This window comes from Eleginops maclovinus, chromosome 4 (genome assembly GCF_036324505.1).
Source record: "Eleginops maclovinus isolate JMC-PN-2008 ecotype Puerto Natales chromosome 4, JC_Emac_rtc_rv5, whole genome shotgun sequence".
Lineage (NCBI taxonomy): Eukaryota > Metazoa > Chordata > Actinopteri > Perciformes > Eleginopidae > Eleginops > Eleginops maclovinus.
Window position 1 is genome coordinate 407,952 of NC_086352.1, and position 61,240 is coordinate 469,191.

General features: G+C 47.4%; 4 protein-coding genes and 1 long non-coding RNA gene across 13 annotated transcripts in view; 2 read left to right on the plus strand and 3 right to left on the minus strand.

Moving 5' to 3' along the window:
- abcd1 (ATP-binding cassette, sub-family D (ALD), member 1) overlaps positions 1 to 12,173 on the minus strand; it is an 18,941-nt gene extending 6,768 nt beyond the window's left edge. Inside the window, 9 exon segments of the mRNA XM_063881858.1 lie at positions 3,215 to 3,541; positions 6,540 to 6,682; positions 7,134 to 7,314; positions 8,697 to 8,887; positions 9,814 to 9,988; positions 10,121 to 10,308; positions 11,390 to 11,547; positions 11,692 to 11,777; positions 11,870 to 12,173. Of these exon segments, the coding sequence (XP_063737928.1) occupies positions 3,215 to 3,541; positions 6,540 to 6,682; positions 7,134 to 7,314; positions 8,697 to 8,887; positions 9,814 to 9,988; positions 10,121 to 10,308; positions 11,390 to 11,547; positions 11,692 to 11,777; positions 11,870 to 11,992 (1,572 nt within the window). The 5' untranslated portion in view covers positions 11,993 to 12,173.
- A 10,085-nt stretch (positions 12,174 to 22,258) lies between these two features.
- ccdc120a (coiled-coil domain containing 120a) lies at positions 22,259 to 46,227 on the minus strand. Of its 9 annotated transcripts, none has more exons than XR_010165717.1 (12): positions 45,889 to 46,220; positions 35,245 to 35,370; positions 35,068 to 35,168; positions 34,423 to 34,550; positions 34,228 to 34,341; positions 33,874 to 33,994; positions 33,667 to 33,723; positions 33,499 to 33,580; positions 32,135 to 32,685; positions 23,991 to 24,177; positions 23,671 to 23,918; positions 22,259 to 22,575 (listed from the first exon to the last, which is right to left on the minus strand). XR_010165717.1 is itself a non-coding variant. In XM_063882451.1 (11 exons), exons 3-11 carry the CDS (start codon positions 35,108 to 35,110, stop codon positions 22,515 to 22,517), a joined length of 1,344 nt encoding a protein of 447 aa, XP_063738521.1. In that variant the 5' UTR covers positions 35,111 to 35,168; positions 35,245 to 35,370; positions 45,889 to 46,227; the 3' UTR covers positions 22,259 to 22,514. The 9 variants fall into 9 exon arrangements, 7 of the variants coding, with proteins under 7 accessions (XP_063738521.1, XP_063738517.1, XP_063738516.1 ...); XR_010165716.1 differs by having other exon boundaries at positions 22,259 to 23,287; XM_063882451.1 differs by lacking the exon at positions 23,671 to 23,918 and having other exon boundaries at positions 45,889 to 46,227.
- On the plus strand, positions 32,687 to 36,980 carry LOC134863770 (uncharacterized). Its single transcript, XR_010165718.1, has 3 exons — positions 32,687 to 34,009; positions 34,200 to 34,540; positions 35,211 to 36,980. It is a non-coding gene; the product is annotated as an uncharacterized LOC134863770 (long non-coding RNA).
- A 4,138-nt stretch (positions 46,228 to 50,365) lies between the features above and the next one.
- Positions 50,366 to 60,188, minus strand: irak1 (interleukin-1 receptor-associated kinase 1). The gene is given in 11 exon segments (XM_063881680.1): positions 50,366 to 50,720; positions 54,255 to 54,714; positions 54,881 to 54,975; positions 55,057 to 55,144; positions 55,235 to 55,303; positions 55,571 to 55,775; positions 56,941 to 57,059; positions 57,290 to 57,401; positions 57,482 to 57,546; positions 59,464 to 59,532; positions 59,534 to 60,188. Coding segments are annotated over 11 exon segments (1,425 nt in total). The 5' UTR covers positions 59,603 to 60,188; the 3' UTR covers positions 50,366 to 50,646.
- Positions 51,190 to 54,081, plus strand: LOC134863265 (protein FAM200A-like). Its single transcript, XM_063881681.1, has 2 exons — positions 51,190 to 53,511; positions 53,650 to 54,081. Exon 1 carries the CDS (start codon positions 52,477 to 52,479, stop codon positions 53,506 to 53,508), a length of 1,032 nt encoding a protein of 343 aa, XP_063737751.1. The 5' UTR covers positions 51,190 to 52,476; the 3' UTR covers positions 53,509 to 53,511; positions 53,650 to 54,081.
- Positions 60,189 to 61,240: the final 1,052 nt, after the last annotated feature.

The window sequence follows — 61,240 nt, forward strand, 5'->3', positions numbered from 1 at the left end:
GACATGACAATAAAAGCCGGGAGTCAGTCAGTCAGAGTGAGTCTGACAGAGAGAACAGAACAAAACATTCATAATATTCATCCAGTCAAGCACAACAACAGAACACCAGAAACCAAGCAGGTTTTATCTTAGCCTCCTTGCACAAACCCAATAATCATATTACACTCCGAGCTGAAGAAGAGCCCGGGTATAACGTACTACTACTAGTATTAGGAGCGGTGGAAACTGGAGAAAGCTCCTACCTATCCGAAGACTCTACTCTACTGTACTCACTCTTACTAGGTTTTACTAACTCTTAATGCAACTTAGACTTACCTCAGCTGAGTGGAAGACAGTGGTACGGTCCTGAGAAGGTCCTTGCTGTGCTTCTTCCACCAGTGGATCAAGATCTGATCCTTCTTCGGTCGCCATGTTGATTGTCTTCTTCGAGAAATGTGATTACCCATAATTCTAAGAATTCCGAGAAGTTACGAAAACTTCACGAACATTCCAAATTAAGTCTGTTAATTTGGCAACAAGACCGCAGCAAGGAAGAGCACCACCACTACCCAGAAAATGTCAGCAGGCGAAGCAGAAAGTTGCGTCCATCTCAACCGAATATTCAAGCCAGCTGTATGTGCCAGACCAGCAGCATTGAAAGATCTCTGCTGGTTACCTGTTGACCTTGAGGGGAACATTCCTGAAGGCGTGCCGTGGTCCATGCCCGGGTCGTTGGCTAATGTCAGTGGTAGCATTAGCATCATGGCCAGAGTCCGTGCCCGCAGTGGTTGGCTGTGCTCCATCCCCTGCTCCATCTCCTCTTCTTTTTACTCATCTTCGTCCGGCCGAGCCTGGCACATGGAAGACGCGGGACCGGAGTGGTCGTCTTCCCCTGCAGGTGTCAAAGGTGTGTCCTTTTCCAACACGCCCGCCACCGCCATCTGTTGTTCTGTCCGACGACGTTTAAAAACAAATGTATCCGTGATGAAGTTTGACCTGAGCTCTATAGGCTACGAGCACAATCCGTGTGTTGAGTGTACGCTCGACTACTTCCGGTAGGTTGTGTCGTTGTGGAGATTGGAGACGCTAGTTTAGAGTGGCTGCTAATAATCTGGTTGACAAAGTTTAAATATGAGTGGATTTCGGGTGAAAGAGAGGCGGTTGGCGTATCAACGCGTGTAAAGACCGCGCTCCACTGCTGTGTACCACTTAGTAATAATTGGTGGAGGTACAACAGCACTATAAGCTTCCAGAGCTTTGGATGTCGGAGAGAGCCGAATGGATGGTAAGAGTACGGGGGACGACTTCACCCCAAGGGAGACGAGTCGTGTTCGCAGCAGACAAACATCTACTGACTTATATTTCAATTAATAAATGATTTATTTGAAATCTATTTCAACTTGGTCTCCCTTCCTGTTGTTTAATTTCCCTCAAGTGGGCCTGACTCTGAATATTAGTTGGTTTTATGGTAGGGCTAACACAATTGTTGGTTGGGCTATAGCCCCACCCTGGCGCCGCCTATGAGTGTGGATAATGCACCCGGTGACGTTCAGATGGAACTCATTGACCTGCAGTCTGACACACTTCTGGCAGAGCACTCTAAGTCAGTCTCACTGCTGGATTTTGACTCTTCTCTCAAAGAGGAGAACTTTCCACACCTGAGGAGGCGTGCTCAGAAGATTCTAGTCCTCTTTGGGTCTACCTACACATGTGAACAGACACTCAGTGATGAAGTTCAACAGATCCAGATCCTCTATCACTGATGATCACCTCTCAGCTGTCCTTCGCATAACCACCTCAGACATTCAGCCAGATTTCAATGCACTTGTTCAAGCCCAATCCAGACTGGATTTCTCCCACTGAACACTACAATCAACTGAAAGAAATTAAAGCATGTATTGCTTTTTGTATAGTTGTTCAATTGCATATCTTTAACATACTGCAAAACACCTTTTCAGGGTTTGTGAAGATTAGTTAAAAATGAAATGAAACACTGATGTAAGGATTCTCTCTGTGACTGTTGATTACTTCGAGGAGTGTTTTCCTATTTGACCTACACCACAATTCCATATATGTATATAAATATCCTTTTCTTCTGATAACCAGTAGCAGCTAATCAGAATATATAATTTACTGCTTTTCACAACGGGAGAAAGTGAATATTGAGCAGAATGAAGTTCAAGTTATCATTGGTTCGGCCCTCCAACACAGTTCAGGTTTCTCATGTGGCCCCTTGAGAAATTATTGCCCACCCCTGCTCTAAAGACATTGGGGACATAACATTGTGTTTCTTTTTTAAATACAAACATTTTAATTTCCCTTTAACACTGACAACACAAGAACATATATTCCAGGCGTATAATTATTACGTTTGTTAAAAAGAATCACCAGTGTGCTGTTATTAAATCTGAGCCCCTCCCCCTCTAACACCCTGAAATAAGCTGTGTGTTCATCAGGAGGTTGAGCACCGGCAGTCTTCGGACTCCCTGTACTCACGAACACTGCGATAGTATAACAAATTGAGGCCATTGCGTGTCAGACATTTGGCATCGAATTATTACCAAAGTAGAGTTTCTTGTGAATTTAAGAGGTACGACCTTAGCATAGCTTAGCATAACTCGGAAAAATCTGAACTGGTAGCAGTGGTTCTGGTTCCTCTGGAGAAAGCAGATGGAGTAAACATCTTCCCTGAAACTCTTAAATGTTCCTCGCTGCTGGGAACCGACCAATCAGAGTGCGGCGCTGGGAGCAGAGGTCAGAGGTCAGAAACAGACAGGAAGTTCTGTTTCCATCAATGTTCTTCTTCTTCTGCTGTTTCTGAGGCGCACCGCAAAAATGTCCTGTTATAAGCCCTCTATTGTCTCACACGCACACACACACACAGCCTCTCTCAGTAAATGCTAATGAGCCGCTGTGACCTCTGACCTCTGACCTCAGACAGACTACGCTCAGTAGCTCGATGACATCATCAGCAGATTCACTGTAAACATCGGTTTGTAGTTTTCAACAATTTCCTGTCTCAGCAGCGTGTGTGTGTGTCTGAGAGTGCGTGAATGAGTGCATACGTTTGTGCGTTTGTAAGTGTGTGTGTGTGTGTGTGTGTGTGAGCGTGCGTACATTTGTGGCTTTGAGAGTGTGTATGTGTGTGTGTGTGTGTGAGCGTGCGTGAGTGCGTACGTTTGTGGCTTTGTGAGTGTTTGTGTGTGTGTGTGTGTGTGTGTGGTGTGTGTGTTACCTGGATGTTGAGACTTGAAACAACCACGTCTCCGGTTGGTGTGATGATTGGCAGATTCTCACAACGAATCCCATTCTCCACACTGATCACCTAACCTGCAGGTGGGAAGAGATAAATATACACATATATATATATATATATATATATATATGTATACATATATATATATATATGTATACATATATATATATATATATATGTATATATACACATATATATATATACATATGTGTATATATACATATATGTATATATACACATATGTATATATGTATACACGTCCAACATCTCAGAGACTCGAGCCGTGTAACCGGCCAGCTCCGTGACCTGAGGGGAGGGGGGTATAGAGAGGAGAGGTTAGTCAACAGAGAGGAGAGAGGGGTACAGAGAGGAGAGGGTGCTACAGAAAAGAGAGGGGGGTACAGAGAGGAGAGGGGGGTACAAAAAGAAGAGGGGGTTACAGAAAGGAGAGGGGGGTACAGAGAGAAGAGGGGGGTACAGAAAGGAGAGGGGGGTACAGAGAGAAGAGGGGGGTACAGAGAGGAGAGGGGGGTACAAAAAGAAGAGGGGGTTACAGAGAGGAGAGGTGGGTACAGAGAGAAGAGGGGGTACAGAGAGGAGAGGGGGGTACAAAAAGAAGAGGGTGCTACAGAGAGGAGAGGGGGGTACAGAGAGGAGAGGGGGGTACAGAGAGGAGAGGGGGCTACAGAGAGGAGAGGGGGGTACAAAAAGAAGAGGGGTACAGAGAGGAGAGGGGGGTACAGAGAGGAGAGGGGGGTACAAAAAGAAGAGGGGTACAGAGAGGAGAGGGGGGTACAGAGAGAAGAGGGGGGTACAGAGAGGAGAGGGGGCTACAGAGAGGAGAGGGGGGTACAAAAAGAAGAGGGGGTTACAGAGAGGAAGGGGGTACAGAGAGGAGAGGGGTACAGAGAGAGAGGGGGTACAGAGAGGAGAGGGGGCTACAGAGGGGAGAGGGGGGTACAGAGAGGAAAGGGGGTACAGAAAGAAGAGGGTGCTACAGAGAGGAGAGGGGGTACAGAGAGGAGAGGGGGTACAGAGAGAAGAGGGGCTACAGAAGGAAGGGGGTACAAAAGAGGGGGCTACAGAGAGGAGAGGGGGAAGAAGAAGAGGCTACAGAGAGAGAGGGGGTACAGAGAGGAGAGGGGGTACAGAAGAATTACAGAGAGGAGAGGGGTACAGAGAGGAGAGGGGGTACAGAGAGGAAAGGGGTACAGAAAGAAGAGGGTGCTACAGAGAGGAGAGGGGGGTACAGAGAGGAGAGGTAGAGGGGGGTACAGAAGAGAGGGGTCAGAGGGGGAAAGGAATACGAGAGAAATGTACAGAAAGAAGAAGGGGCTACAGAGAGGAGGGGGGGGTACAGAGAGAAAGGTGTGCTACAGAGAGGAGAGGAGGTACAGAGAGGAGAGGGGGGCTACAGAGAGGGGCGGGGGGGGGTACAGAGAGAAGAGGGGGGGTACAGAGTGAAGAGGGGGGTACAGACAGAAGAGGGGGGGGTACAGACAGAAGAAGGGGGTACAGAGAGGAAGGGGGGGGTACAGAGACGGGCAGCGGGGTGGGGAGAGAGAGGAGGTACAGAGAGGAAGAGGGGGGTACAGAGAAGGGCGGGAGGGTTACAGAGAGGAGAGGGGGGTACAGAAAGAGAGGGGGGGTACAGAAAGAAGAGGGCTACAGAGAGGAGAGGGGGGTACAGAGAGGAGAGGGGGTACAAGAAGAAGAGGGGGCTACAGAGAGGAGAGGGAGCTACAGAGAGGAGAGGGGGGGTACAGAAAGAAGAGGGGGGTACAGAAAGAACAGGGGGGGTACAGAGAGGAGAGGGGGCTACAGAGAGGAGAGGGGGGTACAGAAAGAAGAGGGGGGTACAGAGAGGAGAGGGGGCTACAGAGAGGAGAGGGGGGTACAGAAAGAAGAGGGGGGTACAGAAAGAACAGGGGGGTACAGAGAGGAGAGGGGGGTACAGAGAGGAGAGGGGGGTACAGAGAGAAGAGGGGGGTACAGAGAGGAGAGGGGGGTACAGAGAGAAGAGGGGGGTACAGAGAGGGGCGGGGGGGTACAGAGAGGAGAGGGGGGTACAGAGAGGAGAGGGGGCTACAGAGAGGAGAGGGGGGGTACAGAGAGAAGAGGGGGGTACAGAGAGAAGAGGGGGGTACAGAGAGGGGCAGCGGGGGGGGGAGAGGAGAGGGAGGTACAGAGAGAAGAGAGGGGTACAGAGAGGAGAGGGGGGTACAGAAAGAAGAGGGGGGTACAGAGAGGAGAGGGGGCTACAGAGAGGAGAGGGGGGTACAGAGAGGAGAGGGGGCTACAGAGAGGGGCGGGGGGCTACAGAGAGAAGAGGGGGGTACAGAGAGAAGAGGGGGGTACAGACAGAAGAGGGGGGTACAGACAGGAGAGAGGGGTACAGAGAGGAGAGGGGGGTACAGAGAGGGGCAGCGGGGGGGGGAGAGGAGAGGGAGGTACAGAGAGGAGAGGGGGGTACAGAGAGGAGAGTGGGGTACAGAGACGGGCAGCGGGGGGGGAGAGGAGAGGGAGGTACAGAGAGGAGAGGGGGTACAGAGAGAAGAGAGGGGTACAGAGAGAAGAGGGGGGTACAGAGAGGAGAGGGAGGTACAGAGAGGAGAGGGGGGTACAGAGAGGGGCAGCGGGGGGGGGAGAGGAGAGGGAGGTACAGAGAGGAGAGGGGGGGTACAGAGAGAAGAGGGGGGTACAGAGAGGAGAGGGGGGTACAGAGAGGGGCGGGGGGGTACAGAGAGGGGCGGGGGGTACAGAGAGGGGCAGCGGGGGGGGGAGAGGAGAGGGAGGTACAGAGAGAAGAGAGGGGTACAGAGAGGAGAGGGGGGTACAGAGAGGGGCGGGGGGGGTACAGAGAGAAGAGGGGGGTACAGAGAGAAGAGGGGGGTACAGAGAGGAGAGGGGGGGTACAGAGAGAAGAGGGGGGTACAGAGAGGAGAGGGGGGGTACAGAGAGAAGAGGGGGGTACAGAGAGGTACAGAGAGGGGCGGGGGGGGTACAGAGAGGGGCGGGGGGGTACAGAGAGGAGAGGGGGGTACAGAGAGGGGCAGGTGGGGGGAGAGGAGAGGGGGGTACAGAGAGGAGAAGGGGGTACAGAGAGAAGAGGGGGGTACAGAGAGGAGAGGGGGGTACAGAGAGGGGCAGGGGGGGGGCAGAGAGGAGAGGGGGGGTACAGAGAGGAGAGGGGGGTACAGAGAGGGGCAGGGGGGGGCAGAGAGGAGAGGGGGGTACAGAGAGGAGAGGGGGGTACAAATAGGGGCGGGGGGGGTATGGAGAGGAGGGGGGTCAGACTGCTCACCTCCTTGTAGGAGCTCATGATCCTTTCCACGGCGTCAGCAGCAGCGTTCAGGAGGCTCCGGGCCGTGGTGAAGGCCTGAGTCCTTTCACTCATCAGATCCTCCTCCTGCATCTCCAGAGCCGCCTGCTTCACCTCCTCAGAGTCTGGGGGGGGGCAGAGGTCAGGATACCAAAAGTACAGAGCTGCAGATCGTATTTCTCCAGTGGACCCTGAAAGCAGCATTTTTCCTCCACAAATATCGAATTGGATTTTGCTTGTAATCACTTGAGTCCTTCCTGTCAGCTGTAGCAGCATTATAAAAAGGGAGTGTCTCAGCTGCTCTGAGGGGAAGGGATGGTTTTAGCCTTTCCCACAAAAGCGGCTCCAGGGCCAGCTCCGGTTCTTCCTGGTTTGGTACACAGGATTATCAAAGATCTGCTGCCGTCTGGCAGGCGGTCCCGCAGCATCAGGACCAAAACCACCAGACTCAGGGACAGTTTCATCCCACAGGTCATAAGACTGTTAACACCTGAGCTCTCCACAGCCATATCTGCACCGTTGCTGCTGAGCATCTGACAGCAAACTCCCCCCCACACCATTCTGCGGTGTACTCACCGTACTCGGAGTATCCGGTGGCGGTGATGATGGGTACAGCCACCATCAGCAGGCCGGCGCCGCTCCACACGTACTTCATGAGGAACTGCTCCAGCATGACGTACCAGAGACGCTTCAGCAGGATCTGATGGATCTGAGAGGAGAGCGAGAAGTAGCTCCTCTGCAGCTGGGACAGCTCTATCTGTGAATCAAACACACCCAAAATATGCTTTACATCTCAATCAGTGAATCAAACGCACCCAAACTGCACGTTAGCATCTCCAACTGTGAACAAATGCACCCAAACTACACGTTAGCATCTCCACCTGTGAACAAACGCACCCAAACTACACCTTAGCATCTCCACCTGTGAACAAACTCACCCAAACTGTACGTTAGCATCTCCACCTGTGAACAAACGCACCCAAACTACACCTTAGCATCTCCACCTGTGAACAAACGCACCCAAACTGTACGTTAGCATCTCCACCTGTGAACAAACGCACCCAAACTGTACGTTAGCATCTCCACCTGTGAACAAATGCACCCAAACTACACGTTAGCATCTCCACCTGTGAACAAACGCACCCAAACTACACCTTAGCATCTCCACCTGTGAACAAACGCACCCAAACTGTACGTTAGCATCTCCACCTGTGAATCAAACGCACCCAAACTACACCTTAGCATCTCCACCTGTGAACAAACGCACCCAAACTGTACTTTAGCATCTCCACCTGTGAACAAACGCACCCAAGCTACACGTTAGCATCTCCACCTGTGAATCAAACGCACCCAAACTACACGTTAGCATCTCCACCTGTGAATCAAACGCACCCAAACTACACCTTAGCATCTCCACCTGTGAATAAACGCACCCAAACTACACCTTAGCATCTCCACCTGTGAATCAGACGCACCCAAACTACACGTTAGCATCTCCATCTGTGAATCAAACGCACCCAAACTACACCTTAGCATCTCCACCTGTGAACAAACGCACCCAAACTGTACGTTAGCATCTCCACCTGTGAACAAACGCACCCAAACTACACCTTAGCATCTCCACCTGTGAATCAAACTCACCCAAACTGTACGTTAGCATCTCCACCTGTGAACAAACGCACCCAAACTACACCTTAGCATCTCCACCTGTGAACAAACGCACCCAAACTGTACGTTAGCATCTCCACCTGTGAATCAAATGCACCCAAACTGTACTTTAGCATCTCCACCTGTGAACAAACGCACCCAAGCTACACGTTAGCATCTCCACCTGTGAATCAAACGCACCCAAACTACACGTTAGCATCTCCACCTGTGAATCAAACGCACCCAAACTACACCTTAGCATCTCCACCTGTGAACAAACGCACCCAAACTACACCTTAGCATCTCCACCTGTGAATCAGACGCACCCAAACTACACGTTAGCATCTCCACCTGTGAATCAGACGCACCCAAACTACACCTTAGCATCTCCACCTGTGAATCAGACGCACCCAAACTACACGTTAGCATCTCCACCTGTGAACAAACGCACCCAAACTACACCTTAGCATCTCCACCTGTGAACAAACGCACCTTGTGTCCTCGATAGAAGGCGATCTCCTCAGAGTTCGCGATGATGCGGGAGTGCATGTACCTCAGATCTCCTTTCCTCTTCGCCTCCTCGGCCACCAGCTTTCCAAACCGGGGAGAGCAGGAGCGCAGGACTTTAGCCGTCAGAACCACCACCAGGCCAGCGATCACCGAGGGCCATGTGGTGTTCGCTCCTGAAGGGTGAGCAGGTATGTAACTCAGGTGTAGAGGTGTACAGGAGTGTGTGTGTGTGCAGGTGTAGAGATTTACAGGTGTATAGGTGTACAGGTGTAGAGATGAAGAGCTATACAGGTGAAGAGATGTACAGGTGTAGAGATGTACAGGTGTATAGGTGTACAGGTGTAGAGATGAAGAGGTGTAGAGGTGTAGAGATGTACAAGTGTACAGGTGTAGAGATGCTAGGTGTAGATATAGGTGTAGAGATGCACAGTTGTAGAGTTGTATAGGTGTAGAGATGTATAGGTGTAGATATGTATAGGTGTAGATATGTACAGGTGTAGAGTTGTACAGGTGTACAGATGTACAGGTGTATAGATGTACAGGTGTAGAGATGTACAGGTGTAAATATGTACAGGTGTAGAGATGTAAAGGTGTAGAGTTGTATAGCTGTAGAGGTGTAGAGATGTACAGGTGTAGATATGTACAGGTATAGAAATGTACAGGTGTAGAGTTGTACAGATGTAGAGATGTAAAGGTGTAGAGTTGTATAGCTGTATATGTGCAGAGATGTACAGGTGTAGAGATGTACAGGTGTATAGCTGTAGAGGTGTAGAGATGTACAGGTGTAGAGATGTACAGGTGTACAGATGTACAGGTGTATAGCTGTACAGGTGTACAGATGTACAGGTGTAGAGATGTACAGGTGTACAGATGTACAGGTGTAGAGATGTACAGGTGTAGAGCTGTACCGGTGTACAGGTGTAGAGCTGTACAGGTGTAGAGCTGTACCGGTGTACAGGTGTAGAGCTGTACAGGTGTAGAGCTGTACCGGTGTACAGGTGTAGAGCTGTACAGGTGTACAGCTGTACAGGTGTAGAGGTGTACAGGTGTGCAGGTGTAAAGTGTACAGGTGTGCAGCTGTACAGGTGTACAGGTGTACCTTTGGACTGCGCGGTGCCCAGCAGGGTGTAGCAGGTGACCACGACGTCCAGGATGGGTTTGGTGAGGTTGGAGTAGAGGTGAGCGACCGATGTGGTGAACATCACAATGTCCTCAGTGAGGGACTGGTCAGGGTTACAGAGACGGCCGTCCATGTTGCTGACTCGGTAATATGTCTGAGGAAACAGGGGTGGGGGGTGAGAGCAGGGCGTTCAGGGACCAGGAACAGCGCGGGGAGTTCAGGGACCAGGAACAGCGCGGGGAGTTCAGGGACCAGGATCAGGACCAGGTGTGTGTGAGTGTGTTACCTGGTTGTTGAAGTACAGCTGGTAGGAATGGTCCACTAAGCGGCCCCTGAAGCGCAGGGCCAGCTGGCCCTCCAGGAACCTGATGCAGGAGTTGATGAAGGTGGCAGGAAGAGAGACGAGGATCCACTTAGAGAGCTGCAGGAAGAAGAGCTGCGGAGCCTGCTGCACGATGCTCCTCACTATCAGACCTGCAGGACACCAGCAGGGGGTCACAGAGAGACAGGCAGAGAGACGGACAGAGAGAGAGACAGAGAGAGAGACAGAGAGAGAGACAGGCAGAGAGACGGACAGAGAGAGAGACGGACAGAGAGAGACAGAGAGACAGGCAGAGAGAGGGACAGAGAGAGACAGGTAGAGCGACAGGCAGAGAGACAGGTAGAGCGACAGGCAGAGAGACAGGTAGAGAGAAAGACAGAGAGAGAGAGAGAGATGGACAGAGAGAGAGACAGGTAGAGCGACAGGCAGAGAGTAAGGTAGAGCGACAGGCAGAGAGACAGGTAGAGAGAGATGGAGAGACAGGCAGAGAGACGGACAGAGAGAGAGACAGGCAGAGAGACGGACAGAGAGAGAGACAGAGAGACAGGCAGAGAGACAGTTAGAGAGACAGACAGAGAGAGAGACAGAGAGACAGACAGAGAGAGACACAGAGAGACGGACAGAGAAACAGACAGACAGACAGAGACGGACAGAGAGAGAGAGAGAGACGGACAGACAGACAGACAGACAGACAGAGACGGACAGAGAGAGAGGCAGAGAGACAGACAGAGAGAGAGACACAGACAGGCAGAGAGACAGTTAGAGAGACAGACAGAGAGACGGACAGAGAAACAGACAGACAGACAGACAGACAGACAGACAGAGACGGACAGAGAGAGAGGCAGAGAGAGAGAGAGAGACGGACAGACAGACAGACAGTCAGACAGACAGACAGACAGACAGACAGACAGACAGACAGACAGACAGACAGACAGACAGACAGACAGACAGAGAGGCAGAGAGAGAGAGAGAGAGAGAGAGAGAGAGAGAGAGACGGACAGACAGAGAGACAGACAGAGAGAGACACAGAGAGACGGACAGAGAAACAGACAGACAGACAGAGAGAGAGGCAGAGAGAGAGAGAGAGAGAGAGACGGACAGACAGACAGACAGACAGAGACGGACAGAGAGAGAGGCAGAGAGACAGACAGACAGACAGAGACAAACAGACAGGCAGAGAGAGAAACGGACAGAGAGACGGGCAGAAACAGACAGAGACAGACAGACAGGTACCATCCAGAGCTGCTACGTAGATGGACAGGAAGGTCCTGGACATCAGGGTGAGAGAGTGCAGGGCGAGCAGGCCGACCTCTGGACACAGTAACCGTGGAAACAAGAGCTTCAGGAGGCGGGACAACCTCAACAGGAAGTCCCTGTTTACTGACGGAGACCTGCAGACAGGAAGTAACTCTGTAACTCAGGTGTATACACACACACACACACACACACACACACACACACACACACACACACACACACACACACACACACACACACACACACACACACACACACACACACACACACACACACACTTGCTGGCTCTCTTTTTCTTGTCCACAGTGCTGACCACGCCCACAGGTAGGTTAGCTCGACTCGGCTGTTTACCTGCTGCGCTCCCCTGAAAACAAACACACCCACAGTTAGCTGCAGTGTGTGTGTGTGTGTGTTTGTGTTTATATATGTGTGTGTGTGTGTGTGTGTCACATCTACCCTCTTCCAGATGTACAGGGACAGTCTCTTGAAGGCGTAGGCGGCGAGCAGTGCGGCCGTCAGTTTCCTGAGCCTGGAACTCCGCCTCAGCTGAGCCGGAAGCTGCTGATAGGTCAGCTGCATGCTGATAGGAAGTGAGCGTGAGCCAATCAGAAAACAGGAACAAAAGCGTGTCACAGGAAGTGTCCTGCGCTCTCGTGGTCACAGGGACAGCATGATGAGCGACGGTCCACCTTCAGAGACAGACACCACCTGATATATTTACCTGAGAATCACCTGATATATTTACCTGAGAACCACCTGATATATTTACCTAATAACCACCTGATATATTTACCTAATAACCACCTGATATATTTACCTGAGAACCACCTGATATATTTACCTGAGAATCACCTGATATATTTACCTGAGAACCACCTGATATATTTACCTAATAATCACCTGATATATTTACCTGAGAACCACCTGATATATTTACCTAATAACCACCTGATATATTTACCTAATAACCACCTGATATATTTACCTGAGAACCACCTGATATATTTACCTAATAACCACCTGATATATTTACCTGAGAACCACCTGATATATTTACCTGAGAATCACCTGATATATTTACCTGAGAATCACCTGATATATTTACCTAATAACCACCTGATATATTTACCTGAGAACCACCTGATATATTTACCTAATAACCACCTGATATATTTACCTGAGAACCACCTGATATATTTACCTGAGAATCACCTGATATATTTACCTGAGAATCACCTGATATATTTACCTAATAACCACCTGATATATTTACCTGAGAACCACCTGATATATTTACCTAATAACCACCTGATATATTTACCTAATAACCACCTGATATATTTACCTGAGAACCACCTGATATATTTACCTAATAACCACCTGATATATTTACCTGAGAACCACCTGATATATTTACCTAATAATCACCTGATATATTTACCTGAGAACCACCTGATATATTTACCTGATAACCACCTGATATATTTACCTGATAATCACCTGATATATTTACCTGAGAACCACCTGATATATTTACCTGAGAATCACCTGATATATTTACCTAATAATCACCTGATATATTTACCTAATAATCACCTGATATATTTACCTGAGAACCACCTGATATATTTACCTGAGAATCACCTGATATATTTACCTAATAATCACCTGATATATTTACCTAATAATCACCTGATATATTTACCTGAGAATCACCTGATATATTTACCTAATAATCACCTGATATATTTACCTGAGAACCACCTGATATATTTACCTGAGAACCACCTGATATATTTACCTGAGAACCACCTGATATATTTACCTGAGAATCACCTGAAATATTTACCTGAGAATCACCTGATATATTTACCTGAGAATCACCTGATATATTTACCTGAGAATCACCTGATATATTTACCTAATAACCACCTGATATATTTACCTGAGAATCACCTGATATATTTACCTGAGAACCACCTGATATATTTACCTGAGAATCACCTGATATATTTACCTGAGAATCACCTGATATATTTACCTAATAACCACCTGATATATTTACCTGAGAATCACCTGATATATTTACCTGAGAATCACCTGAAATATTTACCTAATAACCACCTGATATATTTACCTGAGAATCACCTGATATATTTACCTGAGAATCACCTGATATATTTACCTGAGAATCACCTGATATATTTACCTAATAACCACCTGATATATTTACCTGAGAATCACCTGATATATTTACCTGAGAACCACCTGATATATTTACCTGAGAATCACCTGAAATATTTACCTAATAACCACCTGATATATTTACCTGAGAATCACCTGATATATTTACCTGAGAATCACCTGATATATTTACCTAATAACCACCTGATATATTTACCTGAGAATCACCTGATATATTTACCTGAGAATCACCTGATATATTTACCTAATAACCACCTGATATATTTACCTGAGAATCACCTGATATATTTACCTGAGAATCACCTGATATATTTACCTAATAACCACCTGATATATTTACCTGAGAACCACCTGATATATTTACCTGAGAACCACCTGATATATTTACCTAATAACCACCTGATATATTTACCTGAGAATCACCTGATATATTTACCTGAGAATCACCTGATATATTTACCTGAGAATCACCTGATATATTTACCTGAGAATCACCTGATATATTTACCTAATAACCACCTGATATATTTACCTGAGAATCACCTGATATATTTACCTGAGAACCACCTGATATATTTACCTGAGAATCACCTGATATATTTACCTAATAACCACCTGATATATTTACCTGAGAACCACCTGATATATTTACCTGAGAACCACCTGATATATTTACCTAATAACCACCTGATATATTTACCTGAGAATCACCTGATATATTTACCTGAGAATCACCTGATATATTTACCTGAGAATCACCTGATATATTTATCGATTCCCGACCCATGGTCCTTTCCGGATCCCACCCCGACTCTCTCTCCCACCCTCCTGTCACTGTCCTATCCGATTAAAGGCAAAAAGCCCCCCCCCCAAAAAAAATATGAACCTAATATTCTAGGACATATTTACCTGTTCATCAGATTCTCAGGTAAACTGTAGTCATGTATTTTTTGATATTGTGATATCTTAGGAGTGTTTATGATGCATGTTATGCTTTTTGGGCTTCTCCCTTTCCTGTAGTGTGTTATTTATGTGTGTGTGTAATATGTCTGCAAAAGCTGAAATCCCAAAGTTCAGACTAAAGGGAGATTCTCTCCCATATCCCTCCCCCCTGCCTGAAACGCCTCGATTGGATTCCTTTCTTTACTTCCTGGTTCAGTTCCGTATCACACTGACCTCACCGTGATAAGGAACTGAACTCAGCCAATAGCAGCGCGAGCCGCTCCGTAAAGCCGACCCGAGCGGAGGAGCCATGGCGAGGAGACGCTGCCACTTTCGCTGCGAACCAAACCTTCCTTTGTTTTCTTACCTCAGGAAGAAGATGTGAAGAACAAGAATTGAGGAGCTGTTGTGGGAGTTGAGCCGCAAGCACACGTCTAGCCTCGACAAAGCAGCAAGCTAACGCTATCAATGCTACGCTACCAAGCTTTCAGGCTGTATGCACACTACCTTTACCTGAACTGTGCAGAAATACGGAGATGGTTTTTCATCAACACGTTAACCTCTTAAACCCAGACGCAGCAACCTGTAAGAAACAGCGTCTCAGGACATGTTAACTTTTAACAACCTATGTGGCATACCCACTGAACGGGAAGAAGCTCAGCCACCAGACCATAGTAACCATTTCTACCAAACCGAAACATAATTCCAACACCAAGCATCTAAATCAGCACTGAACGAAAACGAGCTAACGCTACACAGCACCGAGTGAGCTACGGCCTTTTTTTTTACTTCATGCTCGCTGCACAAACCACATATCATATGAAGCCTGAGATTCCACGGATTCCATTTGTATAAGTCTCATCACTGTACGACCAGAACTCACTGAACCAGCAGCCAAGAAAGAGCAGGAAACCTGCTTCCCTTCACAGAGCCATAGCTATGAGCAGTCTTTCTGTCTGAGATCAAAAGATGTGTTCAAGGTCACAAAAAACGCTGCTGAAGGTCAACGTCTCTGCTGAAGGTCAACGTCTCTGCTGAAGGTCAACGTCTCTGTGTCGCTGTGAGATGATGACTGATAATCCATCAGTATTTATTTGCAATGTTGGGCAAGGTACTTCCAGCATGTAATCCAGTACCTGTTCCTTACTCCTGTCTTCTTAAAGTAATACATTACATCATCACTCTCTGAACTGTGATGCGTTACACTACTCTGAGTTACTCTGAGTGACTCTCACCAGAATAACCTCTAAAGTTTGGCTTTAAATGCTAACATGTAGTTTACTGCAGCTCAGTAATTAAAGCTCTCTATCTGGCAGTACATGCTGAACATGAGGAAAGAGCTAGAGGTTAAACTGCTGCTCCGTTTCAGTGGGCTGGATAATATGTGATACCGGTACCGTGACGTCTCTGTGTGTCATTAATAACATGTGAGTGGAGCCTCTGCACGGCCCTGTGACCTGCTGGATAGGAACCAGTCTCTATGCAGCGTTAGCTCACCTGGTCATTGGTGAGTTAACAGGGGTTTGGCTGACAAGCTTTCTAAAAGCCATAGATCCACAGAGGACAGAGGCTGCAGATCTTCAACACTCTGTCACGAGTCTCTGAAGGTCTCTGGGTTCAAGCAGCAGACCCAGAGAGAGTGACCCTCTGTTGCTTCGGCCTGCAGCTCTGCATCGAGAGTCTGCAGCTCTTCATCGAGAGCCTGCAGCTCTGCATCGAAAGCCTGCAGCTCTGCATCGACAGCCTGCAGCCCTGCCTCGAGAGCCTGCAGCTCTGCATGGTGAATCTGTTCCTGCAGCTCTGCATGGTGAATCTGTTCCTGCAGCCCTCTGAACCAATAGGAAACACGGATGATGCCATCTCCCTCACCCTCCACACTGCCCTCTCCCACCTGGACCAGAGGAACACTTCTGTGAGAATGCTGTTTATTGACTACAGTTCAGCATTCAACACCATTGTGCCCTCCAAGCTCATCATTAAGCTCAGGGACCTTGGGCTCCACAGCGCCCTCTGTGACTGGATCCTGAGCTTCCTAACGGGCAGATCCCAGGCAGTGCGGATGGGGAACATCACATCCTCCACCTTGACCCTCAACACCGGAGCCCCTCAGGGTTGTGTGCTCAGCCCTCTCCTCTACTCCCTGTTCACGCACGACTGCGTGGCCACACACAGCTCCAACACCATCATCAAGTTTGCTGACAACACGACCGTCATCGGCCTGATCACAGACGGCGACGAGACGGCGTACAGAGAGGAGGTCAGAGCCCTGACATCTTGGTGCCAGGACAACAACCTCCATCTCAACGTCAACAAAACAAAGGAGCTGATTGTGGACTACAGGAAGAGGCAGAGAGAGGCACACACACCCATCACCATCGACGGGACTCCTGTGGAGAGAGTCAGCAGCTTCAGGTTCCTCGGGGTAAACATCAGTGAGGACCTGACATGGACACATCACACCAGGGTCATATCCAAGACGGCTCGACAGCGGCTCTTCTTCCTCCGCAGGCTGCGGAAGTTCAACATGGACTCCAGGATACTCTGCAACTTCTACAGGTGCACCATCGAGAGTATCCTGACTGGCTGCATCACCGCCTGGTATGGCAGTTGCACCGCCCTCAACCGTAAGACTCTACAGAGGGTGGTGAAAACTGCTCAGCACATCACCAGGACGGAGCTGCCATCCATGGAGGACCTCTACACCCAGCGGTGTAGGAAGAAGGCCGGTAGGATATTAAAGGACCCCCATCACCCCAGCAACAATCTGTTCTGTCTGCTGCCGTCTGGCAGACGGTACCGCAGCATCCGGACCAAGACCACCAGACTCAGAGACAGTTTTATACCACAGGCTATAAGACTGCTGAACTCCTGAGCTCTGTGGATGTCTGCTCTCATCTGTTTATAGTACACACACACACACACACACACACATATATCTATATTATACATATCTGCCATATACATCTGTTATACGTAATATATGCATCTGTCCATACCTCCTCATTCCACAGAGTAAAGTATTTAAATACTCTCAATGTATTCCACATATGTATATATTTCACATCCTCAAATCTTTACTGTTGTTATTGTAAATATTCTTCTCTCTTTTTGCACTACTTTATTTATCTTATCTGCACCATGTATGTTGAGTTGTTGGAGGAGCATGGGACATAAGATTTTCATTGCCAACATCTACGCTGTATATGCTGTGCATATGACCAATAACACCTTGAAACCTTGAAACCTTGAAACATTGAAACAGGCTCACTGAGTTACTATTCTACCTGCAGTTGTTTCTCTGGTGTCGGAATGTCTCGTGATGTTTGTGAGTTCTTAGAAACTAAACACCACATCATTTAAAATGTGTTATAACTGTTAGTGAGAGGTAACAGGTATTAAATTACCCACATTTCAGAAGTACTGCGTTATATTACTGCGTTACATTTAAAAGTAATACATTACTGTACCTCCGGTACTTTTGTAAGGGAGTTACACACAACACTGTTTATTTGTAATAAACTGCTTCGGCACAACAAGCGATGCCATTTTGAAAGTTTTTTTTCAGGGGCGGGACATTTGACAAATCTCTAAGTGGTTAACCAATCACAGCAGAGTCCCCAGTTAACCAATCAGAGCAGAGTGCGCTTTTGCAAAGGTGGGGGCATGACCTCTTCAGAGCGTTTTCAGACTGAGTGAAAAGTGGTCATTTATGCACAGGCAGTGTGAGGAAAATAAAGCGCTGTTTCAACTTTGAAGCATGAAAACATGTCAGAGTGGAGCAACGACACACATATATAAATAATAATAATAATCTCAATTTCTAGAGCGCCTTTCTAGGTACCCAAGACCGCTTTCCATGTTGTGAGGACAGACAGAAAGCAAATAAACAAACAAAAAACTAGCGCAAATAAAAGAATAGAAAAATAGAGTAAATCAAATAGAGAACAGAAATGGTAGAAGAACGGGGGACTAAGATGAGTTAGTGGTCAGAGGCTACGGTGAAGAGGTGAGTTTTTAATGCAGATTTGAAGATGTCCAGGGAGGCAGCATTGCAGATCTCTGCAGGAAGAGCGTTCCAGAGGGTGGGGGCCGCAGCACTGAACGCCCTGTCACCAGCGGTTCGGAGGTGAGTGCGGGGAATAGACAGAAGGCCCGTGTCCGAGGACCGCAGACTCCGTGTAGGGGTGTAGGGATGGAGGAGGTCTGATACTGTGGAGCGAGGCCATGGAGAGACTTGTAGGTGAGGAGGAGGGTTTTGAAAGTGATCCGGGACTTGATTGGTAGCCAGTGAAGGTGGATGAGTGTGGGGGTGATGTGCTGTCATGGTTTGGTGTGTGTGAGAACTCTGGCGGCAGAGTTAATGACATGCTGGAGGCTCTCCAGGGTTTTGCTGGGAACCCCGGAGAGGACCCCTTTGCAGTAGTCGAATCGGGACGTGATGAAGGCATGTATGAGCGTTTCTGCCACAAAGTCGGAGAGTGAAGGCCGGAGTCGGGAGATGTTTTTGAGATGATAGAAAGCAGATTTAGTGACCGATTTGATGTGAGCCTGGAAGGAGAGGGTTGTGTCCAGGATGACCCCCAGGTTGTGGACTTCAGGGGATGGAGAGATGGAGCAGTCATCCACGGAGAGGAGCAGATCTCCAACCTTCCGGAGTTGTGACTTGGGAGCCACAACCATGAGCTCTGTTTTTGTGCTGTTGAGTTTGAGTAGGTTTGACGACATCCAGTGTTTGATGTCCTGTAGGCAGTTGATAAGGGATTGAGGGGGGAGTTGAGTGGAGGGTTTGTGCAGAGATAGAGCTGTGTGTCATCAGTGTGTGAATGGAAGTTGAGACCATGGTGGCGGATGATTTGACCAAGTGGGAGAATATAGATGGTGAAGAGGAGGGGTCCAAGCACAGACCCTTGAGGTACACCTTGGTTGACAGGGGCTGATGGTGAGCTGCAGTCACTGATGGTGACAAAGTGTTGTCGGCTCGAGAGGTAGGACTCGAACCAGGCAAGAGCTGTGTCACTGAGCCCAAGGTGGTCAGACAGGCGGCTGTGGAAGATAGTTTGGTATATAGTATCGAAGGCGAGGAGAGGTCCATGAGGATGAGAATACTGATGAGGACGGAATCAGATGCAATGAGGAGGTCATTTGTGATTTTGATGAGGGCAGTCTCTGTGCTGTGGTGGGCTCTGAAGCCAGACTGAAGGGGTTCATAGAACTCGTGGTTGGACATGTGTTGTTGGAGTTGGACGGCTACTGCTCTTTCCAGGATTTTGCTGAGGAAAGGGAGGTTGGAGATCGGCCGGTGGTTGTTGAGGTCCTCCCGGTCCAAACCAGGCTTTTTGAGGATAGGAGTAACTGAGGCAGTTTTGAGGCTGGGTGGGACTATGCCAGATGACATTGACAAGTTCACTATGTCTACTGTGATGGGGCAGATGGTGTTCCAATAGAGCACACTAGGTCCAGGCTGTGTCCTTTGGTGTGAGTGGGACCTTGGACGTGCTATGTGATGTTGAAACAGTTGAGCAGTGAGATACATTCTGAGGCAAAGGTGCATGTCTTGGAGTTAACATGGATGTTAATGTCACCAAGCAGTAATGTGGATAGCGATCTGGAGTAGACAGAGGTGAGCAGCTCAGAAAACTCAGACATGAAGGTGGTGAAGGCTTTGGGGGGGTGGTATATGACAACCTGTAGTTGCGATGAGCCAGCCAATGAAAAGGCAATACACTCAAATGAGGTTGTATTTACAACAGGGAGCTGTTTTATCAGGATATCCGCTCGATGGGTAACAGCCAGCGCACCACCTCGACCCAAGGAGCGGGGCTTCTGCAGCTAAACATAGCCTGGGGGTGTGGGCTGGTTGAGGGTGAATAAGTCTTGTTGATTTTGCCATTTTTCCGTTAGGCATACAAAGTCCATTTTCCTGTCGTTGAGGATCTCATGAATAAGTGGTGCTTTATTGTTCAGGGAACGGGTATTCCGCAGCATGAATGTGGGAGTGTTGCTTCTGGATGCTGGCGGTGTGGGCAGAATGACACTGTCAACACAGACCAGGGCCTTTAGATGGCCGATGCACCTGTGTGGTTTGTTGTGATGACGTAACGAGCCTAAGACAGTGCGCACCTAGAACCAGCTGGGGAGAGGCTCCGACCCGACCTAAACAAACCTAAGCCGTGAGCCTCTATGGATGTGAAAAGTAGCATAATAGTGGACCTTTAAACAAAAGAAACTGAACAAAAAAAAAAAAAATTAGATGTTTAATTAAAACGTATTATTGTTAGTAATATCTTCATTATTATTCTAATTATTATAAATAATAATAATGTATTTTAATTATTTTATTCTGATTATTATTTGTGACGTTATTTCCTGTAACAGTGACAGTGTAGTCCATGGTTGTGTCAGAGCACCCTCTGCTGGAGAACAGCCCACACTGACATATTTAATACCGCTTTATAATTCCTTCTTTGCATCAGAAAATAAAGAGGATATATTTCATTACAGATAATAAATCACTGACAGCCTCCGAGCTGACAACAGGTTTATATTTACAGTTTTACTTTAAACCAGGGATTCATTAAGATGACATGATGGGAACATATGAACACACCTCTAGAAGTCAGAGGACCCGGATCACCGTAGTTATTCAGGTGACCCGGATCAAACCTGTTCGCTGTAACTGTAAGAGACCCAACGCTGTAGCCACTGTAGAGTCAGACAGAACCCGGATGTACAGAGACCGCTCTCTGGGCGGCTAACGGACAGAGCTAACGGTTACTGTTTAATAACGGGGGACTGACGTCACAGGTTGATCCCGGTCCCGGTAGCAGTTGGTACCAACCCGGGCCAACAGTGTAACCCAGACTTAGCTGAGTTTAACCCGGTTTCCTGAGCCGATGCTAGCGGAGCTAAGCTAACAGAGGAGGAGAGTTCAAAGTCTGTCGGAGTTTATAAAGTTAATAAAGTTGACCCTGCTTTATCCTAACACCGGACCCGGTATGTCCCCTAATCAGAGATAACCTGCTGCACACAGATTTAGCCCACGTTAAACACACTTTAACCCGGGTTTACGGTCTAACAGAGAGAGGCTGTTTACCTGAGAGCAGGACGCGTCCCAATACCCACCTCTCAACTCTAACCTCCTTTCCTCGTAACTCTTTCTCTGTTCGCCTCTCACCTCCTTTCTCTCAACTCTCACCACCTTCTCTGTTCTCCCTGACCCACCTCCTCTCTCCTTCCTTCTGCAGTTTCTGACTCTTGTTTAAGTTACTAAAGGTTGGTCTTCCCCCCCACAGGACAGAACATCTGGTGAAAAGTTTCATATATTAATATCTTCCTCCCTTTCCGTTGGATCTGTCAAGTGTTAACCTTTAAATACAATGTAAACGATCACATGTTTGTTTATAACAGAACTTTCACTTCTTGGGGAAAAAACACAAACACTGAATCATTTAATACATAAAATGTGGTTATTATATTATTGATAGTGATGCAATACAGTGATAAAGACATGCATTAATAATCATTGATAATTATGAAATATAAAATGAGTTAATTTCATCACTTCTTCCCACTCATTGATAGTTGTAAGGGCTCTCTGAGTTTTCAGGTTTTAATGCAAATATTTAATAACAGTAGTTCATGTATTCACATCGTGTGGCGTTTAGTCTCTGTGGGACAAACTGAAACTGTTTACCTTCATATATTAAAGAGTGCAGAGAGGCTTTATTAAAAACGTGTCGACAGCCCGTCATCATTTACAGAAGACATCCAACAGGAAGAGGGGAACAGTACGACCAAAGAGTCAAAGACATAGAAAAGGGTTTTTATAGAGTGACCCACTGTACAGTGCGCACCTGAACGCATCACAGCAGACAGCAGTGGACTTGAGGGGGCGGATCAAAGACAGCGCAGCAGATTCATGTTTTCATGTCTTCGTGTCTTCTGTATTTTGGTTTCAGCGTCTTTCAAACGTCTCTGAGATTCTGAAGCAGTTTCTCTCTTCAAACGTTTTAAACCTGTTTATTGCAGAGAGAGACAGAGACAGAGGCTCAGTCGGGTTCAGTCGGTTCAGTCAGGGATTACATGACTCAGCGTTCACCTCTGAAGCGTCTGCAGTCGATTTTTAATAAACGGATGCTCTGAGTCTTTGTGGAGTAATCACGAGATAAAGGCCATATTTTAAACATGTAATCCATGACATGTTTGTTCAGTCGTCAGGGCTGGTCTAGTTGTAATCTGATTACATGTGATACCCCACAGCAACATGACAGAAGACTCTGAAACATGAACAGCTGCTGCAGAGTTAAGAGTCCCTGAACACACCTCCGTCCCCTGGTGTGTTTCTGCTTTGGTGTGAGTTAAAAGAGGTGCATGCTGGGACTGTGGTCACATGACGTCACATCCTCAGACTCCTGTCTCTGGAGGTGGTAAATATTCATCTGCCGTCAGAGTCACCATTATTACAGTCACTGTTTCATTCATTCACTGTGTTCAGGTGTCTTAGTACATAGTGCAGTGCATTGTGGGCAATTAAATCAGCCTGTCATGTGACCACAGGGTCCACTGGAGGGGGGGTGTTCTCAGGATTACAGGTAAAGTAAAACACATCACAGAGACATCATAAACAACATCCAGTAATAAAGTGTTGAGTTCAGGGTCCTCTGTATAAAGGAGTTTCAATCTCCTGATTGTCGCTGCTCTCTTATTGCTCTCAGACAGGAAGTTCCTCTAAGGAAAACATTCAGGAGAAACAGAAAATAAACAAAGATCATTACATACACCTGCAGATCCACCTGCAGCTGCACCTGCGCTGTAGCCAATAATTTCATACACCTGTAGCTGGAACTCATACAGCAGGTAATATTCAGTGATCATAACAAGCTCATTAATAAATGTAACGATAACATGTGATTTAGTGCAGAGACTGAATACCTGAATATCACCTGACCTGTCACCTGACCTGTTCACCTGACCTGTTCACCTGACCTGTGTCACCTGATCTGTTAAACCTCCGGTTGGCGGCTGGAGATTCTGTCCGCGTATAAAACCCTGATTTTCTCTAAACTCTTAGAAAAGTGTAAAAAAGTTTTCACATGGCAGCTGAGTTTTACCCAGAATCCCTTGGGGGGCTGAGCAGCAACACCTGGACTGTGACATCATCATCCTGTGAGTGACATCATCATCGGGGCAGGGCTTACAGCTCTGATACTGATTGTCCTGGGGAAACGGCACGGGATTGGTCCGTGTCTCCGCCCCTCTACATCCGGGTAGGTGGAGGAGTCAGACTAAAGTCCCAGGAGATGGCTGCCCTTCCTGTTTCTGAGGGTGGGGGGCCCGAAGGAGGGCAGAGTCAGCACACCTGAAGGGGGGTACTCAGTTAATTATAGTACCTGAGAAGTACCTGTGCAGGTGATCAGTACCTGTTTCCTACCTGGTGTGCAGCGTCTGTCCACTGAAGGTTGCTGAGTGCGGCAGCGTCTTCTTCTGATTGGTCGACTGCTGGATGATGCCGTGCGTCCTGCGCCGGCCTCCCGCCTGACATGTGACCCCCCCATTCACTTTCACCTCGTTCTCGTGGGTGGAGCCTAAGGTGTTCCTCAGGTACCAGTCCCTCAGACCTGTCAATCACACAGCGGGTAAGAGAGGAGGTTAATGTGAAGCAGGTAGCAATGACACTTCCTGCTGTCTGCTAACCAACAGGAGGACAGAAGAACAGGTGAACAGGAGAACAGGTGGGCAGGTGGACAGGTGAAGAGGAGAACTGGAGAAACAGGAGAACAGGAGGACAGGAGAACAGGTGAACAGGAGAACAGGTGAACAGGTGGGCAGGTGGACAGGTGGACAGGTGGACAGGAGAACTGGAGAAACAGGAGAACAGGTGGGCAGGTGGGCAGGTGGGCAGGTGGGCAGGTGGACAGGTGAACAGGTGAATAGGTGAATAGGTGGACAGGTGGACAGGAGAACTGGAGAAACAGGAGAACAGGAGGACAGGAGAACCGGACAACAGGTGGACAAGAGAACAGGACAACAGGAGGACAGGACTACAAGAGAACAGGTGGATATGAGAACAGGTGAACAGGTGTGCAGGTGAAGAGGAGAAGAGGAGAACAGGACAAAAGGAGAACAAGAGAACAGGAGGACAGGTGGACAACAGGTGAAGAGGAGAACAGGACAAAAGGAGGACAGGAGAACAGGTGGACAACAGAACAGGACAACAGGTGAGCAGGTGAAGAGGAGAAGAGGACAAAAGGAGAACAAGAGAACAGGAGAACAGGTGGACAACAGGTGAAGAGGAGAACAGGACAAAAAGAGGACAGGAGAACAGGTGGGCAGGTGGACAGGTGAACAGGAGAACTGGAGAAACAGGAGAACAGGAGGAAAGGAGAACAGGACAACACGTGGACAGGAGAACAGGACAACAGGAGGACAGGACTACAACAGAACAGGTGGATATGAGAACAGGTGGACAAAAGAACAGGACAACAGGTGAAGAGGAGAACAGGAGAACAGGACAAAAGGAGAACAAGAGAACAGGAGAACAGGTGGACAACAGAACAGGACAACAAGTGAACAGGTGAAGAGGAGCAGAGGAGAAGAGGAGAACAGGACAAAAGGAGAACAAGAGAACAGGTGGACAACAGAACAGGACAACAAGTGAACAGGTGAAGAGGAGAAGAGGAGAACAGGACAAAAGGAGAACAGGAGAACAGGACAAAAGGAGAACAGGAGAACAGGACAACAGAACAGGAGAACAGGTGAACAGGACAACAGGAGAACAGGTGAACAGGTGAACAGGTGAACAGGACAACAGGAGAACAGGACAACAGGAGAACAGGAGAACAGGAGAACAGGTGAACAGGACAACAGGAGAACAGGTGGACATGTGAACAGGAAAACTGGAGAACAGGAGGACAGGAGAACAGGTGGATAGGACAACAGGACAACAGGAGGACAGGACTACAAGAGAACAGGTGAAGAGGAGAAGAGGAGAACAGGACAAAAGGAGAACAAGAGAACAGGAGAACAGGTGGACAACAGAACAGGGACAACAGGTGAACAGGTGAAGAGGAGAAGAGGAGAACAGGACAAAAGGAGAACAGGAGAACAGGAGAACAGGTGGACATGTGAACAGGAGAACTGGAGAAACAGGAGAACAGGAAGACAGGACAACAGGTGGATATGAGAACAGGTGAACAGGTGGACAACAGAACAGGACAACAGGTGAACAGGTGAAGAGGAGAAGAGGAGAACAGGACAAAAGGAGAACAAGAGAACAGGAGAAGAGGTGGACAACAGGTGAAGAGGAGAACAGGAGGACAGTAGAACAGGTGGGCAGGTGGACAGGTGAACAGGACAACAGGAGGACAGGACTACAACAGAACAGGTGGATATGAGAACAGGTGGACAACAGAACAGGACAACAGGTGGACAGGTGAAGAGGAGAACAGGAGGCCAGGACTACAATAGAACAGGTGGATATGAGAACAGGTGGACAACAGAACAGGACAACAGGTGAACAGGTGAAGAGGAGAACAGGACAAAAGGAGAACAAGAGAACAGGTGGACAACAGAACAGGACAACAAGTGAACAGGTGAAGAGGAGAAGAGGAGAACATGACAAAAGGAGAACAGGACAACAGGAGAACAGGAGAACAGGTGAACAGGACAACAGGACAACAGGAGAACAGGAGAACATGTGGATATGAGAACTGGAGAACAGGAGAACAGGTGGGCAGGTGGACAGGTGAACAGGACAACAGGAGGACAGGACTACAACAGAACAGGTGGATATGAGAACAGGTGAAGAGGAGAACAGGACAAAAGGAGAACAAGAGAACAGGAGAACAGGTGGACAACAGAACAGGACAACAGGAGAACAGGTGAACAGGACAACAGGACAACAGGACAACAGGAGAACAGGAGAACATGTGGATATGAGAACTGGAGAACAGGAGAACAGGTGAACAGGAGGACAGGTGGACAGGTGAACAGGAGGACAGGTGGACAGGTGAACAGGAGAACTGGAAAAACAGGAGAACAGGAGGACAGGAGGACAGGAGGACAGGAGAACAGGTGAATAGGTGGGCAGGTGGACAGGTGAACAGGAAAACTGGAGAAACAGGAGAACAGGAGGACAGGAGAACAGGACAACAGGAGGACAGGACTACAAGAGAACAGGTGGATATGAGAACAGGTGAACAGGTGGACAGGTGAAGAGGAGAACAGGACAAAAGGAGAACAAGAGAACAGGAGAACAGGTGGACAACAGGTGAAAAGGAGAACAGGAGAACAGGACAAAAGGAGGACAGGAGAACAGGTGGGCAGGTGAGCAGGAGAACTGGAGAAACAGGAGAACAGGAGGACAGGAGAACAGGAGAACAGGAGGACAGGACTACAACAGAACAGGTGGATATGAGAACAGGTAGACAACAGAACAGGACAACATGTGAACAGGTGAAGAGGAGAACAGGAGGCCAGGACTACAATAGAACAGGTGGATATGAGAACAGGTGGACAACAGAACAGGACAACAGGTGGACAGGTGAAGAGGAGAACAGGAGGCCAGGACTACAATAGAACAGGTGGATATGAGAACAGGTGGACAACAGAACAGGACAACAGGTGAACAGGTGAAGAGGTGAAGAGGAGAACAGGACAAAAGGAGAACAAGAGAACAGGAGGCCAGGACTACAATAGAACAGGTGGATATGAGAACAGGTGGACAACAGAACAGGACAACAAGTGAACAGGTGAAGAGGAGAAGAGGAGAACATGACAAAAGGAGAACAGGACAACAGGAGAACAGGAGAACAGGTGAACAGGACAACAGGACAACAGGAGAACAGGAGAACATGTGGATATGAGAACTGGAGAACAGGAGAACAGGTGGGCAGGTGGACAGGTGAACAGGACAACAGGAGGACAGGACTACAATAGAACAGGTGGATATGAGAACAGGTGAAAAGGTGAAGAGGAGAACAGGAGAACAGGACAAAAGGAGAACAAGAGAACAGGAGAACAGGTGGACAACAGAACAGGACAACAGGAGAACAGGTGAACAGGACAACAGGACAACAGGAGAACAGGAGAACATGTGGATATGAGAACTGGAGAACAGGAGAACAGGTGAGCAGGAGGACAGGTGGACAGGTGAACAGGAGGACAGGTGGACAGGTGAACAGGAGAACAGGACAAAAGGAGAACAAGAGAACAGGAGAACAGGTGGACAACAGGTGAAGAGGAGAACAGGAGAACAGGACAAAAGGAGGACAGGAGAACAGGTGGGCAGGTGAGCAGGAGAACTGGAGAAACAGGAGAACAGGAGGACAGGAGAACAGGAGAACAGGAGAACAGGAGGACAGGACTACAACAGGAAAGGTGGATATGAGAACAGGTAGACAACAGAACAGGACAACATGTGAACAGGTGAAGAGGAGAACAGGACAAAAGGAGAACAGGAGAACAGGTGGACAACAGAACAGGAAAACAGGTGAACAGGTGAAAAGGTGAAGAGGAGAACAGGAGAACAGGACAAAAGGAGAACAGGAGAACAGGAGAACAGGACAACAGGAGAACAGGTGAACAGGACAACAGGACAACAGGACAACAGGAGAACAGGAGAACATGTGGATATGAGAACTGGAGAACAGGAGAACAGGAGGACAGGTGGACAGGTGAACAGGAGGACAGGTGGACAGGTGAACAGGAGAACTGGAAAAACAGGAGAACAGGAGGACAGGAGAACAGGAGGACAGGAGAACAGGTGAATAGGTGGGCAGGTGGACAGGTGAACAGGAAAACTGGAGAAACAGGAGAACAGGAGGACAGGACAACAGGACAACAGGAGGACAGGACTACAAGAGAACAGGTGGATATGAGAACAGGTGAACAGGTGGACAGGTGAAGAGGAGAACAGGACAAAAGGAGAACAGGAGAACAGGTGGACAACAGGTGAAGAGGAGAACAGGAGAACAGGACAAAAGGAGGACAGGAGAACAGGTGGGCAGGTGAGCAGGAGAACTGGAGAAACAGGAGAACAGGAGGACAGGAGAACAGGAGAACATGAGAACAGGAGGACAGGACTACAACAGAACAGGACAACATGTGAACAGGTGAAGAGGAGAACAGGACAAAAGGAGAACAGGAGAACAGGTGGACAACAGAACAGGACAACAAGTGAACAGGTGAAGAGGAGAAGAGGAGAACAAGAGAACAGGACAAAATGAGAACAGGAGAACAGGTGAACAGGAGAACATGTGGATATGAGAACAGGAGAACAGGAGGACAGGACTACAACATAACAGGTGGATATGAGTACAGGTGGACAACAGAACAGGACAACATGTGAACAGGTGAAGAGGAGAACAGGACAAAAGGAGAACAAGAGAACAGGAGAACAGGTGAACAACAGAACAGGACAACAAGTGAACAGGAGAAGAGGAGAACAAGACAACAGGTGAACAGGACAAAAGGAGAACAGGACAACAGGAGAACAGGAGAACAGGTGAACAGGAGAACAAGACAACAGGAGAACAGGAGAACAGGTGAACAGGAGAACAGGAGAACACGTGGATATGAGAACTAGAGAACAGGAGAACAGGTGGACAGGAGGACAGGAGAACAGGAGGACAGGAGAACAGGTGAATAGGTGGGCAGGTGGACAGGTGAACATGTGGATATGAGAACTGGAGAACAAGAGAACAGGTGGACAGGTGAACAGGAGGACAGGTGAACAGGTGGACAGGTGAACAGGAGAACTGGAGAAACAGGAGGACAGGAGGACAGGAGAACAGGAGAACAGATGAATAGGTGGGCAGGTGGACAGGTGAACAGGAGAACTGGAGAACAGGAGGACAGGACTACAAGAGAACAGGTGGATATGAGAACAGGTGCACAGGTGGACAACAGAACAGGACAACAGGTGAACAGGTGAAGAGGAGAGGAGGAGAACAGGACAAAAGGAGAACAAGAGAACAGGAGAACAGGTGGACAACAGGTGAAGAGGAGAACAGGACAACAGGAGGACAGGAGAACAGGTGAACAGGTGGGCAGGTGAACAGGAGAACTGGAGAAACAGGAGAACAGGAGGACAACAGGTGAAGAGGATAAGAGGAGAACAGGTGGGCAGGTGGACAGGTGAACAGGAGAACTGGAGAAACAGGAGAACAGGAGGACAACAGAACAGGACAACAGGTGAACAGGTGAAGAGGAGAAGAGGAGGACAGGACAAAATGAGGACAGGAGAACAGGAGAACAGGAGAACAGGTGAACAGGAGAACAGGTGAACAGGAGGACAGGTGAACAGGTGGACAGGTGGACAGGTGGACAGGAGAACAAGACAACAGGAGAATAGGAGAATAGGAGAACAGGTGGACAGGTGGACAGGAGAACACAAGAACAGGAGAACAAGTGGATATGAGAACAGGTGAACATGTGGATATGAAGACCGGAGAACAGGTGAACAGGAGGACAGGTGGACAGGGGAACAGGTGAACATGTGGATATGAAGACAGGAGAACAGGTGAACAGGAGGACAGGTGGACAGGTAGACAGGGGAACAGTAGAACAGATGCACAGGAGGACAGGTGGACAGGAGAACAAGAGAACATGTGGATATGAGAACAGGAGAACAGGTGAAAAGGTGAACAGGAGGACAGGTGAACAGGTGAACAGGAGGACAGGTGAACAGGGGAACAGGCGGACAGCAGGACAGGAGAACAGGAGGACAGGAGAACAGGAGAACAGGAGAACAGGAGAACAGTTAGTTTTAATGTTAGTTTCAGGTGTTAGTTTAGTTTCAGGTGTTAGTTTTAATTTTAGTTTCAGGTGTTAATTTAGTTTCAGGTGTTAGTTTTAATTCCAGGTGTTAGTTTTAATTTTAGTTTCAGGTGTTAGTTTTAGTTTTAGTTTCAGGTGTTAGTTTAGTTTCAGGTGTTAGTTTTAATTTTAGTTTCAGGTGTTAGTTTAGTTTCAGGTGTTAGTTTTAATTCCAGGTGTGAGTTTTAATTTAAGTTTCAGGTGTTAGTTTTAGTTTCAGGTGTTAGTTTAGTTTCAGGTGTGAGTTTTAGTTTCAGGTGTGAGTTTTAAGTTTAGTTTCAGGTGTTAGTTTTAATTCCAGGTGTTAGTTTAGTTTCAGGTGTGAGTTTTAGTTTCAGGTGTGAGTTTTAAGTTTAGTTTCAGGTGTTAGTTTTAATTCCAGGTGTTAGTTTAGTTTCAGGTGTGAGTTTTAGTTTCAGGTGTTAGTTTAGTTTCAGGTGTTAGTTTAATTCCAGGTGTGAGTTTTAGTTTCAGGTGTTAGTTTAGTTTCAGGTGTTAGTTTAATTCCAGGTGTGAGTTTTAATTTTAGTTTCAGGTGTTAGTTTAGTTTCAGGTGTTAGTTTTAGTTTCAGGTGTTAGTTTAGTTTCAGGTGTGAGTTTTAGTTTCAGGTGTTAGTTTAGTTTCAGGTGTTAGTTTAATTCCAGGTGTGAGTTTTAATTTTAGTTTCAGGTGTTAGTTTAGTTTCAGGTGTTAGTTTAGTTTCAGGTGTGAGTTTTAGTTTCAGGTGTTAGTTTAGTTTCAGGTGTTAGTTTAATTTCAGGTGTGAGTTTTAATTTTAGTTTCAGGTGTTAGTTTAGTTTCAGGTGTTAGTTTAGTTTCAGGTGTTAGTTTAGTTTCAGGTGTGAGTTTAGTTTCAGGTGTTAGTTTAATTTCAGGTGTTAGTTTAGTTTCAGGTGTTAGTTTAGTTTCAGGTGTGAGTTTAGTGGTGTTAGTTTAGTTTCAGGTGTTAGTTTTAATTCCAGGTGTGAGTTTTAATTTTAGTTTCAGGTATTAGTTTAGTTTCAGGTGTTAGTTTTAATTCCAGGTGTGAGTTTTAATTTTAGTTTCAGGTATTAGTTTAGTTTCAGGTGTTAGTTTTAATTCCAGGTGTGAGTTTTAGTTTCAGGTGTTAGTTTTAATTTTAGTTTCAGGTGTTAGTTTTAATTCCAGGTGTGAGTTTTAGTTTCAGGTGTTAGTTTTAATTTTAGTTTCAGGTGTGTTTCCCTTTAGAGCAGGGGTGTCCAAACATTTTTCACAGAGGGCCACTTCTACAGGTGAATATCACCTCATAAGTTCAGTTATAAGTTAGCAAAACAAATCAAATGTAGGTGAATAATGCGCAATACTTTAAAACACGTTCAGAAAGAACAGCCTACATCCCGTCTGTCTTCAGGGTTCATTTATTCTGTTGCAGCTCATCCCTTAAAACAGAAGCCTCAGAGTGCTGATAATAACAGTGAATATGAATTTCAAGTTGGTTATAGAAATAAGTTATTGGGTTTTTTTTATCAACTAAGATTTGTTAGAAAATGTTTTACATCCTAAATGACTGAATTTATTTGAAAATTGGGCTCATTAATATATTTTAACATATATATTTGAGAAGTACAATAGAAGACAAGCAAAAGTTAAATTTGTGGGCCATATTGCATGATACTTTTAGAATTTGCTGAGGGCCGATTCAAAATGGCCTGCGGGCCGCATTTGGCCCCCGGGACGTAGTTTGGACACCCCTGAGTGTCACTGTTGATAGTGTACAGGAAGTGGGCGGGGCTTACCCTCCAGAGCGAGTGCTTTATGAAGGCTGCGGGTGGCATCCTCCAGCTGAGCGTCGGGGGGTGTCTGCGGGGGTTGGGGGGGCAGCAGGTGAGGATGGGGGTCAGGCTGGATGGCGGGCAGAGGTGTATTGTGGGTATCGGGGGAGAGGAAGGGCCCGCAGGACTTTGTACGGGTCACTTTGACTCGGCGCTGGTCACCGTGGTGATGGCGGTAAGTGGGCGGGGCTCCGTACAGCTGCTGCGCTGTGATTGGCCGCTGCTGTTTGCCCCACACGTAGTCCAACAGCTCCTCGCTGTAACCTCCCCCTCTCTCCCTCACCCCTTCACTGAGACCGTTACTCCCCCTCCCTCTGGACCCCCCGTTTACCCACAATGCCTCTTGCTCTGGAGGGGCGAGGCGCTCCAGCAGTCCGTCAGAGCTGTGACTCCCCCGCAAACCCCCCTCCCCCTCTGGAGAGTCCTGAGAGTGACGGGGGGGCGGCGGGGGGGGATGGAGGGGGGGCGGATGAGAGGGAGAGAGGGGCTTTTGAGGGGGGGCATGAAGCTCCGCCCTGAAAACAATAAGAGGAGAGTTAGTGAGAGCTAACCACTAGCTAAGAGCTAACTATTAACTGAGCTAACCGCTAACTGACAGCTAACTGCTATCTGAGAGCTAACTATGAACTGAGAGCTAGCTGAGAGCTAACTGTTAACTGAGAGCTAACTGCTAACTGAGCGCTAACTGCTAACTGAGAGCTAACTATTAACTGAGAGCTAACTAAGAGATAACTGCTAACTGAGAGCTAACTATTAACTGAGAGCTAACTGAGAGCTAACTATTAACTGAGAGCTAACTGAGAGCTAACTGCTAACTGAGAGCTAACTATTAACTGAGAGCTAACTGAGAGCTAACTGCTAACTGAGAGCTAACTATTAACTGAGAGCTAACTGAGAGCTAACTGCTAACTGTTAACTGAGAGCTAACTATTAACTGAGAGCTAACTGCTAACTGAGAGCTAACTATTAACTGAGAGCTAACTGAGAGCTAACTGCTAACTGTTAACTGAGAGCTAACTATTAACTGAGAGCTAACTGCTAACTGAGAGCTAACTATTAACTGAGAGCTAACTGCTAACTGAGAGCTAACTATTAACTGAGAGCTAACTGAGAGCTAACTGCTAACTGTTAACTGAGAGATAACTATTAACTGAGAGCTAACTGCTAACTGAGAGCTAACTATTAACTGAGAGCTAACTGAGCTAACTGTTAACTGAGAGCTAACTATTAACTGAGAGCTAACTGCTAACTGAGAGCTACCTGAGAGCTAACTGCTAACTGTTAACTGAGAGCTAACTGTGATTGTGTGTGTGTGTGTTTGTGTGTACCTGTGTCGAGAGCTCCTGGTTTTGTTCTGGTAGAGAGTTTCCCCATGAGTGTTGAGCAGCGGGAGGCGAATCACAGCCTCGTCTGAGAGGTAAAGATTATTTTGTAATAAATAATAAAACTTTAAATAAAAGGTTGCTATGCTAATTACATTTTTGGGTAAGTGTTACCGTTATCCAGTCCTGTAGAGCCTGACGTGGAGCTGCTTTCTGACCTCACTGTGTCATCTTGACACAAACACACACACACAATCATAATTTCAGAATAATGGCAGGAAGATACAGGTTTCCAGAAACAATGATTTCTAATTTCCTGCTAGCTGTGTGTGTGTGTGTGTGTGTGTGTGTGTGTGTGTGTGTGTGTGTGTGTGTGTGTACCTGTGTGGCAGCCTCTGTGTACTGTCCTCTTCCCGTGGTGTGTGTTGTCGGACTCGCTGTGTTTCCTCAGTGCTGCACTGAATAAAGTCTTCTTCAGTTTGGAGCGCTGAGAGTTTTCCTCCTGAAACACACACAGGTCAGCTGACTGCTCAACTGTTTCTGATGAATATCAAATATTTAAATAGGTCAAAAAAAGTACCAAAAAATGTGAATAAAGATTCCAAAATATGTCTTAAAAAGTTCTCAAAAATATGTTTTAAAAGTTTTTTAAATGTAGAAAAGTAAAAATGGAAAATGGATTATCAGCTCATGTCCTAACTTGGCAGGCCTTCAGTTTGAGGTCACACGACTCACCTCGGATCGAGCCTTCCTGTTTCCCTGGCGAGACACCCCCCCCCTCCTCCGGACACAGGGGGGTCTCTCCCCCGCCTGCAGGGGGAAATCTCTGGGCACGGCACCTGTCAGCTCCTGACCAATGAGAGCGCAAAAAACACCTTTACCATCATGTCCATCAGTCTGAGTCTCCTGCAGCTTCAGGCTCTGACTCACCGCCTCCTGCAGACAGATGCATCTCAGCTCGGCCAATCGTGAGCCCAGCAGCGCCTGTAGGCTCCGCCTCCTCTCATGCAGCTCCGCCATTCGCTGCCGCTGCTTCCTGTCCGCACAGGTGAGGGGCTCTGTACAGATAACAGATAACACACAACTACAGGGTCCTGAGAGTAATAGATTACATGTTGCTACAGGGTCCTGAGAGTACACGTTGCTACAGGGTCCTGAGAGTAATAGATTACATGTTGCTACAGGGTCCTGAGAGTACACGTTGCTACAGGGTCCTGAGAGTAATAGATTACATGTTGCTACAGGGTCCTGAGAGTACACGTTGCTACAGGGTCCTGAGAGTAATAGATTACATGTTGCTACAGGGTGCTGAGAGTAATAGATTACACGTTGCTACAGGGTCCTGAGAGTAATAGATGAGAGTAATAGATTACATGTTGCTACAGGGTCCTGAGAGTAATAGATTACATGTTGCTACAGGGTGCTGAGAGTAATAGATTACATGTTGCTACAGGGTGCTGAGAGTAATAGATTACATGTTGCTACAGGGTGCTGAGAGTAATAGATTACATGTTGCTACAGGGTCCTGAGAGTAATGGATTACATGTTGTTATGATTATGAACATGATTCCTCACCAGAGATGAGTTGACCTTTGATCTCCATGCCGGGGTTTCCCATGTGACCCCTCCCCCTCTGTCCTCCCTGCTGAACTCCTGCTCGCCCCGCCACACACTCTCTCACCTACAGCACATTCAATTAAACTTTATTGTTCCCTTAGAACAACGTGAACAGCTGTTTGAGTCATCAATGACCTCACCTGGTGACCGGGTTCATAAGCGCTCTAACAGTTCACAGCTGTTAGCTGCTAACTGTTAGCTGCTAGCTGCAGTTCCCCGGCTGGCCTGCAGAGGGAGTTTACCGTCTTCAAAACCTCTGACCTGATGAGAACAACAGAAGAGAAGAGGAAGACCAATCAGAAGACAGGAACACAGAGGCCTCATCAGCTGATCACTGGTTCATCAACAGAAGGGAAAACTGTCAGGGACTACTTTCAGCAGCGGATTAATCCACATCTGGTGCTCTGAGTGTTGCTGTCAGCAGGATGGTGTGTGAAGGAGATGATGAAGAGAAAGTATGAAGCTCTGTGAAGAGTTTAAAAAACACACTCAGTACTCACACACACACTGTGAGCTGATGTGTGTGTGAGAAATATTTTCTGAATCCTGTGGAGGCCAAACTGCAGGGAAGTGAGATTCATCCTCTCTGACTGATTTCTGATCCTCTGAAGAATGCAGAACCAGTACAGACAGGCCTGACACACACACACACACACACACACACACACAGTCTTATCCGTGGTCTGCCTGTCTGCAGCTCAGACAGTCAACAGGTGAGATGCTGCTCTCTCATTGGCTGCTGTAATATTTTAAGTGAAATAATAAACACAGATAAAACAGGAAGTGACATCATGAGGCGATGAAAAGTTAGATACGAAGTTTTCATCCTGATTAGGTGTTTGTTTGTGTGTGTGTGTGTGAAGTTTAGTTTCTGACTGAGAGAACGACCCTGAGAATAGGAAGTGAGCCCAGCAGGAGACAGGAAGAAGGAAACGAGCAAAAAAAAGGAAAGTTGGTTCCCACACACACACACACACACACACACACACACACACACACGAATAGTTAAACCCTGTATTGTCTTTAGCTTTCAGCACCTGCAGTGTGTGTGTGTGTGTGTGAGAGAGAGTTTTGGATATTGCTTGTATCTTATCTCTGCAGTCAGAGGACAGGGAGTCATGAAGACCTTTCATATATCCCATAATGATATTACAGGTGTCCCTCTGTTGAACACAGAGCTGTCCTCTGTCTCTGTCCTATGTCTCTGTCCTGTCTCTGTCTCTGTCTTCTGTCCTCTGTTTCTGTCCTCTTTCTCTGTTTCTGTCCTCTGTCCTGTCTCTGTCCTCTGTCTCTGTCCTCTGTCCTATGTCTCTGTCCTCTGTTTCTGTCTTCAGTCTCTGTCCTCTGTCCTGTCTCTGTCCTCTTTCTCTGTCCTCTGTCTCTGTCCTCTGTCCTGTCTCTGTCCTCTGTCTCTGTCCTCAGTCTCTGTCCTGTCTCTGTCCTCTTTCTCTGTTTCTGTCCTCTGTCCTGTCTCTGTCCTCTGTCTCTGTCTTCTGTCCTCTGTCTCTGTCCTCGGTCTCTGTCCTCTGCAGAGGGTTTAATAACGAGTCTGTGCTCACTGATCCGGAGTCAGTTTGATAAATAAAGAACTCGTGTTTAACTGATTTTTTAGTTTTTGAATATCGAACTGAGCCTGAGCTGTCAACAGGGCCGGATTTAAACCTGCAGGGAAATCAAACACATTAATAATTGATAAAGTAAAATATATGTTCTATAGACACAGTGAGCAGCTCGGGTTAAATACCTGCAGAGAAGAGCCGGAGGCAAGCAGGGTTAACCCGGGATAAAGTGAGGATAAACCCGGGATAAACCCGGGATAAAGTGAGGATGAAGTGAGGATGAACCCGGGATAAAGTGAGGATAAACCCGGGATAAAGTGAGGATGAACCCGGGATAAAGTGAGGATGAAGTGAGGATGAACCCGGGATAAAGTGAGGATAAACCCGGGATAAAGTGAGGATGAACTCGGGATAAAGTGAGGATGAAATGAGGATGAACCCGGGATAAAGTGAGGATGAACTCGGGATAAAGTGAGTATGAAATGAGGATGAACCCGGGATAAAGTGAGGATGAACTCGGGATAAAGTGAGTATGAAATGAGGATGAACCCGGGATAAAGTGAGGATGAACCCGGGATAAAGTGAGGATGAACTCGGGATAAAGTGAGGATGAAATGAGGATGAACCCGGGATAAAGTGAGGATGAACTCGGGATAAAGTGAGGATGAAATGAGGATGAACCCGGGATAAAGTGAGGATGAACCCGGGATAAAGTGAGGATGAACCCGGGAAAAAGTGAGGATGAACCCGGGATAAAGTGAGGATGAAGTGAGGATGAACCCGGGATAAAGTGAGGATGAAGTGAGGATGAACCCGGGATAAAGTGAGGATGAACCCGGGATAAAGTGAGGATGAACCCGGGATAAAGTGAGGATGAAATGAAGATAAACCCGGGATAAAGTGAGGATGAACCCGGGATAAAGTGAGGATGAACCCAGGATAAAGTGAGGATGAAATGAGGATAAACCCGGGATAAAGTGAGGATGAACCCGGGAAAAAGTGAGGATGAACCCGGGATAAAGTGAGGATGAACCCGGGATAAAGTGAGGATGAACCCGGGATAAAGTGAGGATGAAATGAAGATAAACCCGGGATAAAGTGAGGATAAACCCGGGATAAAGTGAGGATGAACCCGGGAAAAAGTGAGGATGAACCCGGGATAAAGTGAGGAGGAACCCGGGATAAAGTGAGGATAAACCCGGGATAAAGTGAGGATGAAACCGTGAGGATGAACTCGGGATAAAGTGAGGATGAAATGAGGATAAACCCGGGATAAAGTGAGGACGAACCCGGGATACAGTAAGGATGAAATGAAGATAAACCCGGGATAAAGTGAGGATGAACCCGGGATAAAGTGAGGATGAACCCGGGATAAAGTGAGGATGAACCCGGGATGAAATGAGGATAAACCCGGGATAAAGTGAAGATGAACCCGGGATAAAGTGAGGATGAACCTGGGATGAAATGAGGATGAACCCGGGATAAAGTGAGGATGAAATGAGGATAAACCCGGGATAAAGTGAAGATGAACCCGGGATAAAGTGAGGGTGAAATGAGGATGAACCCGGGATAAAGTGAGGATGAAATGAGGATAAACCCGGGATAAAGTGAGGACGAACCCGGGATACAGTGAGGATGAAATGAAGATAAACCCGGGATAAAGTGAGGATGAACCCGGGATAAAGTGAGGATGAACCCGGGATAAAGTGAGGATGAACCCGGGATAAAGTGAGGATGAAATGAGGATAAACCTGGGATAAAGTGAGGATGAACCCGGGATAAAGTGAGGATGAACCCGGGATAAAGTGAGGATGAACCCGGGATAAAGTGAGGATGAACCCGGGATAAAGTGAGGATGAAATGAAGATAAACCCGGGATAAAGTGAAGATGAACCCGGGATAAAGTGAGGATGAAATGAGGATGAACCCGGGATAAAGTGAGGATGAAATGAGGATAAACCCGGGATAAAGTGAGGATGAACCCGGGATAAAGTGAGGATGAACCCGGGATAAAGTGAGGATGAACCCGGGATAAAGTGAGGATGAAATGAGGATGAACCCGGGATAAAGTGAGGATGAAATGAGGATAAACCCGGGATAAAGTGAGGATGAACCCGGGATACAGTGAGGATGAAATGAGGATAAAGTGAGGATGAAATGAGGATGAACCCGGGATAAAGTGAGGATGAAATGAGGATGAACCCGGGATAAAGTGAGGATGAACCCGGGATGAAATGAAGATAAACCCGGGATAAAGTGAAGATGAACCCGGGATAAAGTGAGGATGAAATGAGGATGAACCCGGGATAAAGTGAGGATGAAATGAGGATAAACCCGGGATAAAGTGAGGATGAACCCGGGATACAGTGAGGATGAAATGAGGATAAAGTGAGGATGAAATGAGGATGAACCCGGGATAAAGTGAGGATGAAATGAGGATAAACCCGGGATAAAGTGAGGATAAACCCGGGATAAAGTGAGGATGAAATGAGGATAAACCCGGGATAAAGTGAGGATGAACCCGGGATAAAGTGAGGATGAAATGAAGATAAACCCGGGATAAAGTGAAGATGAACCCGGGATAAAGTGAGGATGAAATGAGGATAAACCCGGGATAAAGTGAGGATGAACCCGGGATAAAGTGAGGATGAAATGAGGATAAACCCGGGATAAAGTGAGGATGAAATGAGGATGAACCCGGGATAAAGTGAGGATGAAATGAGGATAAACCCGGGATAAAGTGAGGATGAACCCGGGATAAAGTGAGGATGAAATGAGGATAAACCCGGGATAAAGTGAGGATGAACCCGGGATACAGTGAGGATGAAATGAGGATAAAGTGAGGATGAAATGAGGATGAACCCGGGATAAAGTGAGGATGAAATGAGGATAAACCCGGGATAAAGTGAGGATAAACCCGGGATAAAGTGAGGATGAAATGAGGATAAACCCGGGATAAAGTGAAGATGAACCCGGGATAAAGTGAGGATGAAATGAGGATGAACCCGGGATAAAGTGAGGATGAAATGAGGATAAACCCGGGATAAAGTGAGGATGAAATGAGGATAAATCCGGGATAAAGTGAGGATGAACCCGGGATACAGTGAGGATGAACCCGGGATACAGTATGAAGATATCCCTTGTTATTGTTGAACAACAGGTCCAGGTGTTTCTGTTTCTGCTGCAGCGGCTCTCTGAGCTCACCAGACTCTCCGTCAAGTTACCTGTGTTCAACACGTCACATCTGCTACAGGATTCCAAAATAAAAGGTCTGCTCTTATCTTACTCGGACTGCTGTGAAAATAAAACCCTTTCAGCAGTTAGACCTCGATGATATTAAGATGATGTTGTTGGAAAGCAGAGCCAAATGAGATCCACTTAACTCATGTAGCTGCTTTATTTTGAAACATATCAGATCTCTTATTTTGAAATATAGATGCTGTTTAACTTAAGCAGCAAAAACATTGGTATAAATGTAGTAAAACATAATGTAATATAATAATCCTTTTCTTTAAACTCAACAAACTGCAGCTTCTTAACTTTCAAATGAAGAATAAAATACTTTTCAGGTGATTTATTAAGAATAAGATAAGGAGAACTGGCGGAGCTATTCTCTGTCCTCCTGTGGAGAGGTGAGACACACTGTCTCACTGCTGACATTAGCAGGACAAAACACACACACGCACACACACACACACACACACACACACACACACACACACACACACACACACACACACACACACACACACACACACACACACACACACACACACACACACACACACACACACACACACACACACACACACACACACACACACACACACACACACACACACGTGACAGAAATGGGAACACATTAAGAATTGATGCTGCCTCTGTGCCTTTGAGCCAAACACACTCACAACCAGTGGCGGCTGGCCCATAGAGGGAGATGGGGTGCCGCCCTCCCTAAACCACACGCACAAACATTATTATTAATAATAAAAATACAAATAATTGATTATATAAATTGTCAATATCTGTGTGTTAAAAATATGGAATGCACCAGAAACAGAAACATGTGTAAAACATGATTTAATATAATTTGGGTAACATATATGCTTCTCCTAGTACACTGTATGACTGAAAAACTGTGCTGGGGCTAAAGAGAAACCGCCCCACGGGGGTGGGTCTGTTGCAGGTTAGCCAATTGCTGATTCAAGATATGAACGTCTGTCATAAAATGTAGCGAATCAGCTTCATCAAAACTTCTTCCGGAGGGGCTGTTTCAGAATAGCCCCAGGCCATAAATGTATAAAGAGGCTCCTGAAGCTCAGGACCAGACACTGTAGGCGCCATTTAACTACGACAACAATGGCGAGCCTGAACACTACCCCAAGACTCAACCCGGTCCCTAACTTGGTGAAATCTCTCATTCAAGAGCCGTTTGAGAGAAGAAGTTTGGCGGACAAACTTCAGGTGAAAGAGCTGGGCCCAGATCAAACTGATATCGCCATCAAACAGCAGGCTAGTGACAAAGGGAAGCCGTATATGTGAGGTTTCTCTCGTAGCTGGTACACAAGAAAGAGGGGGACAGATGTAGCATGGACAGCAACTGGAGAGAGGGATATGAAGCACCTGTCTGAGAAAGTGAGGAAGCATGAGAACACCAGGGCACACATGGACAATTCTATGAAGCTAGCCATGCTAGGCACAGCGAACATTGCTATGCAGCTGCACGACGGCCACAGGATTTGTGAGGAAACACACTGAGGAGGTGGATAAAACCTGGCATATTTTAGGCAAAATAATCCATTGTGTCAAGTGTTGTGGTGCTTTTGAGTTGGCTTTGTGTGGGCATGACGAGACAGAATCTTCAGTCAACCCTGGTATTTTAAGGGGATTGGTGGATTTAGTTTCCTCCCTGGACACTGTGCTGGAGGAGCACTTGAAGACCGCCACCGTGTTAAAGGCACGTCAAAGACGGTACAAAACGAGCTGTTGGACAGCATGTTGTCGGTGCTGAGGGATTACATTCTGCAGGAGGTAAACAGCGCGGATTTTATCGCCATTCAAGCCGACGGACGTATCCACCTACTGCCAGCTGGTGCTTGTGCTACGCTACATCGGAATGCAGCGTAAGGTAATGGATGTGTACGGGAATGCACACTACGTGCACTGCTATGCGCATCAGCTGAACCTCATAATGCAGCAGGCAGCATCACACATCCCCAGGATCTGCACTTTCTTTGCAGACATTGGTGGATTTTCTGCCTTCTTCTCCAGGTCACCAAAGCGAACCGCAGTGCTCGACCAAGTGGTGTCGCACAGACTCCCCAGAGCTTCTACAACACGGTGGAACTTCCACAATAAACACTGTACGAACAAACGGATGACCTGCTCAAGTGTTTCCAGACCATCAGGGAGGACTCTGTGAGCTTTGACCCTGTAACTGTCCTAGAGGCTGGGGGCTTTGTGAGGATGCTTGAAGACGAGGCTTTCTGTTTTTTCCTGGAATTGTTCCACAGGATCATGCCACATGTGGACATGCTATTCAACCAGCTGCAGAAGAGGACCATCGACCCCGTCTTGATTAAAGGACTTGTCCAGAAGTTCACAGACAGCATGCAAACACTCGGGTAAATAACTGGCTGACAAAGTTTTTAGAAAACAGCAGTTCCTCACTTCCAACAGTCTAAATGTGCCGTGTCATCAAAGTTAAGCTGCAACAACTAATCGACGAGTCATTGTTCGACGCCAAATTTGGTTGTCGACACGTCGTATTATTTAAGCAACCTAGGCATTTAACTCATGACTCATTAGAACACACGCAAATGAAATTGCAATAGAGTTGGAAACCCACCCTCATTTTGTATGCTGTGGATAAGCATTTTACTGCTTCCGGTTCTGAAGTGTCCCTCTTCCCTCATGTTAACGTTGTAAATTCACACGGTCACCTCGCCTACCTAACTTTACTTAGCTCTGCATGACTGCACGTATGCTAAATAGATAGGAAGATAGATACATACCGTAGATAATGAGTGTAAACATCACTGATTATAAATCATTCATTTGTCAGATAAAATCAATAGAATTGATTAATGTAAGTCTACAATAACTATGCCTCATAGTTTTCTATTTTCATTTTGCCATTTTAGAAGTTCACAGCAAAGGCGTGTGGATGACTTCGTCCTGCGTAGAGGCGTCTGCACCCCTCAAATGGACCGACTCCTCACTGACAGCGTTCTAAACATGCTGGTCTACGACATCAGGCCAATGTCAACGGTGGAATGCGAGGGTTAATCGTCGACTAATCAAAAAAATTATCTACTGACTAGTCGACTACTAAAATAATCGTTAGTTGCAGCCCTACATCAAAGTGATGAATATCATGCATCACATTTATATTTGTTTTAGTATTTAAAAAGGAAAGAGAAGAGACTCTCAGATGTGGATAATAATGCAGGTAAAGTAGTTAATAAACACAGTTTGAAATAACAAAGCCGCAGGGTTCAAAGCTTGTGCAAAAAGTAGCGGCTTATAGTCCGGAAATTACGGTACTATTTTTGTAGATTCCAGGTTTGTCAGAGCAGTTACAAAAAGGACAAGGCATCCTCACATGTCACAGAACATATGTGGTGTCTTTATTGAAATGCCACTCTAAACCTTGCTTTCTTGTGGAAACCAATAGAGAGTGAAAGATCAGGAGATGGAAACATGCTATGAAGTACAATCAGGAGTAGTGCTGTTACAACCTTAGTAGTCATATACTGGACTTGGAAATAGGCATTTGTTCAGCATCCCTTTCACAGCTTTATTGCAATTTTAGATAATGGTACATCTTTTACAGGTTTGTGATACCATCCTGATGCCCGCCAAGGAGCGGTTCTCCTTCACCCAGCACCTCCTCAGCGCAACACTGCTGCATGGAGAGATGTTCCCACAACACAGTGTGAAGTTCCCTGAAGCAGCACTTGAAACGACAGTGCAGACGTACCCCGTGTTGAACAAGGCCAAGCTCAAAACAGAACTGTCCCTCCTCTGTGATAACAGTGAGTTCAATGCTTGCAGTGGTGCAGTGTCTCTTTTCCAGTTTTCATGGAGAACAACCTTCAGAGCACTTTCACAGAGACTGTCAGTCTTCTCCGGAGCCTCATCACCACACCCATGACAACAGCTGAATCTGAGAGCTGCTTCTCTACTTTGAAGAGGATCGAGACCTTCCTGAGAAACACCATGACACCGGATCGCCTCAACGCTCTGGCTATGCTCTCCATGGAGAACAAACATGTCAGGGACATTCCTGAATTGAATAAGAAGGTCATTGAGAGGTTTGCCACAAGGAAGGACAGAAGAGCAAAGTTCCTCTACAAATAAACTGTAAAAAATCATGCACGTTTTCTCACCAGTATGGCTAATGCCATTGTTTTTAAGTTGTTGTTCATAGTCCTCAGTCTCAAATGCTTCAATTGTTTATGGAGGCATTCCAATGTAACACTGTTAAATTAACACTGAAAAGCCCTGGTTTTTGCATTAAGTCATACTGGGATGTTTGCTTAAATTGATTACATGTGGCACAGCCCTACCTAGAAAGAAAACCAACCAGCCGCCACTGCTCACAACTGTGTGTGTGTGTGTGTGTGTGTGTGTGTGTGTGTGTGTGTGTGTGTGTGTGTGTGTGTGTGTGTGTGTGTGTATGTGTGTGTGAGAGATATGAATGTAGGTCAGGCTGCAGATTCTCCGCATGGCAACAATGTAGACAATCCTAACTCTTAGTGCTCGCCTCTGATTGGCTGAGAGCTCCACTCGAGTAACCAATAACCTTTCAACCCTCAGGCTGCTGTGTGTGTGTGTGTGTGTGTGTGTGTGTGTGTGTGTGTGTGTGTGTGTGTGTGTGTGTGTGTGTGTGTGTGTGTGTGTGAGAGAGACTGGTGGCATCCGGCTGACATCACAAATGAGTGGGCGGAGTCAGACACAAACAGATTGGGTCATCATTTCTTATTAAATAATAAAACGTTTGAACAGACAGGAGTCAAACTACATGTCCCAGAGTGCAATGCTCCCAGAGCCGTCCAATCGCAGAACAGCACACTCTGTTGCCGGGCAGCAGTGAGATCAAAGCTCTGAGTTTCATTCTGAATATGATGTAACTGACGAGCGGTCTCCATAGCAACACCCGCTAGGCTCATGGGTACTGTAGTCTTTACAGGCGGTACACTTGAGACATAAATATGAAGTACAAATATAAGTCATTATTAAAATATCTACACATAAAATAATACTAGGTTTTATATGACATAATTGAGTAGAAATGAAACTATACTGTAGTAAAATATGAAGGTATAATATTATTATGTGAGGCCCACTTCAGAGGGGCCCGGGCGGTCCTGAGGCTGACCAACACAGCGCATGTGAGCTGTGTAGATGTTATCAAATACATGAACACACAGACTGAAGCCACAGCAGGACGTGTTGTTATATCAGTGAGACCCTTTGTAATGTGTGCCACGCTATCTAGAGTCCCTCAGAAACACGCTGCGCACAAAGTACCACCCGACTGCAGGATGAGTTTAAACAGCACACAGACTCCTGGTGACTGATCCATCAAACTACAGGACTGAGAATATTAAAATACAAATCAGCTGAAATAATAAAAACATCGACGCAAACAGAGATCCTGCGGCCAGGGTCCTCTCAGGGTCTGCCTCTGAGGCTGCTGTGTCTATATTCACAGGTAAAACACCAGGTAAAACCAAGGGAGGCTTCCTAATGATGCTAATGAGTTACCATGGTTACCAAGTTTCACCATCAGCAAGTTCAGCTTTCTGCACACACGCACACTGTGTTTCGCAGAGGCACGTGGCGCTGGGTGTGGACAGCACATAATAACAACACTAATGACAAACTGAACTTCCTTTGTGTTTCATCACAGACTAAAAGACTGTTGGAGAATTTAAACATCAGAGAGGCAGCTCCGCGCGCTAACGACCAACAGCAGCCCTCAGCCCCGCCCGCTAAGGACCAATAGGAGCCCTCAGCTCCGCGCGCTATGGACCAACAGCAGCCCTCAGCCCCGCGCGCTAACGACCAACAAGAGATAAATTAATATCTCATTAAAGGTGAATTAAGAGTTCTACCTGAAGCCGAATTAAACAGTAGCTATGTGCACGCGCAGCTCGGTCCCGCTCCGGTGCACACACATTAAAATGATGAACTTTCAGAGTCCGGTTCCTACCGTAGACTGGCTCGTACCTGCAGCTGCTCCGGGACTGGAACCTGCGGTCACATGATCCGGAACTAGAACCTGCAGCTCCGCTTAGTTGATTGGCTGCACGGATCGATCATCGCAGATCGATGAGAAAGAAGATCTTCCTCTTCCTCCTCCTCTTCCTCTCTGTCCACTGAGGAGGCAACAGGCGCGCACACTGAGCCATGGGCACGCGCACGCCCATGCGCACACACTCGCGACCTTAAACGTGAAGCGGTGTGTTTTAAAGAAAATACACTTTAAGGAGGAAGACGTCTTATTTTGAAAATCCACTTTTAGATAATGGTACATCTTTCACAGGTTTGTGATACCATCCTGATGCCCGCCAAGGAGCGGTTCTCCTTCACCCAGCACCTCCTCAGCGCAACACTGCTGCATGGATATATATATATATATATATACATATACATATATAAATACATATATATATACATATACATATATATACATATATACGTATATATACATATATATATGTATATATACATATATATATGTATATATACATATATATATGTATATATACATATATATATGTATATATACATATATATATGTATATATACATATATATATGTATATATACATATATATATATACACATATACATATATAAATACATATATATATGTATACATATACATATATAAATACATATATATATATATGTATTTATATATGTAGATATAGATATATATATATATATAAATACATATATATATATATGTATTTATATATGTAGATATAGATATATATACATATATAAATACATATATATATATATGTATATATTTATATATGTATATATATAAATATATACATATATGATTACTCTATAATACCGGTACCTTTTCTTTAAAGTCATTGGAAATGAATGTTTAAAACAGTGCTCAGTGTAAAGGAGTACCCCCTCCCTTTGAAAAGTAACATTTTAAACAATATCTCAATGCAAGAACGGAAGGGAACAAGGAATGTGTGTGAATGTGAACGTGTATGCGTGTGTGTGTGTATGCGCTGCAGCATGTGACAGAGCCGGTCAGTGACAGAACACAAAAACAATTTCCAAAATGTTGACCAGCCCAAGTTTAATATAACGTGTTTAACTTCTAACATGAAAGTGAGGTTAATCATATATCTTAGATTACACATGTTTCACTTTTACTCAAATAAGAGCGATGCAGAATGAGTACAGCCCACAACACAAACTACTACACATCTAGTACTGTGTTCGGCCTCCATGATTTTTAATGGCAGCACCAAGTCTTCTAGGCATGGAAAGAACAAGTTGGAAACATTTTTGCCGAAACAATCTTTTTCCACTCTTCAAGAATGACCTCTTTTAGAGACTGGATGCTGGATGGAGAGTGATGCTCAACTTGTCTCTTCAGAATTCCCCATAGCTGTTCAATTGGGTTCAGATCAGGAGACATACTTGGCCACTGATTCCCTTTCACCCTGTTCTTCTTCAGAAATCCAACAGTGGCCTTAGATGTGTGTTTAGGATCATTGTCATGTTGGAAAAGTGCACGACGACCAAGGGCACGGAGTGATGGTAGCATCTTCACCATCATCATCACCTGTCCCACCATGAGCTCTTCGAACCCCTCCAATCTGGTTTTAGAACCCACCATAGCACTGAGACTGCCCTCAACAAAATCACTAATGACCTTCTGCTTGCTGCAGACAATGGCCTCATCTCCATCCTCATCCTCATTGACCTTTCTGCAGCTTTTGATACATTCTCCCACACCATCCTTCTCCACCGCCTCTCTGAGCTCATCGGGCTCAGTGGTTCAGCACTGTCCTGGTTCCGGTCCTACCTCACAGACCGGAAACAATTCATCACCCTAAATGGCTCCAACTCTCATACAGCTCCCGTCAACCATGGCGTGCACCAGGGCTCTGTGCTAGGTCCTCTGCTGTTCACTATTTACATGCTACCACTAGGTCATATCATCCGTAAACATGGACTCAACTTCCACTGCTACGCCGATGATACCCAACTCTATATCAGCACAAACCCCTCCTCCCAGCTCCCACCCTCACAACTTCCAACTGCCTGCAGGAACTCAAATCATGTATGACCACAAACCTACTCAAACTAAACAGCAATAAGACAGAGCTCATGGTGGTGGCCCCTGCACCACTGCTCAGGAAAGTTGGTGACCTGGCACTGGTTGTGGACGGCTGCTCCATTTCCTCATCTCCTGATGTGCGCAACCTAGGCGTCATCCCGGACTCCACTCTCTCCTTCCGGTCCCACATCAACAACATCACCAAGTCTGCCTTCTACCACCTCAGAAACATCTCACGACTCCGGCCTTCAGTCACAGAGACACTCATCCATGCCTTCATCACCTCCCGTCTGGACTACTGCAACAGTGTCCTGTCTGGACTGCCCACCAAGGCCCTTAGCAGACTCCAGTACGTCCAGAACTCAGCTGCCAGGGTTCTAACCCACACAAAGCCCTGACGGCATATCACTCCCATCCTCCAACAGCTCCACTGGTTGCCAGTCAAGTCACGCACCACCTATAAGATCCTCCTGCTCACCTACAAATCTCTCCATGGACTCTCACTACAACACCTCACAGATCTCCTCCATCCTTACACTCAGTCACATTCCCTGCGGTCCTCTGACAAGGACCTGCTGGCCACTCCCCGCACCAGATTGCAAACTTTTGGGGACAGGGCCTTCTCTGCCATTGCTCCCACACTCTGGAACAGCCTACCACTCCACGTCCGCTCTGCCCAATCCCTGCCCATGTTCAAGAAGCACCTCAAACATTTCTCTGCACTAAGTCCTGCCCTAACCCTCACTTTCAGAAGTTAAACACATGGCATATTAAACTTGGTCTGGTCAACATTTTGGAAAATGTGTTCGTGTTCGTTGAGATATTGTGTAAAATGTGACTTCTCAAAGGGGGTGTACTCATTTATGCTGAGCCCTGTAGATGGATGTGTTTCAGCTTCAAATGTTAAACCTTTAAGGCACTGCAGGTGTTTAGTTTGGACGGATTATATTATTTTATACAATTTAAGACAATTCTTGTAAAAATAAAATCAACCAAGGAGTTTAAAATGTTTCGTTATGGAGACAGGAGAGGAACTCTGCTCTGTGAAGGACACCGAAACCTTACTCACTGATCACCTGGGGGCGGGCTCAGGGGGGCTCAGGTGTGGTCAGGTGTCTGGTCAGGTGTCTGTTCAGGTGTGGTCAGGTGTGTTGTCAGGTGTGTGGTCAGGTGTGATCAGGTGTCTGTTCAGGTGTGATCAGGTGTCTGGTCAGGTGTGGTCAGGTGTCTGGTCAGGTGTCTGTTCAGGTGTGGTCAGGTGTGATCAGGTGTCTGTTCAGGTGTGTGGTCAGGTGTGTGGTCAGGTGTGTGGTCAGGTGTGATCAGGTGTCTGTTCAGGTGTCTGGTCAGGTGTCTGGTCAGGTGTGGTCAGGTGTCTGTTCAGGTTTGGTCAGGTGTGTGGTCAGGTGTGTGGTCAGGTGTGTAGTCAGGTGTGTAGTCAGGTGTCTGGTCAGGTGTCAGTTCAGGTTTGGTCAGGTGTGTGGTCAGGTGCGTGGTCAGGTGTCTGGTCAGGTGTCTGTTCAGGTGTGTAGTCATGTGTGTGGTCCGGTGTCTGTTCAGGTGTGGTCCGGTGTCTGGTCTGTTGTCGTCAGGTGTGGTCAGGTGTCTGTTCAGGTGTGGTCAGGTGTCTGTTCAGGTGTGATCAGGTGTCTGTTCAGGTGTGGTCAGGTGTGATTTGGTGTCTGGTCAGGTGTCTGTTCAGGTGTGGTCAGGTGTGTTCAGGTGTCTGGTCAGGTGTGTGGTCAGGTGTGGTCAGGTGTCTGGTCAGGTGTCTGGTCAGGTGTGGTCAGGTGTCTGGTCAGGTGTCTGTTCAGGTGTGGTCAGGTGTGGTCCGGTGTCTGGTCAGGTCTGGTCAGGTGTGTGGTCAGGTGTGGTCAGATGTCTGGTCAGTTTTGTGGTCAGGTGTGTGGTCAGGTCTGGTCAGGTGTGTGGTCAGGTCTGGTCAGGTGTGGTCAGGTGTGTGGTCAGGTCTGGTCAGGTCTGGTCAGGTGTGGTCAGGTGTGTGGTCAGGTGTGGTCAGGTGTGATCAGGTGTGGTCCGGTCTCTGGTCAGGTGTGGTCAGGTGTCTGTTCAGGTGTGGTCAGGTATCTGGTCAGGTGTGGTCAGGTGTCTCTTCAGGTGTGTGTTCAGGTGTGATCAGATGTCTGGTCAGGTGTGATCAGATGTCTGGTCAGGTGTGGTCAGGTGTCTGGTCAGGTGTCTGGTCAGGTGTGTGGTCAGATGTGGTCAGGTGTCTGGTCAGGTGTCTGTTCAGGTGTGATCAGGTGTCTGGTCAGGTGTGATCAGGTGTCTGGTCAGGTGTGGTCAGGTGTGTGGTCAGGTGTGTGTTGCTGGCTCAGATATGTCTCCGTCGACTGCCCTTCAGATGATTCTCTGTGTTATTCTCTTTATTAAACAAGAACAACAACTCTTCAGCATGGACTCATCTTGAGCCTCTAAGGACTGGTCTCACTGAGTCTGGTCCCCACAGTGACTCTGTGATGTCACACTGTTATAGCCATAACTTATTTAACAGAGGTCATCTACAGGGGGACTCAACATGAGGAGACACAGCCTCGCTCTGAGGGTAGCTCTGTCTCCACCAGGAAGTCTGGACCTCTGTCCTGTGCTGTCCTCTGATGTCCTGTGATGGTCTGAGATGTCCATAGAGTCAGAGTCTCTCAGCCCGGAGATAGTCCAGCTCGTCGCTCTCCTCTGGGCCTCGAACGCAACTCCTGCTGCCGTCTGAAAAAACAACAACAATGTTTTGTTTTTGTTTATATTTTCTGTACATCTTGTCCCAAATGTATATTTTTCACTTTCTTTTTAAATGCTATTTGATATGATTGTAATTACATTTCTGCAACGAAAAACATTTCCCAACTTGGGTTCAATAACAACAGGAGACAATAATCAATCCAAACAGAGAGACTGAGCAGGTGGTCCCTCTCCTGTGCTTCTATAGGTGTTTGTTACCTCCGGATCATAGTGACCTCACTATGGAACACTCGTTCATCAGAATTGAAATGTTTCTCAGGAGAGAGACTCGGCTCTGGTTTCAGACAGAGGGTGAAAAGAGGGGCTGCAGCTCAGGCAGTATGAGATAAAAAGAAGATCCTAACCTGCTAGAGGCCCCCAGGGGCCCTGTATGACAGTGAAGTATGTCCTGCATCCCAGAGAACATTCTCCCCAAACACCCCCGACATATAATGCTTTAAACCAGGGGTTTTCAACCGGTGGTCCGCGGACCCCTGGTGGTCCGCGGCGGCATTGCATGTGGTCCGTGACAAGAGCCTATGTTGATCAGTTCACCATTGTTTTTTTTTAATATAAATTCGCTTTGATATTTCAACACATTTCCAGAATACCGTTACATATCGTGAAAAATATGTTTAAAATAATATAAAGGAAATTCAAGCTGACAGAATGTAGCCTTGCGCCTATCCAGTCTATGGTAGCCTGTGATTCGCTAATGGTAATGAGTTGCGTCGCTAACCTCACTTATTATTCATTACGTACAGTCTTGCGAGCAAAGTTGACACACATTTATAAGCATAGCCGACGAGAGTATTTTAAGATAGGTTGTAGTACAGCAAACATTTGTTACATATGTACTAGTCTAGCTATATATCTAGCACCAATGGATCGTTTTGTAGTGAGGAAAGTGCCAGAGGGACAGGCTGCCATGACAGAGGGTCAGGCTGCCACGACAGAGGGACAGGCCGCCACGATAGGGCAAGGACAGGCTTCCGAAGCGTCAACTTCGCAAAAAAGACGAAAAAGAAAATACAATGAGGAATATGTTAAATATGGATTCACAGTGACGACAGACAGAGCAGGAGAGGAGGTACCACTGTGTTTCGTATGTTCAACAATTCTCTGTAATGAAGCTATGAAGCCGTCGAAACTTACGCGGCATATGGAGACGCATCACGTCCACTTGAAGGCCAAACCCGTTGAGTACATGCAACAGATGTTGCGTGATTTCAAAGGACAGCAGGCTACCATGAGGAAGAGTGCAAAAATAAATGAAAACGCACTGAAAGCATCGTATCTGGTCGCTCTCAGGGTTGCAAAAAGTAAGAAGCCCCATACCATTGCAGAGCAGCTTATATTGCCAGCAGCCATAGATATGTGCAGAGCTATGGTAAGCGAAGAATGTGCCAACAAATTAAAAACTATTCCGTTGTCAGACAACACAATCGGAAGACGAATTGGGGAAATGGCAAATGATGTCAAAGACCAGCTGATGGCAAAACTTCAGACAGTTCTGTTTTCCCTTCAAATCGACGAGACGACAGATGTTACTAATGATGCGCAACTGTTAACATTTGTGCGATACGAGGACAGTGGCACTATGTGCGAGGAATTTCTTTTTTGCAAACCACTGCCCGGGCGAACTACCGGTGTAGAAATATTTAAAGCACTGGACGATTTTTTCACGGAGCACAATATCTCGTGGCAGAGGTGCGTTGCATAATGCAGCGATGGGGCCCGAGCCATGAGTGGCAGCAAGACTGGACTGTTTGCGCATGTAAGGAGGGTGGCTCCGGGGGTAATTTGGACACACTGCCTGATTCATAGAGAGGCTCTCGCCTCCAAAGATCTCAGTGTTGAGCTCAGTGGTGTGTTTGATGTCGTTGTCAAGACGGTCAACTTCATAAAACGAAACGCATTGAATACACGCCTGTTTTCATCCCTATGCCATGACTTGGGAAGTGAACACAGCTCTCTCCTTTATCATTCAGAGGTGCGTTGGCTGTCTCGCGGCGCTGTGCTCGCCCGTGTGTTTGAACTACGCGGAGCTATCTACGAGTTCTTGTGCGAGAAGCATTCTGATCTGGCTTCCAATTTCAACGATAGTTACTGGTTAACTAAGCTGGCGTACCTCACAGATGTTTTTGCAGAGCTGAACAAGTTGAACAGCTCCATGCAAGGGAGAGATGCAAACGTCATGCAGCTCTACGAGAAGCTCGACGCATTTGTGAAAAAAATGTCAAAGTGGATCGAACGAGTGGAGAGCAATAACTTGGCGATGTTTCCTTCAGTTGAGGAATACCCTGACAGCACTGACATCAACGACACTATATGTGAGCATTTGAGGAAGCTTGTGCGTCAATTCGCAAAGTACTTCACTGATTCGGAAGAGTGGCGCCGTGACAGCAAGTGGATCCTGCTCCCATTCAGTGACGATGCATCAGTAGGGTCAAGTCTGACGGCTGTGGAAGAGGATAAGCTGATTGAGATGTCCACAGACTCTGTCAGGAGGCATATGTACGACACACAGCCCCTTGTTAAATTCTGGATAAGTTGCCAGACAGAATTTCCACAGCTTGCTGCAAAAGCAATGAGGTGTCTTTTGCCCTTTCCAACCACATACCTGTGTGAGAGTGGTTTTTCTACACTGGCGTACTTAAAGAATAAGTACAGGGCTAGGCTTGATCCAGAGAATGACATGAGACTGTCTCTGTCTACCATTTCGCCACGAATAGACAGGCTGTGTGGACTTCACCACGCCCAGATATCACACTGACAGGTAGGCCTAATTCTCCCATGTTTTCACTGTTACGACCCTGGCGGGTTTAGGCCCCGCCCTGTGTTAATGGTAAGCCTGTTCTCTCTCCCTGCTTTTCTCAATCTCTCTCTGCTTTTCTCAATCTCTCTGTCTCTACAGCAGGTGATTGGTGACAGGTCTGTCCTGGCTGGGTTATAAAAGCCCTGACCAGCCAGCAGTTGAGGCTGCCTTGGTCTTCATTTGTTGGATTTTGGTTCTCCGGTGTTGTTGGATTTTTGTTCTCCGTTGTTGTTTTGTCACACACCTAGACTGACTTTGCATGACATTTTTAGTTACTTTTCCCAATACTGAATTGCACAACACTTTATTATTCTTTATTCTTTCTTTAAAATAATCTTTAATTTAATTTAATTTAATAAATCTACTTTTATTATTATAAAATCTGCGTGGCCTCTCTTTCATGTTTCATGCATTGAGCTATGCATGTAACACCAAATACACACGCGCACGCGCAGGCACATCAGTGGGCCGCGGATTGCTTTCTAGTCCGAATGGTGGTCCCTGGGACAAAACCAGTTGAAAACCCCTGCTTTAAACTGTCTGCAGATGCAGAATGAGTTTCTCTCCCACACACTCCCCCCCCTACTTGAAACGCCTCTATTGGACTCTGTTTACTTCCGGAACATAGTGACATCAACATGGAACACAGCGCTCCCGCAGATATATGATACAGTGGTTGTCTAAGATATAAAACTGTTACATACAGAGGTCCTGAGTCGGCAGCAGCTGGGGGGACGCAGACTTCAGGGACCCTGCAGGAGAGAGGCACTCTGCTGGGTCCGGACTCAGGGCCCCTGTGAGGGACTGGAGCTCAGAGCTGGTCCCTCCAGACCGGAGGTTGTACTGAGAGAAGCCCCGACTCTCATCCGTCTCACAGGGACCTGAGAGGGAGGAGGAGGGGGGTAGGGAGGAAGAGGAAGGTAGGGAGGAAGAGGAAGGGAGGGAGGAAGAGGAGTGCAGCGGGTGAGGAGGGGTGAGGGAGCAGCAGGTGGGGGGCAGGTAGGAGTCCTCCAGAGGGCCCAGTCTGCTCAGCTGATTGGACAGAGCCTCCACACTGCAGTCCAGAGGGGGGGGGGGTCTGAGGGAGGAGAAGGGGGGAAGGAGTAGGTGGGGAGAGCTGCTTTCCCCGGTGGCAGCATGCAGGAGCTGGAGTTCATCAAACACCTGCAGGAGGAAGAGGAGGGTCATAATGTGTGTGTGTGTGTGTGTGTGTGTGTGTGTGTGTGTGTGTGTGTGTGTGTGTGTGTGTGTGTGTGTGTGTGTGTGTGTGTGTGTGTGTGTGTGTGTGTGTGTGTGCGTGTGCGTGTGTGCGTGTGCGTGTGCGTCTGACCTTGGTCATGGCTGGTCTCTTCTTCCTCTTCCTCTCTAGACACCTGCATGCCAGAGCCACCAGCTGCATGCAGCCTGCAGGTTCCACATCGCCCCCTGCAGGCACACATCTCTCTGAATGTATAGCAGGCATGTTTGAGCTGACTGGACTCAGGTAAATAAATAGCTGACACACACCTGAGGTGAGTCGGTGGTCCAGCTGGTTCCTCCAGGCTTCTACAGAAGATCCGCCCTGACAGTCCTCCACCTCGTCCAGCAGGTCCTTCTACAGAACCACAACCAAGTTACTCAGACAATCATCATATTATGCTGTGTGTGTGTGTGTGTGTGTGTGTGTGTGTGTGTGTGTTCTAACCAGGTATCTGTCTCCTGATGTCCTGTTTCTCTCCAGAGCTCGACGGCCTGTCAGGACCTCCAACAGCACCTGGAACACACACAGACCTGCAGTCTGCCTTCAACTTATTTACTATCAACACCCTGCTGTGTGTGTGTGTGTGTGTGTGTGTGTGTGTGTGTGTGTGTGTGTGTGTGTGTGTGTGTGTGTGTGTGTGTGTGTGTGTGTGTGTGTGTGTGTGTGTGTGTGTGTTGATAAAGTTGTAGAGTTTGAATGCAGGTGCTGTTAGGCATGTTGTTTTCATCAGGACTACACCTGGTGACCTCAGACTACATTTCCCATCAGCCCCTGCCTCACCACTCCGAAGCTGTAGACGTCCACGGCGGTGCTCAGCACCCCGTCCCTCACATACTCATCAGGGAGGTAAGCCAGCGTCCCCCGAACCGTCTCCGTCCTCCCCACAGACTCTGTCTGTCCCGCAGAGCGGGAAGAGGGGCGGGACCGGGCCAGACCAAAGTCTGAGAGCCGGGCCTGGAGATGCAGGTCCAGCAGGATGTTGGAGCTGCAAAGAGAGTAAGACAGGTACAGGGAGTGAGACAGGTACAAAGAGTGAGACAGGAACAGGGAGTGAGACAGGTACAGGGAGTGAGACAGGTACAAAGAGTGAGACAGGAACAGGGAGTGAGACAGGTACAGGGAGTGAGACAGGTACAAAGAGTGAGACAGGAACAGGGAGTGAGACAGGTACAAGAGTGAGACAGGAACAGGGAGTGAGACAGGTACAGGGAGTGAGACAGGTACAAAGAGTGAGACAGGAACAGGGAGTGAGACAGGTACAAAGAGTGAGACAGGAACAGGGAGTGAGATAGGTACAGAGAGTGAGACAGCAACAGGGGGTGTGACAGGTAAAGAGAGGAAGACAGGTAAAGAGAGTGAGACAGGTACAGAGAGTGAGACAGGTGCAAAGCGTGAGACAGGCACAGAGAGTGAGACAGGTGCAAAGCGTGAGACAGGCACAGAGAGTGAGACAGGTGCAAAGCGTGAGACAGTCACAGAGAGTGAGACAGGTACAAAGCGTGAGACAGGCACAGAGAGTGAGACAGGTACAAAGCGTGAGACAGGCAAAGAGAGTGAGACAGGCACAGAGAGTGAGACAGGTGCAAAGCGTGAGACAGGCACAGAGAGTGAGACAGTGAGACAGTATAGCGACTTCAGAACACAAGTCTCTGAGGCCGGGCCGGGCCAGGCCCAACTGTGTGACCCTATCAAAGAAATGACTCACTGAGATGAAAATGTGAGGAGAACAACAAAGTGCTTTATGACGAGAGGATCCATTTAGGACAGCAGAGGATGATAATCAAAGTCACCGTACAGTTTGCGGTCAACAACAAATACAACGACCCTGTCGTCACCCTCTCTTCCGCACACACACACCTGCCTCAGGTGAACAGGTGATTATAATTCATTCCTGTGAGTGCCGCCCATATCCATGTGACCCAAACGAACCAACCCATTGCAATCGCCAAACACACACACAATAATATCTTATTATTAATAACAACAATAATTCATCATCATCATCATCATCATCATCATCATCATCATCATCATCATCATACAAACCTAATTTGATAATAAAACAAAATATAACAGTTTACGTTTCATGGCAGACAGGCAGACAGACAGACAGACAGACAGACAGACAGACAGAGAGTTGGGGGTCTGACCTCTTGACATCTCCATGGATCAGTGCTGGGGGGCCGTCGGGGGGGCAGTGCAGGAACTGCAGCGCTGCAGAGGCTCCTTCAACGACCCCGAGTCTCTGAGACCAGGAGAGAGACACACACTGCCACACACACACACACACACACACACACACACACACACACACACACACACACACACACACACACACACACACACACACACACACACACACACACACACACACACACACACACACACACACACACACACACACACACACACACACACACACATAATTATACACACAGTAATAACTAAATAAATGTGATATACCTTTTATAAATGTTTGTGTGTGTGTGTGTGTGTTACGTTGTGCAGCTGGTCCTCCAGAGATCTGTTCTCCATGTAGCTAAAGATCAGACACACTGACCCCCCTCCCTCACTGAACCCCAGCAGGTCCACGATGTTGGGGTGTCTGAACCTGAACACAGCACGGATCAACATCACTACATCTCACAGACTGTACCTGAACACATCATGATGACATCATCATGAACTCACTTTGACAGTTTGTCCACTTCAGTCTGAAAGCTCTCCTTCAGCAGAGCCCAGTCCATCAGAGTGTCCTACATCACAACAACAACAGCCAATCACAGTCCACTTCCTGTCTGAGACACAGGGCTGCCTCTCTCTTTTTTCAATGTGAAAATAAAATGCCTGTCTGCTCTGTGATTGGCTGGGAGCTCTGTTCTGTGATTAGCTGGGAGTTCTAAGCTCTGTTCTGTGATTGGCTGGGAGCTCTGTTCTATGATTGGCTGGGAGCTCTCTGTTCTGCGATTGGCTGGGAGCTCTCTGTTCTGTTCTGTGGTTGGCTGGGAGCTCTCTGCTCTGTTCTGTGATCGGCTGGGAGCTCTGTTCTGTGATTGGCTGGGAGCTCTGTTCTGTGATTGGCTGGGAGCTCTCTGCTCTGTTCTGTGATCGGCTGGGAGCTCTCTGCTCTGTTCTGTGATCGGCTGGGAGCTCTGTTCTGTGATTGGCTGGGAGCTCTGTTCTGTGATTGGCTGGGAGCTCTCTGCTCTGCTCTGTGATCGGCTGGGAGCTCTCTGTTCTGTGATTGGCTGGGAGTTCTAAGCTCTGTTCTGTGATCGGCTGGGAGCTCTCTGCTCTGTGATTGGCTGGGAGCTCTAAGCTCTGTTCTGTGATTAGCTGGGAGTTCTAAGCTCTGTTCTGTGATCGGCTGGGAGCTCTCTGTTCTGTGATTGGCTGGGAGCTCTAAGCTCTGTTCTGTGATCGGCTGGGAGCTCACTGTTCTGTGATCGGTTGGGAGCTCTCTGTTCTGTGATTGGCTGGGAGCTCTAAGCTCTGTTCTGTGATCGGCTGGGAGCTCTCTGCTCTGTTCTGTGATTGGCTGGGAGCTCTCTGTTCTGTGATTGGCTGGGAGCTCTCTGTTCTGTGATTGGCTGGGAGCTCTCTGTTCTGTGATTAGCTGGGAGTTCTAAGCTCTGTTCTGTGATCGGCTGGGAGCTCTCTGCTCTGTGATTGGCTGGGAGCTCTAAGCTCTGTTCTGTGATTAGCTGGGAGTTCTAAGCTCTGTTCTGTGATCGGCTGGGAGCTCTCTGTTCTGTGATTGGCTGGGAGCTCTCTGTTCTGTGATTAGCTGGGAGTTCTAAGCTCTGTTCTGTGATCGGCTGGGAGCTCTCTGTTCTGTGATCGGCTGGGAGCTCTCTGTTCTGTGATCGGCTGGGAGCTCTCTGTTCTGTGATTAGCTGGGAGTTCTAAGCTCTGTTCTGTGATCGGCTGGGAGCTCTCTGTTCTGTGATCGGCTGGGAGCTCTCTGTTCTGTGATTGGCTGGGAGCTCTAAGCTCTGTTCTGTGATCGGCTGGGAGCTCTCTGTTCTGTGATCGGTTGGGAGCTCTCTGTTCTGTGATTGGCTGGGAGCTCTAAGCTCTGTTCTGTGATCGGTTGGGAGCTCTCTGTTCTGTGATTGGCTGGGAGCTCTAAGCTCTGTTCTGTGATCGGCTGGGAGCTCTCTGCTCTGTTCTGTGATTGGCTGGGAGCTCTCTGTTCTGTGATTGGCTGGGAGCTCTCTGTTCTGTGATTAGCTGGGAGTTCTAAGCTCTGTTCTGTGATCGGCTGGGAGCTCTCTGCTCTGTTCTGTGATTGGCTGGGAGCTCTCTGTTCTGTGATTGGCTGGGAGCTCTCTGTTCTGTGATTGGCTGGGAGCTCTCTGTTCTGTGATTGGCTGGGAGCTCTCTGTTCTGTTCTGTGATTGGCTGGGAGCTCTCTGTTCTGTTCTGTGATTGGCTGGGAGCTCTCTGTTCTGTGATTGGCTGGGAGCTCTCTGTTCTGTTCTGTGATTGGCTGGGAGCTCTCTGCTCTGTTCTGTGATTGGCTGGGAGCTCTCTGTTCTGTGATTGGCTGGGAGCTCTCTGTTCTGCTCTGTGATTGGCTGGGAGCTCTCTGTTCTGCTCTGTGATTGGCTTGGAGCTCTGTTCTGCTCTGTGATTCGCTGGGAGCTCTGTTCTGTTCTGTGATTGACTACCTGTTTGAGCCTCTTCACGGCACAGTCCCTTTTCCTGAGAGTCGCTCGGTACACGACTCCAAACCCCCCCCTCGCCCACCTGCAGGGCGGGGGAGAACCCCAACGTCCCATCATGCACCTCTTCATACGACCAGCGCATCACACCGCTGCTGCTTGCCAACACCGGGGGGGGCTGAGGGACGACATCATTACATCATACTGTGTGTGTGTCTGTGTGCGTGTGTGAGTGACTGAGTGAGAGAGTGAGAGAGTGAGTGAGTGACTGAGTGAGAGACTGAGTGAGAGAGTGAGTGAGTGACTGAGTGAGAGAGAGATTGACTGACTGAGACAGTGAGAGACTGACTGACTGACTGAAAGAGTGAGAGACTGACTGACTGAGAGTGTGAGTGAGTGAGTGAGTGAGTGAGTGAGTGAGTGAGTGAGTGAGTGAGTGAGTGAGAGACTGACTGAGATAGTGAGAGAGTGAGTGAGTGAGTGAGAGACTGACTGAGAGAGTGAGAGAGTGAGTGAGTGACTGAGTGACTGAGTGAGAGACTGACTGAGAGTGTGAGTGAGTGAGTGAGTGAGTGAGTGACTGAGTGAGAGACTGACTGAGAGTGTGAGTGAGTGAGTGAGTGAGAGACTGACTGAGAGAGTGAGAGAGTGAGTGAGTGAGTGAGAGACTGACTGACTGAGTGAGTGAGTGACTGAAAGAGTGAGAGACTGACTGACTGACTGACTGACTGACTGACTGACTGACTGAGTGACTGACTGAAAGAGTGAGAGAGTGAGAGACTGACTGACTGACTGACTGAGTGAGAGACTGACTGACTGAGTGAGTGACTGACTGAAAGAGTGAGTGAGTGAGAGACTGACTGACTGACTGACTGAGTGAGAGACTGACTGACTGAGTGAGTGACTGACTGAAAGAGTGAGTGAGTGAGAGATTGACTGACAGAGAGTGAGAGACTGACTGACTGAGTGAGTGAGTGAGTGAGTGACTGAAAGAGTGAGAGACTGACTGACTGAGACAGTGAGAGAGTGAGTGAGTGAGTGAGTGAGTGAGTGAGTGAGTGAGTGAGTGAGTGAGTGAGTGAGTGAGTGAGTGACTGACTGACTGACTGACTGACTGACTGACTGACTGACTGAGTGAGTGAGTGAGTGAGTGACTGACTGACTGACTGAAAGAGTGAGAGACTGACTGACTGAGTGAGTGAGTGAGTGAGTGTGAGTGAGTGACTGACTGACTGAAAGAGTGAGAGACTGAGTGAGTGAGTGAGTGAGTGAGTGAGTGAGTGAGTGAGTGACTGAAAGAGTGAGAGACTGACTGACCGGGGGGGGCTGAGGGACGACATCATTACATCATACTGTGTGTGTGTCTGTGTGCGTGAGTGAGTGAGTGAGTGAGTGAGTGAGTGAGTGAGAGTGACTGACTGACTGACTGACTGACTGAAAGAGTGAGAGACTAACTGAGTGAGTGAGTGAGTGAGTGAGTGAGTGAGTGAGTGAGTGAGTGAGTGAGTGAGTGAGTGACTGACTGACTGACTGACTGATGAAAGAGTGAGAGAGACTGCCGGGGGGGGGTGGGGGGACACATCTTAATCATATGTTGTGTGTCTGTTGGGGTGTGTGAGTGATGAGTGAAGAGTGTACTGGTGGAGAGTGAGAGGGGTGAGTGAGTGGGGAGTGACTTGAAGGAGTGAAGGTGACTGACTGACAGGGGGATGAGGAGGATGACTGGACAGTGAGAGAGGGGTTTGAGTGAGGGCTGGATGGAAAGGTGAGAGTATGATTATTA

What these genes read in the sequence shown, in the direction of transcription:
- ccdc120a (XM_063882447.1), bottom strand. Translation starts at nt 35,110, where the DNA reads ATGGGAAACCCCGGCATGGAGATCAAAGGTCAACTCATCTCTG. An exon ending in TAAAGCACTCGCTCTGGAGG is followed by an intron (nt 24,178 to 32,134) that starts GTAAGCCCCGCC and finishes TGTGATTGACAG; the next exon opens with GTCTGAGGGACTGGTACCTG. An exon ending in GGACAGACGCTGCACACCAG is followed by an intron (nt 23,919 to 23,990) that starts GTAGGAAACAGG and finishes ACCCCCCTTCAG; the next exon opens with GTGTGCTGACTCTGCCCTCC.
- LOC134863265 (XM_063881681.1), top strand. Translation starts at nt 52,477, where the DNA reads ATGAGTGGCAGCAAGACTGGACTGTTTGCGCATGTAAGGAGGGTGGCT.